The sequence below is a fragment of the Thalia democratica genome, chromosome 1 (genome assembly GCF_965202585.1).
Source record: "Thalia democratica chromosome 1, ktThaDemo2.hap1.1, whole genome shotgun sequence".
NCBI classification, from domain to species: Eukaryota; Metazoa; Chordata; class Thaliacea; order Salpida; family Salpidae; genus Thalia; species Thalia democratica.
The window spans coordinates 93,950,927-94,023,015 of record NC_139165.1 but is presented as its reverse complement, the minus strand read 5'-3'; the positions used below and the strand labels follow the sequence as shown (position 1 = coordinate 94,023,015).

The 72,089-nt window shown below is 25.5% G+C and overlaps 2 protein-coding genes across 2 annotated transcripts; one reads left to right on the top strand and one right to left on the bottom strand.

The window, feature by feature from the left end:
- Positions 1-49,097: 49,097 nt before the first annotated feature.
- Positions 49,098-50,243, bottom strand: LOC145841356 (14-3-3 protein beta/alpha-like). The gene is made up of 2 exons (XM_082948721.1): positions 50,236-50,243; positions 49,098-49,512 (listed from the first exon to the last, which is right to left on the bottom strand). The coding sequence occupies exons 1-2, from the start codon at positions 50,241-50,243 to the stop codon at positions 49,098-49,100; spliced, it is 423 nt and encodes a 140-aa protein (XP_082804847.1).
- Positions 50,244-51,934: 1,691 nt separating this feature from the next.
- Positions 51,935-52,588, top strand: LOC145841346 (14-3-3 protein beta/alpha-like). Its single transcript, XM_082948711.1, has one exon. It carries the CDS (start codon positions 51,935-51,937, stop codon positions 52,586-52,588), a length of 654 nt encoding a protein of 217 aa, XP_082804837.1.
- The last annotated feature ends 19,501 nt before the right edge of the window (positions 52,589-72,089 follow it).

Genomic DNA, 72,089 nt, shown 5'->3' with positions numbered 1-72,089 from the left:
TTCGCAGTTCATAAGTATATCTGTGAAAATATAACGCCGTGCAAAAGTGATGCTTTCAAAAAATGTCGCCATGCAAACGTAACGTCGTGCAAAAGTTTTGACGTGTAAAAATATCGCCGTACAAAAGTGACGCCGTGCAAAAAATGACCTTGCGTGCAAAAGTGACCCTTCGTACAAAAGAGTCACCGTGCAAAAGTGTCCCCTCGTGCTCACAAAATCATATTATGACTTGAACTTAATTTAGCTATGAAATACTCTATGGAAGTAAAAGGCTTTTTAATGTTTTATTGCTTTTATTTTGTTTGTGGTTTTAAATAAGTTATTAGTTGTTCAACCAACCTTCGTAGTTTACTTATTGTGAATTGTTTCGTAAAAAAAATTGTAATATATTGCAAATTTCAACACTTACCAGATTTTAAAACTTAAACTTCTATTTATTAACTTGTGGCTTTAGAACAAATTTGGTCATAGGGTACAAACAGGAAAAAATTGCTAGCTAACGATAGCTAACAATAAGTTGATAGTAGAAATTATTGTTTTAAAAGTTGAATTTTGTGAAAAACTTTCAACTTAAGAAGCTTTAAAATCTTATGGTAAACAGTTGGCTTTTTAGTTTATTTCAGTTTGAAAAAGTTTTCTGCCTGCACCACACTAATCTACTAATTTATAGATAAAAATTACTAAGTTATGTTATTTATTAAAACAGTACTTAAAATTCATAAACATTTACTAGAATTTCATATTATCTTTTTGAGTAGTTATAAACTGTTTTATAATTTAAAAGACATTAAACTTCTCTGTGTTTTTTGTTTGATTCTTTTTTTTTATATAAAATTAAAGATCTTTTAACGCAGCAGGCATGAATCTATAATCTGAAAGGGGTGAAAAATACGTAAAAGCTGTAACTGTAAAAAGTTCTATAAAGCAGCTGTGAAATTTCTCAACAGCTGTACTTGGATTACTCCTTACTAAATGGACTTTACAATAACTTTTGTATTGTATATATGATATTGTATGATGTCAATAAATACAAACAAATGTTTGGTTTTCTATAACATTATTTTTTTTGTTTTCTTAAATACTGTTTTAAAGAACAGTTATAACTTTTTTTAGATATACTGTGACTTTTAAATAAGAAAAAGACAAAATTCAAATAAAAGCAAACATTGGGTTTTCTTAGAAAAATACCAACACTGAAGATGGATCTCTATAACTGATTTACGATGCTGATTAAGATGATGTAGTCATAGAGAGCTGCAATAAATTTCATCCTGAACTCAAGAATTCTGAAAACGTCAGTTTTAATAATTAACTGAATTTTTCTGTCATGAAAAAACAGAAACATTCTGTTGAAATTTTTACTATTACTTATTTGACATAAGGTTTAATTATAAAATTTAATTGAAAAACAGCAAGCAAACAAAAAGACTGTTTTTAATTCTAACAATAAAAACTTCTTTTCAATAATAAATGAGGCTTAAAAAACACTTAATATTTACATGCTTTAGTATGTATTACATTGCGAAATACTTTTTAATAATTTATATTTTTAAACTACAGACTCATAGTACAGTTATATATATATAGAAGACACTAGAAATGTTGTTGTGTCAAAAACAATTGTTTTACATTATACTGTAGATCATAGTTTTTAAGCTCAACTACATAATCACACCTCTTTATTAGATCTCGCCCTTTGACAAATAAATTTAGTTTATTAAACTAGGCATTTAATATTTTTGCACCTTTTTTATTTATTATTTTGATAGATTAAAGAGCCCGTGCTATTTGATTGCTTTATGTATATACAAAACTAAGACTTGCAGTATTTAAAATAGATTTAAAAGATTTAAAAGTTTTAAATAAGTTTACATATTGATTATGTTATTACTTTGTTATGAAATCTAGGTTAAATTGTTTTTATTCTTTTCGAAGACCTCGTACAATACTTGTGTACACTTTAAAGCAGTCATTAAAGCAAGCTAGTAAAAAGTTATTGTTAAATTTAATCATAAAGACTCAAATCATACAGTTACCGACCATCTTAATTTAATTTTTTATTTTTTTGTTGCCTAACAGTTTTATTCTATTCATTTTAATGTATGTATCCAAGTGTTCTGTTTATAAAAACATTAATATATTTTATAATTTTCTAATTGATCTTCTCAGCACAACAAAATGTACCTAAAATTGCTCGTAGACATACATTTTATGATTAAATATAATGATTTTTTATATAAACTGGATAAATATCTTTTAGTTTAAAAAACTCATTTTATAATTAAATTTATTTTTAGTCTAGTCTAGGATAATAAATCTAATTAGATTCCTAATTTTATAGTTTCTATGTGATCTGACTAGTTTAAATTTCAATCTATTGATATTTAATCCCATCTATGATATCACAGTACACTCTAACAATACAACCATTAAACCACATTAGACCGCAACAATACAATTATCAAATCACATTAGACTATATCAATACAACTATCACACTATATTTGATAGCATGTTTAATTTTTTTACAATTTACAATAATAAGTTATTTAAAAGATGTTAAATTTACAACTTACTTGAAAATTAATGTGTACTCTGCTACAATTAACTTAGATAAAAAATATATTTTATAGACTATAAAATATCTCTAACTATTTAAGTGTACTTATCTAAATTTGCAAGCTAAAAAATATTGTTTTATTAACTTATTTTTATAATATTTAGACAATTTAATATTTAAAAAACTGGTAATATCCCATATCGAATCTTAATTTATACAATAGTTTTTTACCCTATCTTTCTTTATATAACTATTTTGGCTTAAGGTTTGAGTATAACAAAAATAATACTTTTTATAAAAACTTTATATTGTTTTTTTTACTAAATATTCTTTAAAAGTTTAATGATGAACCTAGTTTAATTCTTTTAAACTTTAATGTTTTTTTTAAAGAAAATTGCAACCTTGTACCTAATTAGCAATTTGCATTGTCGAAATATCAAGGTGTCGATGTTGACGGTACAGAAGAAATATCAGAAAGTTCATCCAACAAAATCAAACGATTAGCCAGCTTAGTTGATTTCCTCATGGTTGCACTGGTGGTTTAATTACTAAAGAATACAAACAAAACCAATAAACTATTAGTATTATATTTTTGTTTTGAGAAAAGTAATTTTGAAGTATTATTGTTTTTTTGTATTCTAAGAAATACTTAGCTGCGAAATTTGACAAAACGAAAAGCTATTTTATCATTTAAAACAGTGGTTTCCAACCTTTTTGATGCCCCGCACCCCTGGCCCTAAAGTCTCTTAATTCGATCTCGCACCCCTAACACTATTTGCTTTAATTATTTATTAATAGTTTGATTATAAAATTATTGGTATCATTAATTAACAGTTTGTGTTTTTATTTTTATGTTATTGTACTATATTACCAAAAACAAAATACTTGGAAAACTAAAAAAAAAAACTATATTCGAACAAGTTTATCTATTTACTGGAGAGAGATTTTTAAAGAACTAGCTTTGATTTCAGCAATGACTTGATCCAAAACATCCGATCTTAAATATATTTATTGACTTTGAATAATATTATTAGATAGCGGCACTAACTCAAGCTATTTTGAAACTTCTTTTCCAAGAACATTTTCTGTCATTTGTAACACACATGGCTTTATTAACTCATCAGCAATTGTATGAGGTTTTTTGAATTTAGCTACGTTATACGCCACATGGTAAGAAGCAAATAAAAGAGGGTTTGCCAGCAGATACAAAACCGAACTTTGGAAGTGTTTCTTGTGATTCATAGCGGGTCATTCTAGATTTTAATGACTCAAAATCATGACCTAAAATATCTGCTCCACCTTGTCGTTTGTTAAAATGTTCTTGCTACTTAGATGGCTTAAAATTTAAGTTTGAAAATACAATAATACATAACATGCATTGCAGTTTTTGCAGGTCTTCAACTGTTTCAGTGGAAGTAAAACCAAACTGAATATAACTATAACTCCACTTCCTTATATTTGACATGTTTGAGTACTAATTAAATAAAGTGTATTCTAACAAAAATAAAAAATTCAATTACTATGACATTTTTTAAAAACTATTTATACAAAAACAATGCTATAGCCTATGACTTCGTCATTTAGTTTTCTAAGATTTGAAAAAATAATAGAAATGAGGAAACAGCACAAGAAAAGTCACAAAAATTAGGCTTAAACTTAAAATTATTTTTTTTATAATTTTTTTTTGAATAAAAGTACTTGGAAAATAAAACTCAGCTGTTCTAAATTATGTTTTATTTTCAAAACTTTTAGCAGCTAGGAGGTTTCAAAATAATAAAGGTTAGAGTTTAGATTTTAAAAAGTTAAAAGATATTTAGTCTTAAATTGTCAAAAGATATGTATAAAAGCAAATACAAAAAATGTTTGTATGCCTACAACGTAAATAGAAAAAAAAGTAGATTGAAAAAGGTAAACGGTTTAAGTTCAAAAAAGGAATGAATAGAAATAAAGTTGATGCATTGAATACTTTTGCTGATCTATAAAAATTGATTTCACTAAAGCTAAAAACAAGTTTTCTTTAATAGTATAACATACAGTTATTGCTGTAAACTTTAGAGTTTACTGATGTTAAATCTTTAAGCACCACTTTCTGCACAATTAAGCTTAGTAAAAGGTTACATTATAAATGTAATAGACTTAGCAGAACCTGTTCTCAACAGCTAATAAAAAACCTGCTAAAGAAACTAATTTTTATCTAAGTATTTCAATTAAAATAGATGCTAGCTCATAAACTGTTTTATACAATTAATGGCCAGTTAAGAAAATAAAATATTTTAAGAATAGATGATTAAAATTCACAGGTGTAAACTCTAAGAAAGCTTTACTGAGTGTTAATTCTAAACTAACAGCTATAAAACGAAATTAGTAAAATGAATTTACTTCTAGAAAAGCGCTCTTGCTCTATGACGTATTAGTATGATTAATTTATTTAGAAAATTAGAGCCAACTTCTTTTTATAACAAAGTGTACTTTTTAACTTTATAAACTTCATCAGAGAGTGAAAATCTCCTTATTTATCATACAAAAATTAAAAGCCATCTCGCACCCCCTGGAATGCTGCCTCGCACCCCTAAGGGGTGCGAGTACCCCTGGTTGGGAACCCATGATTTAAAATGAAAATGTGTTTATGTTGTTTATTTTTTAACAAACTAAACAAGTTTCAATGTATTTCCAATAAAGTTGTTTTTTCGAAAATAAAAAACAGTAAGCTTAGACGTTAATTTTTATTTTTTTGGAAGTGCAATTTGTTTATTGTTTTAACTTTCAATAAACTAAACAAACTCTATTCTAAATACAATAAAATTTTTTTTTAAACTAAGACGTAAATTTCTTTTTTTTTAGCGAATTTGTTTGTATTTTATTTGTTAAATTTTGATGTTGTTGATATAAAAGAGTTTATAAGATGTATTTATGTATTAAACTACACATGATTCACATGTTGGTATATAGATAATCTTACAACCTTTAAACTTTTTTTAATGGTTGTAAATACAGCTGGCTTAAAAAATTGCACATGCGGAAAGATGAGTCCATGCAACACAACGCTTTGTGCAAAATCTAGTTAAAAAAAAAGAGATGATTCGTTGAAAAGTGTTACCTATACGAAACTGACACTGTGCAAATCTTTTACTGTGTAAAAGTGACTTGCAAAATTGATCAAGTGGAAATATTTGGACATTGGGCGAGCATTGATCGTATAGCATTTGTTTGAGGGGGTAGTTGATTCGGGTGGGAATTAGTCAAGTAGAAATTAGTTATACGTGAATTGATTCAAGTCGGAATTTATAGAGAATTTTATGTGGGTTTAAACTGAGAGCGTCCCTATACTTTTACTTATTTTTTAGCACACTAGTGTTTTTCGTTCACGTCATACTACCTTAAACGCAATTAAAAACTTAACTATTAGGTTTGAAGTTTTTTATTAATCTTGATAACGATATAAAATAACTGTTAAAAAGCTTCGTCTAAAAACCAAAATAAATTAATTTGTTTATTTTTTAACTAAGTTACAAATGGTACCTGATAAGTTTTTTGCTACTTTTTGCTTATTTCAGTCATAACCTACTAATTAAAAATTTTTCTAAGTATTTATATTCTTAGTTTAAATAAAAATACAAAAAATAAAGTTGGTTTTTAATTGCACTGGTACAAAGTGAAATATAGTGTTAAAGAATAAAGTCAGTAATCTAAAAATTATAGTAAAGTACAAAAAAAATAATCATTTTAATAAACTTATTATAAGAATAAATAAATAATTTAAGTAAAAAGTAATTTTTTAGCGCAACACTTAATAAAAATACTAAAAAAGTAGCATTCATTTATTTATTTTTTTTAATCAATAAAATTATGATCTTTTTTGACGCTTTTTACCTAATTCAAATTGATGTTTTAATCAGTATATTAGCTTTACATAAATATCTTTATTTTAAACATACCAAAAAACTGTAAATATCTGAGATAGTTTGATAACTTTTCAAAGTTGTTAATATAAAAACTTTAACACTTATCGATTTTTCAAATAGGAAAAGAACTTTTTTTATACTATTGCTCACAACAGATTACTATTTATAAGTTTCATTCAAAACTTGTTATTGTCTAAACGGGTGTTGACGTTTTAATTTTGCAAATTAAAATTTCATACCTCCAGTTTTGGAATCGTCAAAAAGAAGTTGCTACCGTTTGTTGGTGTGCAACAAGATTCACTCGACCATTCATTTTCGTCAGAATCGTAACAAAGAGCTTCAGATGCTTCGAACTTAAAAATGAAAACTTTTCTCCCAATACCTATGGCGTGAGTGAGCCAAGAATATGGAGAATACATGCCAGATGTATAGCTTGGGTAATGATTAATAAATACAAATGCGTTGGATGTAGAGTCGTACATTTCAAGAAATTGCTTATCAGATCCTATCGCAAACAATTTGTTCTTAATAGCAATTAAACTATGCCTCGATGCTCTTTCTTTCATGCTTGGCATGTATGCCCATTCATCAGCTATGTGGTCATATGCCTCAACAGTGTTTAAAAACTCACCGTTATATCCACCAGAAACAACAATTCTTTCTTCAAATACTGTGCAAGCTGCACTTGATCTAGCTTCTTTCATGCTTGCTACATTACCCCATGTGTTGTCATTTGTATCAAAAAATATGCAATTTGCTGTATGTTTATTTGCTAACTCACCTCCAATAAAATAAACTTTACCTATAAAGCCACAAGCAGAATAACGACGACGATTATCAAACATATCTCCTACAATTTCTAAAGAATCAGTAGCAATTGAGTATTTTTCAATTTTTTTTAAATCTCTACCTTCAACGTATAAACATCCTAACAAATAAACATGACCTTTTAAATATACCACTGGTGTGGAAGAATATGGAAAATAACGGTTTTTTGTGAGCGAACTAGCTTTTCTACATCTAATCAAATTTCTACCATCTATTTTGTTCATGAAACTACCTGTGTCTACCGATGAGAAATAGTCTCCGCAGTGCAAAACATCAAAGTTGTTTTCCTTGTAACATCTCGCTGTGAAACATGAACTTGGCGAGCGTTTATAGTACATTTCTATATTTTCAAGTATCTCGTTTATTAGTGTTAAACACTCATCAGCTTCATGAAAAGATGTGGATTTGTTTAAAACTTGTACTAGAGCAGTTTCCGTCAGTAGAGGGAGGCGAATTAATGACAAAACACTTTTTGCATGTTTTGTTCTCTCATCAGGCCTGTAACTTACCCATTCATTTGCCGAGGAGAAAACTTCAATTTCTGAAGTGATGTGTAAGTTAGAGCTTAAAATAATTCGTTTCATCAGTGGAAAATCTAACTCTAAGAAGTTGTTAGTTTCGGCAACTGTTGTGAACCAAAGTTCAATATATTTCAAAGTCAATTTAGAAAGGTCATTCAAGTTGTAGAATTTAGAAAAAAAATAAAAAGTCGCTACGTTTTTGGGTTTTATTTTACTCTTCATGAGTTTAAGCACACTATTTTTAAAATCTTTACCAACATTTATTTGGTTAAATTTCATAACTTTCAAGCATTTTATCACATCTCCAGGAAAGGTATCTGAAAAATGTTATTTATTCTACACTAATTAAAACAAAACTGCAATAAGGTTGTTTATTCAATAGTATTAAAATCAAGCATACTTGAATATACTTTCCATTATTTCAGTGTCTTTAAAAATATTTTGAGACTTTCTTTGTAGCTGAATTTAAGAAAGAAGTAATCCTTGTTTATACATACATTATTTATGTTTTATAAAATATTTCCAAGAAACTACATAAATAATTCAAAGCTTTATAACTGCTTAATAAAAAGTGATACAATGCTGTTTTTCTTTTTAAATACATACTTCATTATATATGTTTTAGTTAGGTAGGTGTCAGAAAAGAACAGTGTCACTTTAGCACGGAGTGTCATTTTGGCACGTAATAATTTTAAATCTTTTGAAACGTTTATTTAAATAAGGTTTAATTATTTAAAATACTTAACAAAACAAACAAATAATTGTGAAACAAAGTTAAAACACTTTTAAAAATATCGTCTTAAATATATTATAAATAAAGTTTTTACTATGACCTAAAATAAAGTATAAACGTTCTTAATTTTTATCTACCTCACTTTTTATTTACAACTTACGCTTAACGTTTAGCCTTATTGATGATAATTAATGCATTTAAAAAAGTTTTAATAATCCTAGAGTTTGTATTTATTGTTATCTTTGTTGAAATAATTTTATGTCGAAAACTTTAAAATAAAAGTATTAAATCATTTTTTTTTAAATTATTCAGCAAAACAGGTAAATAAAAATTTAATTTTATTTTTGTCATAGTTTTAACTAAAGCTTACACTTTTAATTAATTTAAAGTTTGTAAATTTAATTTTAATTTACATGTTGCATAGTTTGTTTTTAAATTTTTTAACAATACAGTACCTAATGTCATTGAAACAATTAAAAACAATTGCAAAATAAACTTTATGCTAAAATTTCACTCCGTACCAAAGTGTAATGTTGTGCTAAAGTGACACTTTGTGCTATAGTGTCACTCCGTGCTAAATTGTCACACATTACTTAAATGTCACTTCGTGCTAAAGTGTCACTCTGTGCTAAAGTGTCATCCTTGTTTTTTTGACCCTATCTCGTTTTAGTTAGATATAATTACAAGTTAATTACATATTAATTAAAAAGTAAATATATTATTCATGTTACAAAATATACCTGCTTGAGAATTTATTACACTAAAATCTCTTTCCTTGAAGACTGTTGGAGAATTTTCTCTGCATAGCTTTTGAAATTTTTCCTGCCGATTTTTATGGATTTCATTGAAGTTCCATATTTTAGACATTTTATTTCCCATTTTATAAATGCTGGTTATTTTTATAATTAAAAAAAATCTTGTACCTACCAAATTTAATAACAAAAAAATATGTCCTTTACTACACTTTTGCATAATGTTTTAGGCTTAACAGCAAAACCTTTTATCTTTTTTGATAATTAGTGTAGTATATTATTAATTTATATAGTATTATTATGAACATTTAACATTGTTACTGTAATTTATTAAAACAAAAACAAATACTTTAAAGACTCAAGTAGATTAGTCGTATATCATAAACTAGGAAGTAGGTCAAATACTTACAAAAACATTTTTGGACTAAAGGTCATTTTCGCAGGAGAGTAAAAAATTAATGAACAAAATAAATAATTTAAAAAAATACAAAAAAACAAGTTACTGACCGAGAGCAGGGGTCAAGGGTAACAGTGACAGTAAGAATTAAAACCAAAGTATTTTGCAAAAAGATACTGAAAAAAAAAATACAAAAAAATAATACCGACCTAGAGTAAGGGTTAGAGGTAGCAGTAATAGAATATATGTATATAAATATAGATAACAAAAAATGTTAAATAAAAAATTTAAATTGAAAAACTTTTAATAAATAATTTAAAAATAACGAAAAAATTATTTAACGACCGAGGATAGCAAATACATATATAATAAATTTTTATTTTTTAATTTTCCACTTATTCTAAACTGTCTTTGTACAAAATTAAGCCTTTGTTTAAAATTGATGCCATGCAAAATTGTCTTTGTGCGAAAATGTCGCTTCGTGAGTATTACACTTTTTACCAATAACTAATAGTTTAATATATAACTTTATTTTATGATGTTTAATAAGTAAAAGCATGCGTAGGGTTATAAAGTTTTTACAAACAATGTTATAAACAATAAATAACAAATACATAGCAATATTACAGCATTAAAATAACTAATACTGATACTAATAATACAAAAGGCATATAAAACTAGGCATAACTTGATTATTATATTTAAGAAAAAGCAAACCTTAATAAAAATATAAAAAATATTTTTTTTATATAAAATACTTTTAAACGTGGTCAAATTTTTACACAAGATTTAATCAAACAGAAATATGCTTAGAGATTCAGTAACACAAAATAAGATTTAACTACTTGAAGTGCAAGCAAAAAAAAGGTTATGAAAAATTACATAAAAAATAATTTATAAAAATCAACAAAAGAATATAAATGTCTACTCCATAATACCATGTTTACTGCAGCAGGCTGTGGCTACAAATGCTCCCACCACTCTCTGTGGCTGAATCTTAACTTCATTCGACATTACATTAGTAATGGATTACTGTCTGTTGTCTGCTCTTTATTTTCTCCTTATCTTTACTCTATTTATCTTGTATCAGTAAAACACATGACCTTGCAAGCTTTCTCTTAAACACTAGGATAAACAAGAATTTTTATTTGAAGATTTCCATTTAATTTAAATAATTATCAAATGCAGTTTTATATCCTTTTAAACATAAGTTTAGTTTGTATATAAAAACGTTTGTTTTAAAACTTGTTTTACTAAAGATGTTTAAATAAGATACATGGTCATACTCAAAGTTGTTATTTAAAAACAAAGGGAGGTAAAAATATTTTCTCAGATTTTTTACAAGTATTTTACGTGACAGAAAGTAATAATATAAATTAATTTGATATTATATCTTAATTCTACACTCGTTTAATGTTTAATATGCAATTGTAAATAAAATTAAAAATTTATACAAATAATGTATTTTCATTTTCTAAGAAAAATTTAAAATGTAGTTCCCTATCAAAAAGTATTTTACCTTACTTTTAATTTTAAACAAAAATCTCATAGAAAATATGTTTCAGTTTATACTACGACATTTACATTTAAAAAGATGCTTTATATTTATACAAAATCAACGATAAAACATATTTCTTGTATACAATACTTACATTTAGCTATTATTTTTTAATAAATTATATTAATTATTCAGTTATTAAACAGTATTTAAACAAACTATAAATTGTTTGCTATAAATTTGATTTAATTATTAGAGTTAATTATTAAATGCCAAATTTAAATATCTTAAAAGAGTAGCAGTCCTACGTAAAATATAGAAACAAAATAAAATATGTTTATTCTTAATAATATTTTTTCTAGCTTTTAAGCTATATTCTGCTAAATAAAAAGGATGATTTTTTATTAAAAAATACTGTTGCTTAATTTTCATAAAAGTATATTTATTTACTATAAAAAAATCAGAACTAACAAAGTTAAAGCTTTACAGTAAAACTTAAATGATAAAAATAAGTATTTTTACTTGATTTACTTTAGGTAAGCATGACTTATAATTTTTTAAACAGTTTTCACAAAAACCTGTTATTAAGATATCTTATGGTACTAAAATAACAATGAGATAAAAGGTTCTAGAACCAGGGTTGACCAATTGATTTTGAGATACTTCTTCCAGATCTTCAAAGTTTTTTTAACGCATTTTAAAAGTACATTTTTTGGGTCTATTTTTTGTTTAAAGACTAATTTTAAGGTAAAAAACTTTTTTAAGTAGTAAAACAACATTGAACAAATACTGTGAAGCAACTCAAAATATTTTATTATATATAAAAGTTTTTGATAAAAAGAAAATTTTTTTATTGATATCGTTGATTTTTTGTTTCAAATTAAAATGTTACTACTTAGCATGTCTATTTTGTTAAAAATTCCACTGTTTCTAGTGCTTTTGTTCAAAATTCCCTTTCTTACAAATTTTCAAGGATTTTTCAAGTTCCTTTAACCTGAATAGGCAAGTTACAGGATTTTCAGTGATTCCAGGTTTTTTGGCAGGCATGTATAATTGACAAAATTAATTATTAAAGAATACGTCTTTTAAACTGTTGATTTTATTTTCATTTAACTTTAAATCAGGATTTCTAAATCTTTTCCTTTTCAAATTGCTTTATTTTTTTAAACTAATAAAACCTATTGCTACCTCCGAGGAGATTTCTCAAAAATCTATAATTAAAAAAGCCTAAGACCTTTATTTTTGTTTTTCATCATCAATTTCATAATATCTAGTGTAAATCTTAAGTCATGGCCTTGTGGCGTCACTTTAACATCTCATGGTCCCTAAATTTCTTTAAATTTTTGCTCTTTATCATCAACTCAAGAATATATGCAAATTATGACCTTATTGCCCCATTGTGGTCCCTTTACTACTTATGGCCCTCCTTTAGCCCCTTTACTGCTTACGGTCCCATTTCTTTAATACCCACAAAGGAGTTGGCAGGGTTGCCATAGTTTTTTCAAAAATTTATCAAGGTTTTCCAAAATTCTTCAAGGTTTTTTAAATTTCTTCCAAATTTTTATAAGTACACATTTCGAGTCTATTTTTGTTTAAAATTTAGTTTAGGGTAAAAAATTGTATTAGATAGTAGTAAAACATTGAAAAGATACTGTAAAGCTACTTTAATATATTTACTAATAGAATAAAAGTTTTAGTTGAAAAAAAAAAATATATATTATATTATTGAGTAAAGTCAAAATTTTACTACTAAACATGTGAAAGTTTTTTGAATTCCAGATTTTTTTATTGATTTTGAACAAAATTTCATATTTTTCTTTTTTTTTTTTTCAAAATTTCTCAAGTTCTAGATTTTTCCAGGTTTTTTTAAGCCTAAATTGTCAAATTCTAGGTTATTTTAGGTAAGTGACACTTCTGAGCTGGGAAATATGGGTTATGAATGTGGATTTAAGAATAAGGAAATGTGGACTTTTCATATATAAAATTTAAGTACACAATTTATATGTACCTTCCTACTAATAGATTTTAAGCATGTGATATTATTAGTGGCATGCTTAGAATAAATTAAACTTAACTATAAGTAAGCTTTGGTTTATAGATTTTTTATATGTTACTTTTAAAAATGCTGCTTTTTAAAAGTTTAGGTATAAATAATAAAAGATAGTGAAATTTGAAAACTAGGATAGTGACTTTACAAATTTAATTTAAAAATAATTTACAAGTGTTTACTAACATAAATCAAATAATAAAAAAAGTGAGACTTTTAATAATTAATGTTTAGGAAAAATTTAACACATTCGAAATAAGATAATAATAGAAATTATATTCTTTAAATAATATATTATTTTTTGATAATTTCAACTATATTATAACTAAAAATTAGTCACTAGCTTTTTTGAATCAAAATTTTATAGAAAAACATTTTGATTTTTAAATTTTGTTTAATACAAAAAATTGATAACAAAACACTAGTAATGTACTTAACTTGTATAAAATATTTTCATTTCCTGCTACTTATACTATTTGTCCAATTTTTTTTTTAATGAGCTTATTTTATCAAATAATGTGAATTTGCACTTGAGTCATTGATTTTAGATTCAGTATTCAAAAAATTATTTATTTTTAAAAATTAAGGTAGCGTGAAAGGTACATATTGTCCTTAAATTTAAGGATTTTGACGTGTGATTTCAGTTTGATACAATAACTTAAGCTCAAAAAAAAAGTTAAACAATGTTTTCTTTGTTTAATTTATTTTGTTTTTGTAACTTTTTTGAATATATTCATAAATGTTTTTAATACAATTGAAATTTCAAATTATTATACTTATGACTTTATTACTATCTAGTGTTTAAACTTGTATGTTAGAACTTTAATAGTTACAGTTTTTTCAAATTATTGCCAAGGTTTCGTACACTGTTGTTGACAAGAATTTGGGTATAAAGTAAAGCTTTCGATATACGTAATTTGTTATAAATTGTTTTTAAGACAAATTGGTAAGGAATATAGGGTTTTTGTATTAAAACATATTATATTGGTTTGCATTTTCAACTTCTTATAATTGAATTTTAAAATAGTTTATTTATTAATTACTTTTATTTACAGTAAATTAAAAAAATATATGCATATTTCAAATAAATTTATAAGGATTTCGTTGGTAAACTTAAAAATCTAATCTTAATCTAAACTCTTACCTAAGCACTAACCTAAGAGAAGGTGAGTTTATGTTCTAACTGTAAACAATAAGTTTAATACAACTAAAAACTAATAAAAAGTTCTTTTAACATTTAAACTCGTTAAAGCTCTGAAAGTACAGTGTGAGTTATAACTTTAAATATTATTTTTCATAACAACAAAACACTAACTATTTATATTGTTTACTAAACGATAGAAAAACGCCTAAAAGTTTGGTGTAAGGAACTGGTGTACGGGAAAACCTTTCGGTTATCGAGTCGTAAACCACAACTACATATTTAAACTGTCTTTTTTTATTCCTTTGCACTAATACTTTAAATTTTACTAAAGCATTGTTTTAGAATTAGTTTTTATAAAGAAATAATATGGATTAAATCAACTATTATTGTTTTCACGTATACTATTCTGAATTGTGTTGTTCGAAAATATGAGAGTTAGCATAAAAAGTTACTATATTATGCATTTAGATATGTGAGTTTAATTACATAAAACTAAATAAATATGTCAGAGTTTCTAATTGGGTTTTGTAATTAATTACTATAAAATTGATTTTTTAAAAGTTTAACCACCTAATCCATAAGAAAAACCTTAACGTTTCATAAAAAATATTAAGTTTCATTTATAGAAGTAATTTTAGCAATTAATTTAAGTTTTATATTTAGTACTAATTTAAGCATTTAAAGAACTTTTTATAAATTTTGACTTGATTTCTTAAAATTATTAAACTTTTTTCATGCTTCTGTTTTTGACTTTTCTGGTTATTTAAAAATATTCTTTCTAACAAGCAAAAACACTTTACACATACAAGATTAGTTATTCAAAATTTTTATTTGTAAAACTAAGTTTCACCTTTTAGGGATCTTCAGTTACCATTTAAATCTTTTTCAACTAGTTAAGTTTCTATTTGACATCATTTAATAAATTGTACTAAAGATCCTTTAAAAGGTAAAATTTAATTTTGCAAGTGAAAATATTGAATAATAAACTTTTTATATCTGTTATATGTATGTTTTTATAGATAAGTTAGCATCTAATCATTCTTTTTTAATAACTTAAAGTACAAGTTATATATATTTAATTAGTTTTTAAAGTATAACTATTTATATTTTAGAGACTAAAGTGCTTATTATTTTTTTTTACTATTAATTATATAAATTTTAACACATTAATAAAACTTTAATATTTTATTTCAAATAAACACTTTGAAAATAATATGCACTAACTGATTTTTCACAATTTATTTTATAATTTGTCTTTTAATCTTTAAAATCTAGTAAATTACAAAGTTTTTATTATCAAAATAATCTAGTAAACCTTCTTAATGTAAAACTAGTAACACTAAATTTTTTTAAATCAAAAAATACTTTTGACATCTATCTTTTAGAAAATATTATTACTTACTTAAAAAAATCTAATTTAGCAAATTAAAAACAAAGGTTAATAAATTTAAACAAACAGTTTTTTTAAAAATAAATCTTATTTTAGTTGAAAATGTTCTAATGATTTTATGTCTAAGTAATTGTAAAACATCTATAAAATCAAGTTTACGTCTAAATTACACAAATATTTTGAATGAACGCTTATTTTATGTTTTTTTAATATGATTGTATTTTATAATTAGTCAGTATAACTCTTCTTAAATATTCTACTGGTTAACTGGGAATATTTTCAATTCGCATCACACTGGTAAGTAAAAGTAAACATGTAAATTTAAAACTTGCTTTTCAACTAGTTTAAAACACTAATGAAATGTGTCAGCTAATTAGTTTGTGAATTTTCCAAAGTTATACTGTCAAGATTTTAAAATAATTTAATTAAAAAACACATAAAAAATATGTATCAAAAGATGTTGTATAATATTATACTAATAAAAAAAAATATTTAATTTAAAATACATTAAACAGTTTAAAGAAAAAAAAAATCTAAATGCAATACACTTTCTTAATTTGAAAATGTAGCAGGTTTAAATTGGTTATTTAAAGAAAGTATTATGCACAACATTCATCGTAATTTTTTTATCTCTCACACTTATTCATTTATAAAGTTTTTGTTCTAATATTTTTCTAGAAACTAAACAAGTCATTTAATTTACATTATTTTAAATTTTTACATCAATTATACATATTTAGAAACTATAATTACAAATAATTTCAACAAACAAAAAACAAACAGACTATTTATAAACAAAATGGGTAGCAACACCAACTCAAACGAGCAAACGGAAGCTACACGAGATTCACCTTCAGAAGGCCAAAGTGCACGAACAAGTCCAGTACAAGATAATGTACAAGTGACAGACGTTATTAGACAGAGAATATCAGTACCAAGCGGCACTTTATCGAGCGAAGATAATTCAAATGAAAATTTTGATACCCAAGCAGAAATTGCAATAGCACGATTTGGAAGTCTGATAAGGCAATACGGGGAGTCAATTGCCAGGGACAGGGAAGTAGCTTCCAGGCTTAGGGAAACAGCTGCCAGGCTCAGGGAAGCAGATGCCAGGGTCAGGGAAGCAGATGCCAGAGAACCAATAACTTACATACCCGACAGAGGTCGTATGACGTCACGAAACATGCGAAATCAGTTTTCGAGAACAAGACTCAATTCAGTTGGTGATGAGCCCTACTCTGATGGAGAAAATGATTAAACTCTATATTAATTTTTAATATCAAAAAAAAGAACTTTCTTATAAAGCTTTCTAGAAAACGTAGATATACCTAGTGACGCTTTAACTTGAAATTTTTAGAAATATATAATATCATTTTTATATGCTGTAAACAAAGTATTGGGAGCTATGAAATAATTTTATGTTTTATACGATATTTAATTTAGTTTTTGCACTTTTTTGGCTATTCAAATGAGCCAGGACTAGTTAACTTCATAAATATAAATGTTTAAACGAGTTGGTTATTTTATTTATTTTAATATCGAGTGTAAAACAAATAATAAGAGGGAGTATTCGATCTAAAGGTTAGATTGAAAATTAATATTTTTGTTGTGTGAACTTATGAGGGCTATAATGTTTGGTGAGCTGCAATATGATATTTTATGCAGCTTTTGTTGATTATTTTGTGGTAAATGCTAATCTATTAATTCTAGGAAATACTTGCCAGTTTTTGTCTGTACAAACTAAAGTCTAGTACTAGTCTAAATTTAACTAAATTTCTTAGTATGTCTATAATTTCTTTTATCATAGTTTTTACACATAGAAGTAATAATGCGTTATATTTATCGTTGTTTCTAAAACATTAATATAACATACAAGGCCATCTTTGTGAAAAGCTTTTAATTATTCTAAATTCATAAAAACAGTTTTCTACTGCATAATATACTCTAAAATTTTATATGGTATATTGGTCTTCATTAAAAGTATGATTTTCAGTAAAACCTATGTAAATCTAAACTTATTTAACATTAGGATTTGAGATATAAAATTTTAAAACTAAGCGTGAATTAGTTTAAAATTGAAATAAGATTTGTAACTAAAAACTTAAAAATGAATCAAACACCAAGTATTTTTTCAACACGTCTTTTTACTACACCGTTTTTAATAATGCTTCAAACGATTAAAAATGACTTAAAACAAAAATTTAGATAAAATAAAACTATCTGATAATAAAATAAACTTAGATTGTTTAAGTTTTTTTCCTGGTTTTCATACGAAAACGATATTGGCTGATGAGGTAGAACAAGTATAATCAAAGAACCTTACACAACAAGTTTTCATTAATCCGTGTAATATTTAAAACTAGAAGCGAGTTAGAAAAAAGAAGTAAACGCTTGCCTAAGTTTTTAAAAAGTATATATGATATTATTGAATTTTAATGTAAACTTAAAATTTTAAAGTTTTCATTAGGATAAGTTCGCTTTTAAAAATGTTTCTTTTGGTAATAAGTTTTTTTTTTTTTTTTATACAAGTTTTTCTAAACTTGAAATATTTGTAGTAGATCAAAAACAACTTACATCAAATGCATTATACATTTTTGCCTGATTATTCGTATCTCTAATAAGAATCTAGACGTGTAATATAAAAATTAAAATAACAAAATTAAGCATAGATTAAGCATACTTATTCGAATTAGTTCAAGCTTTGCAATAAAAATTTTAAAGAGCTATCTTAAGTTTTAAAAATACTAAACGAAAGTTTGAACTAGCTGTGACTCACTGCCTAATAGAAATATAATGTATTTAAGTTATGCATATCTTAAAAATACCTTATTGTACTAATAACAGGTGCACGACTATTCAAATTCGGACAATTTAATTTCCGAAAAATCAAACTATTAAGAAATAATAGAAAGGACCACTACTAAAAAAGTAATTTGTCTTTGTCAAATGTAAAAATACAATTTGTAGGTTCTAAGATGTAATGATGATTAAAATTAGTTACAATTTTTTCTATTTTTTTAAAATTAATAGTGTCTTTTCTTTGAATATGTAGAAAAAATAAGTTATAAACTTTAGTTAATGTATGAATTTTAATTGCTTAGTCTTATTGAAACAATCTACTACTAAACTTTATGTTTAAATTTACTTATAAACGCACTATAATTGTATAGAGATACAAAATAAAAAACCTATAAAGACTTTTTTTAGTTTCATACATATATGTAACTATAATAAATTTTATACCTAGGGTTAAATTTCAGTATTTATTTAACTACTCTAAGCTTAATTTTTAGTATTTATAAAACAAACTAAGTTAGATTAAGTAATTTTGAGTTAGACAGTTTTATTATGATTTTGTAAAATTTAAAAGTTATTAAGTTAAAAAAAACAATTATTTGAAAGCATATTTATAAACATGACAATACAAAAGAAAGATAAGATTCATGGTTTTTTACGACAATTTTATTTTTGAACAATTATGAATTGCAAACAAAAACTGATAATATGTTTGTTGCTCAAATTATTAAAAAAAAGTTAAAATTAACATAGGATAAAAATCTATTTATTTTATATCTTTCAACTAATATTTTGAAACATTGCATCGTTAGATGTTTATGATTTTTATAGTTAGTTAATAGCTGCGTTACTTAATTGGTTTCTTACAAAATATTTCTTAATTCTTTTTGAAAGATGTAGATGTCTGACTCTCAATAAGTTATTTTATGAGTTTAATTAGATTAAGACTTAGGAATTTAAAATACTTCTAATTGTTATTAAGGAAAAAAGAACTAGTAGAACAATTTTGTTGTTGACTACAAAACAAGAGTGTCATTTATTGTATATATGTAAAAATAAGTAAAAAATGTTAGGGTTCTAAATATAAATTGTAATAAAAATGTCATTTATAATACGTTTATATGTAAGTATGAAAAATTTCAAGATGTGTCAATAAAGAATCACACAACGCAATTTGTATATAGGGTTAGGAATAAATGTTAAATATTTTTAATCAGTTCGATAACGAAGCTCAACTCTATTTTCTGAAAGATTTTACTTTTGTTTATTGAAAAGTTCGTTTTTATATATAAGTAAGCTAAGTTTAGTATATTTACTTACGTAAGCTAGAACTACTTATAACAAATCTAAAGGAAAACGGTTATGCTTACACATGAAAACTGTTGGCAATTTTTATTTTATCTAAAATCGAACGTTGTTAATATTTGCATTGAAGTATCGATTGAAGTATCGAAGTGACTATTAGTATTGCCAAACTATATTTATTTTTAATTGAAGTTTTCAATAAAAGTTATAAGATTCATTGAGATTTTAAGTTTAAACGCTTTAACTTTATTTGTTCAATTTTTACAACATATACAATTAATAACAACAACTTTGCAAACCTATAACAGCGAAGTAATAAGATTAAGATTTATTAAAAAATGTTTACATTACTGCACAGTTTACACAGTTGCTTTGTTGTTGATTTTAATTTTTCTAACGACAAATGCAGAACTAAATAGCATTACCTTGTTAACAAAAACATCAAAGTTCAAACATATTTATATATAACAAAACTAAGTCACTGTTAGAAAATTTTAGCAACACAGTACAGCATATTCAACAATTTCTAGCTTTTCTTTCCAAACCAATAAGATCTGCTTCCAAATCCTCAATTTTTAACCAAGAAAAATGAACGTTCTTAAACTTATCATCCAACATCAACCTGCCCGTTATGACATATGGTGAAAATGGGTAACTACAATTTGTAACTTGGTTACCAGGGCGAAACGGGTCGACAGAAATATAAAATCTGTTATACTTCACACATCCTTGTACGCCTGTACCTCCGAAATTAATGAAAGCAAAGTTGCATCCTTCATTGTAATTGATACTTAAATTTGGATACAAGGGTTTCGGAAACAAAAAATCTATTTCATTATGAACTCTTTTAGCAAAATAATGGTTGCAAGCTTGCATATCACGATCAGTACACTCCATTAACAGATTTTAATCATCGATTAAAACTAAAAAAACCAAAACAATGCAATTCAAACTATGTTTTATATTTTTGTACTTATTTAACACAAATAATTTGTTTTCTACGTATATCTATTTAACATAATACAGTATAATGATTATTATAAGAATCAAGTAGCTCTCATAACGTTTTAAGATTTAAACTACTGAATCATTTCTACGTAATCTGTTTTAACTCGTATTACTTTTCGAATTGATACTTTTCATCTGGCTGAACAGTTTTTTTTTAAGAATTTTTAATTAATATAATCTTTAATTGAATCTGTTTCTTTTTTTAGAATTAAGCAATATAACAACCATCTTCTTAAAGTTGATGCTGTTATAAATTGTGATCAGCTGTAAGATGTTAATTTTCTTAAATTTGAAGCTTTATGAATTTTTGCAAAAATTATCTTTTATAAAGTAACTAGTTTGTATTTAATTATAAAAAATATAGAAATAAACTCAATCTTGCCTTTACAAAAGCAATAGTCTGTGCTAGATTGTTAAAATGGTAACTAGTTTGAATGTAATTAATAATAAAATTTAAGAACTATGGGGAGTATAAAAATACAAAAATTAATGAAATCTAAACATAAAAAAATTTTTTTTAGAACTGATTTATAAAAAAAAAAGATTTATACTGTTTTGTATTATTTTTTTTTGTTAAAACTAGCGATGACAATAACAACTATTAAAATTTTTAAAAACGTTTGTGATTTTTCAAAAACTTGTTCCATGTTTTCAATTTTAACAGAATAAAACTAGAAAATATTTCAAGTCTAAACTTTTTTGTATTATTTATTTAAAGATTTTAGTTTAGAAGTAAGTGTATCATTTATTTTTTTAAACTTGAATATTAGTTTGTAAACAAAATTTTTTTAACAAAACCAAAGTAAATTTATAATTTAAAGTTGTTCAAAGTTCCTTAGTATTTATATGATAATTTTTTTTTTTTAACTATGAAATTACGGGCTTATTCGAAATGTAAATCTAAAACTCAATTACGTTGTAAAGAAAAAAAAGAACAAACGTACAAACGTACAAATGATCGTTTTAAACAAAAAATATTTTAAACCCAATTTTTCTGAATTTTATTTGTTCAATGAACAAAGCAACACTTTCAATTCATTCATAATGCTCAAAATTAATTTGTCTTATATCTATACTTCATTTTCAGCTACATTAAAAAATAAATATATTTGCTAACAGAATAAGTAAACAAACTATTTTAAGCTCCAGATTGTAATCGTGTTGCTTTAGGCCTAAAGTGTTCAAAAAATCGCAACAATACAACTGTCACATCACAGTAGACCGCAACGATACAACTATCACATCACAGTAGATTGCAACAATACAACTATCACATCACAGTAAACTGCAACGATATAACTATCACATCACAGTAGATAGCAACACTACAACTAGAACATCACAGTACATCGCATTGTTACAACTATCACATCACAGTTGATCGCAACGTTACAAATAAATACAGTAAAAATTAAAATAAAAAGTTTTTTTTTAGTTATAACCATTTTAAATTGCAGATAAGGTTATAGTGTACTTTATACCTACACTATAACGCATATCAAATAAATAATAACATTAACCCAACTAATACTTATATCAAATGGTACTTAGAACTACTTATGAAAACTAGGCATTACTTGAATTGACAATTGCAAAAACTAACAAACGTATAAGAAAATTAATACTTTAGCAAATATCTTAAATGTGGTCAAAACTTTACTTAATAATTTAATTTTAAAGGAGTATACTCTACTTATGTATCAAGTCATATTACAAATAAGTACTTAAATTAAAAAAAAAAATTGCAGTTTAAAAAAAAAAAAACACTTTTTGAAAACAAGTTTTAAATTTAACAACAAAAAATACAAATGTCTACTTGAACAAAATGTAGCAGCAGCAAGGTGGTCTAAAGTACATGTCTCTGCCGAAACTCAGTATACATATAGATGAACATAGCCTGGGAAATCTTTCAAAAGACTCATTTTATCATAACTATCCTCTACTTTATTCAGTATACATCTAAATGGAAACGCAGTTTAACTAGTATTCCATTACAAAGTGATAGATTTCCGACAATTATTTTTAACTTTCCAAGACCTATAGGAAGAACATTTATGTAAACTTAAGACAACTCTAAAAAGTACTGAGCCTTTTAAAGAGTTTTGTCAAAGTTTGGTTTCTTAAATAATTAAACGACGAAGATATGATAATAGTAGATTATAGTGTTGCGATCTAGTTTGATGTGAAATTTGTAAAGTTGCAATCCACTGTGATTTGATACTTATAGTGTTGCAGTTTACTGTGGTGTGATAGTTGTATTATTTTAATCTACTGTGATGTGATAGTTGTATTATTTTAATCTACTGTGATGTGATAGTTGTATTGTTTCAATCAACTGTGATGTGATAGTTGTATTGTTGCATCTACTGTGATGTGATAGTTGTATTGTTTCAATCAACTGTGATGTGATAGTTGTATTGTTGCATCTACTGTGATGTGATAGTTGTAGTGTTGCTATCTACTGTGATGTGGTAGTTGTATTGTTTTAATCTACTGTGAAGTGATGATAGTATATATAAACTTACATATTTTGATATTAAATTTAATATTTTTTAAACAATATAAAGTTTTTGCTTTAGAGTTTTTAAAAGCTTTTAATGTTTTTTACGAAGGTACTGATACTATATTCATTAATCATACTTCAGTATAATAAACGACTAGTAATCAAGTTCGTAACTTTTAACAAGAAAAAATAATATCTTGACTAATACTGTAACAATATTCCGAGTTTCACTTAAAAACCGTTTTTATTTTAAGAGAAAACTAAGAGTTATTGCACTTCTAAGTCTTGCCCGGGCAAAGTCTGATGTAACAAAAAAGTGAGAAAGATAACACAGAGAATAAGAGCGCATTCTTCTTTTATGACGTAAAGAGAATAAAAGAGAATGAGAGTGCATTTCTCTTTTAAGGCGTACAATCAAAACTGTATGATGTAACGATCATTTTAATGTTTTGAGTCACAAGCTGACAGTCCAGACTGAGTTGTGTGTTGAACCGCCAGGAGCTGCAGAGACTGTTTACAAGAAAGTCACTTGAATATTGGTATTAAGTTGTTTTATAAAGTTTTAGTATATATAATTATTATTGTGTTTGTTAGATTTAAGATTGTTATTTAAAGTAAGTTTATTAATTCTCTTACTGTACATTTTTATAGCTCTTTTGATTTTCAACAAGTGAATTATTTAAAGCATTTTTTACAGTGGTTAAATATAAAGCATTTTTCACATAAGTCACATACATTTATAGTTCTTGTATTTTTGAACACTTGGTTTTGCATTTAATAATAAGTATTTCTTGAAATACTATTGAGTTTTTCATAGTGGTTATTATACAGTATTTTAGTACTCAAATTGCATATTTAATACTTCTTGTGATTTTTACAATTGATTTTGTGTTCATTGTAGTTCGTCTAATAGAGAAACCCACTCAATTGTTGTGCCTGGTTATTTATATCGAGTAATACTAAGTCTAGACTAAAGTAATAATTATGTCAAATTCCAATTGTAAAGTCACACTAAAATTATCCCTAAGCGTAAACGTTCTAATGTAAATGAAAATTAAAAAATAAAGAACAAATCAAAAATTAATTATTTGTCACTACAACTTATTTATATTTATTTAAAAAAGAAAAAGAAATACAGCTACATTAATTGAATGTGCATTTAGAAAGTTTTAAAGCTTCAAAAATATTTTTAACATGTGTATGAAAGGTATAAATATTTAAATATTAAAAAAAAGTGTTTAGTGAGCTTTAACAATAAAAGTTTGTGTATTGAAAAAAACTTAAAAATTCTGTACTTCAATTTTATCGTTTTTGCTGTCTAATACTTCTGTAGATTTAAGATTAAAAAAAAAACAATATTAAAATACAATAAAAAGCTTTTAAGTGGTACGATAAAACGATTCAATATAAAATATTGTAATAAATTGTACAAAATAAATTAGATAATAAATAGTTCTACTAGAAGGTCTTAAATAATGAACAATAAATAAGTAAGCTGGTAAAAACATTAACTACTATCTAACTATTGTTCAGTTACAATCAAAAATATTGAACCCTTTAAAAATATTTTTCTTTTTTACCTCCGCATAACGATTAGTGTTGAAGGATTGTTTGAGAACAAAACTTGAGTAAAAAAATCGTATTTTATTTTCAGTCTTATTTCTTAAGTTGTAATCACTTTGGTTACAACAACTTATTACAATAAGAAATGAAAGTTATTAGTTGAAAATCATTATTATTCTAATTTGTTACTTAGCATAGCTTCAGTAACACAAGTGCATAAACAAATCATTCATATTATAGTTTCTTATATTTATGATTTCACTCAGCTTTACTTATAATATACTATTATATAAATACCTGTGTTCCTTTGAATATATAAATATCAAGTTTCACAAGATTTGTTTTTAAATACTTTATTTTTAAGTGGCATTCTTTATGATAGACTTCTTACACGAGTAAACTGTCAATCGTTAGAATCGTTTCTAAAAATTGTAGGCGAGTTTTGTATTTGAAACCATTAAAACTGGTGTCTAACTTTTATTTGTAATACTTAAAATGGTGATCTAGATTTGCGTCAAGTGATTTTTTTACATAAACATGAGTATATTTACCAAAATACACTTTCAAGTACTACCACTGTAGTGCAAATAACAGGTTTATTTTAAACATTTAATTTTTAAACATTTATTTTGAACAGTGTTTTGTTAGTAAAGTCCTTTTGTGAACATTTGATTTCTACCAATATTAGGCACACAACTGGGGACTTTTAAATTTCAAATATAATTATATTCAAGTTTATAACAAACTAACAAGTGTAAAACACTTAAGATTATATTTAAAGTTCGAGACTTTTTTTTTGTGTGTAAAAGCTTATGACGTCACTAAGTGTGGACATACTAAATTTAAAACTTTTTGCTTTAGTTATTTGTAGATGTTTACCTTAGCTGTAATATATAAGTTTTATTTTTATTTAATGCTATTTCTTAAAGTAGTTATATCAATTATAATTTTTTTTGTTTTAAACATTTTTTATTTTTAAAGTGCTAGAAGTTATGTTTAAATAAAAACACCTTTCAACATTTAAATAAAAGTTCTTTGAAAACTTTTATTATTTTAAACTATATTGTTAAATGAACACAACAAGTTCCTGTTGTTTATGTTTAAAACAGATTTCAGTTACGTATTTATACATTGGATTTTAAATGTAATGAACACAGAGTCATTAGATGACTATATATTAAGATAGGTATTTAAACACATTAAAAAACAAAAGTTTTTTAAATATATCAAGATGATAGTAAGCTTTATTTGTAGAGTTTTTAAACACTTTAAAAATTCAACTGATATTTGTCTATGATTAGTTCAGTGCACTTGAAACTGTAACCTGTATTAGAGTTATCCATGTTAGTCGATTTGTCCGTTTTGTCCTTGGACCGCAAAACTCGTTGAAGGGAAAGTTTCTTCGACTTGGAAGTTTTTCCGCGCGTTGGAGGCATTTATATTATTACTAAACTTCTGCTATTTTATACAACTTCAGTGTGATTAAGTAATTGTGCTTTAATAAGTATAAAGTGCAGTGACAAGTTATAAAACACACTAACACGTTACAGATATCCGTTTGAAAGTCGTAGCAGCTTTGATCGTAGTAAACCTTTCCTGCGGCTTATAGTTGAGTTCCGCGCTGTTTCAAGGGCATAACAAAAAGCGAGCACTGTTTCTTAAACAACCGCTTATATATGCATTCGGAAAGAACACATATTCTCTCAATATTGGCTTTTTTATGGGAAAATGATTATTGTTATGCAACTTTAAATGATTTTTTATGAGAAAGCTTATCGCAGTTTTATTGTTTACGAAGATTCCGATGAGAAAGCTTAACGCAGTTTTGTTTTTTAATGATATTTTGTTATGCAACTTTAAATGATTTTTATGAGAAAGCTTATCGCACTTTTTATTGTTTACGAAAATTCCGATGAGAAAGCTTATCGCAGTTTTTATTGTTTACGAAAATTTCGATATTAATATTATGACATTTTCTTTTTTTACTTTTTAACTTAGTAATTAAAGCCTAGTTAAAAGACAAAAACTCTTTCCCTACTTTTCTTAACTCACGAAAAAATGATCAAAGCTGCTCTTCAAAAAGATATTTAAACAACATAAATTTAACTTGTAATAAACACATAACACAAAAACACAAAAAAAAATATTCTATTAAATATAGTGTTCATTGTTTATAAATTTCTTATGTACAATGTCTGTTCCTTCTTCACCAATTTATGTATTGATTCCAAGAGCAGCTTTCAACACAATGATAACCATTGCAATGAACATGGTTATTGCTTGTACTCTAGCGAAAACTTGGTAACACGTTTCCAACTTCTGGATAATTCGATCACTCCTTGACCCTGTATCCTCGCTGTCACGGATTTTTATTGTGGGGGCATCCCACTCAACTTTAATTCTTCTTGGTGTTGGTGACCTAGACCTTGTTCGACGACGATGAATTGGGCTATAATCTCTATGGTACATCCTAATGCCAAGTGTACAAAATTTGAAACAGCAACTTCCAATGTCCGCTCTTCTTATGTGCCAGTAGGGAAAAAATCAAATTGAGAGTTGATTTCTCGAAAGGTCGATGTATTAACGATTTGAAAAACAAAAAGGATTCGTTTTAATAACAGAGAAAAACAACTGGGAGTTAAATTATAAAAAAATTACATTTGTCAGATAATAAAGCTGATTTGTTTTGAGAACAGAACAAAAACTGGTTGTTAAATTGTTACAAAGATTATATTTGTCAGATAATAAAACTGATTTGTTTTGAGAACAGAACAAAAACTGGTTGTTAAATTGTTACAAAGATTATATTCGTCAGATAATAAAACAAATTTGTTTTTGCGATTCACACACAAAATTGGGAGATGTTATCAAAAATTGATATGAGTTATCGATTAAAAGCAAATTTCGTCGTTTAATCTAAAAAGTAATTTTGTTTCCAAATTTATAAGTCCTTTGAAAAATCTTTAACTCAAAAAAAAAAGGTAAAACTTTTTAAACACAAACGAGCCTATAATGTGAATAGTTAATAAGTTTAACAAAAATATTGTAGATAAATCGTTCACTGGTAATCAAGATTTTAGTTTACTTTATTTACTGAGAGAAAAAAAAACTAGGAAATTATTTGAAAAACAACAAGTTTAAAATACTATATTTAAATCTAACATTTGTCAAAACAGAAAAAAAGTTGTTATTAATTTGATTAACGATAAAACTACAATTGCGAATTTTGTGAGTATCTTAGTAATTACACTTAAGGCACTAGGTTTTTGTATTTTAAATCTAAAAGTTTATATAAAAGTTTAAAATAGATTTATTGATCAAAAAAAGTTTTAGAAAAAGAAAAAAAAAAATGTGTAAACTTAGTTTTTGTTTAATGTTTTAATTTAAGTTTCAACCTGTATCGCCCTTCTTCTTCCGCAAACTTTTGACATTCCTTCTCGTACTGATTGAACAATGACCGTTATCAGAAGCAAGGATATTGCAATCGTATATACTTTGGTCAGAATATCGATGATGTTTCCTGCCTTCCCCCATATTCCGGAAGTTACTGATGTGAAAATGTCCGTAAGAAAAGAAAAATCGAACCCTTGGCCTTCCAATAGATAAGGTTCGATATCAATGCCTTGGGCCTCGTATGTTTTCTTTGTTAAATAGATGAGGTTTTTCAGCTGTTCCTTTGTATTTTCTTCTTCAGAACTAGTAATAAGTTCAATGTCTTTTGCCATTTCGCTTTCATTGATTGCAAATAATTTTTCTTTAAGATTTAAATTTTTAATTGTTATTCGATGAATCGAAGGTCGCTCGTTCACAAGCGTTTCGTTTTCAAAAAGTAAAACGTTGTCACGGAACTCAAAGTGTTTTTGTTTTGCGGTAAAAACAGTATTTGAAATATGTTTTGACAAGAAACGCCCCTGACGGAGGCTTGTCATTACCGTCCCCAGACCAACATAGGCCTGAAAAAGAGGTCGGTCAGAAATGCGACCTTTATAATTAAGACTTGGTTGCAAGTATGCCTCAACCATCTCGCACTTAAGTTCGCGTAACAATCCAGCCGAGAAAACAGCATTAACTTCCCTTTCCAACAGGAAGCTTAAAGTTTTCGAAGGGTTAAACTTTTGAGACCCCATTAAACTTACTAAACTAGTTCGTGCGTTCTTGCATAGCGCGTTTTCGAAAACACGCTGCAGTAGCTGTGTGTTTAACAAATTTATATTTGCGACTGTTGCTAGTGCTGCATACAATTGTTTGAATTTTGTTGAAGTGTTCATCAATAACCCTTCTGTCGATGAAACATTTGCACTCTCATTGATTTTAATGACGTGACCGGAAAGAAAACATAATAGTTTTTCCCCTTCCTTTGTAGGTATACATCTAGTTACTTTATCGTCACACTTTGAAAGAATCGTGGAAATGAGATTAGTTTGTTTAATCTCGTAAATTACGCCGTTTGCCGTAGTGTGCAAAACCAGACTGGTATTTTTTATTTTTGGTGGGTCTTTGCAACTGTTTTCTATTTTTTCCTCGTATACGATGATCCAGTTATCAGCTGAGCAAACTTTTTCTTCTTGCTTACATCTTAAAGTTCCAAGTGTTATGTGAGAAAACGTTTTCGAAGATCTCTCTTTGTTAACCGTTATAAATGCGAGTATAAAATTCTCGACTTTATTTACCGTGGTCCACGGGTAACTAAACACTGGTTTAAGAATGTTTCTGGATGAAAGTGTTTTATCAGTTTTTGGGGATAAGACTCCCTGCCTTGTAACCCTATTTCTTTCTGCACGCTTGCATGTATCAGCGTCTACCGGTCGATATTCGACCTTTTTCAAAATACAGTTTTTGGAAAAGAAAAAATAATAAGTACACTCATGATACTCAATTTTAACTCTACATGCAATTGCTTTTAATGTTTTCGTGTCGTCTATTGGTCTGTAAACGTCAACAGGGGACACTATTTGTGTGGCGTTATAAGATTTGCAAGGGCCTGGGTCTGTCAGCTTGTAGGCTTTTACTGGAAAGTTTTCGCAAAGCGGTAAGTATTGCTTACGGATAACCTCATCCGCTTTTATAATAAGGACCAGAATCAGACAAACTACTACACGGAACATCTTTAAACAAATGTTTGCTTCAAAACGATGTTCGCTATATATCGAAACAAAGACGGAAAAGAGAAAAGAAAAGTTTGTCATAGAAATTTATAAATATCCATTTTATTTATAATCAAAGGAGTACGGTTTAAAAATAAACTAAACATCGAGATAACATTGATTTATTTTTGTTTATGCAGGTGTTTCCGTTTTGTAATCTTTTTTAAACGTGCATGATTTGGTTTACATTTTAACTTTGAAAGCTTAGTATGTCTATAAAACATTTAAGTTTCACAAAATCACTGTTTTAAAACTAGAGGCTTGAATATGAATAAAGAAAAAAATTCTTGGAATTGTAGCGAAAGCAAAGAAAACTGTATAGGTTTTTTTGAAGTTCGTAACAGAACACTTAAAAAGTAAGGGAAAATAAAAACCGCAAGTTTACGCGTGTAGCGAATGAAATTCATTAGGGAGTGAAAAGAAACACTTTCGATAATTTTCGCTTGAACTTGCTAATGTAATAAAAACTGACAAGTGTTTTAAACTTAGGAAACAATTAATTTAAAACTTGATAAGAGATGATTTTTTTATTAAACTGGTGTCGTCAAAGTTTTTTCTCTTTGCTTAAACACAAAAACTTAGTTTCAAACTAGTTTCAGTATTAAAATATTTCAATAAATTAATTTCAGCATTGTTTCCCAACAAGTGAAATGATAAGAAAATATTGATTATCAAAAATAACTTTTGCTGATTTTACCAGTAAGTTTATACTTAGAAAATCAATATTTGTGATTCCGAAAAAAACTGAAACTATAAGTTTAATATTTTTTTTGCATTTACAGCCAGACTTATATTTCGTCATCAGATGAACTTTCTGCGTAATTAATTTTATTTCTTCGTTCTCTTAAATCATACGCTTTATTTTTCCCTATTTTTTCGCCATTTTTGTTAAGATCCTCCCTAGGAAAATACGCTTTAATGTTTCTAATACTAACCTTAATAAGCTTTGAATTTTTATCAATGATAGCCGAGTGTTCACTAAATGAATGCACGGGGTAAGGCCCTTGGTATAAAGAACTAAGTTTTTTTCTACTTTTTCGTTTTAACCATACTTGTTCACATTCAAACAAACCCGGTTCGTAATAAGCTTTTTTCTCTTCATGCTTTCTATGAACTTTACTAACTTTAGACATTGTATGAAGGAAAATTTTAGTGTCGAATACGCTGGTTTCTGGCTCGTTATCATTTACTTCGTTTAGCATTACGCGACCGCTAATATTTACGCACGTTCCAAACGCATATTGTGAAGGTGTGAAAGGCGACCCTTCCATAAACGAGTTGTTTATGTTTATCGTTATTAAAGGCAAATGCAAAGGCCAGTTTGCTTTATCAGAAAGTGCCCTAAGTGCTACGTTAATGTGATTATGTATTCTTTCCACAAAACCATTAGTTTGGGGACTGTAAGGAGGTGTAAATCTATGGTCAATACCAAGCTCTTCAAAGGTGCGAGTTAAGATTAAATTTGAGAATTCACGTCCATTATCAGTCATTACGACCTGTGGAATACCATAGTGTCCACACCAGTTTTGTATAAACGCATCTCTAACTGTTTCTGCTTTTTTGTCTACGATTGGAGCCGTGGCAAGAAAGCCAGTTGATCTATCTCTCATTGTAAGAATATAATTGAAAGTTCCTGAATCTTTTTCAATTGGACCTATGAGGTCGACATGAACAAACTGAAAACGCTCAATGTTTTCTGGGTAAAAACCCAGTTTCGGACGATTGTGTCTCGTCGTTCGCGTAGCTTGACAGGTTGAGCACGTTTGCACGTAATACTCTACATCTTTCCGTAACGTTGGCCACCAATAATCTTTTGCCGTTGCTAAAACAGATTTCTCTTTCCCTAAATGTAAGTAGCTATGTGCTAACTCGTAAGCAGATAATCTTAAAACAAAAGGTAATATAATTCGTTGTTGGTCGTCTTCTACTATTACTGCTAAATTTTCTGGTTTTAAAAAACGAACGTCTTTTTTATGTTCATAAGCTGCCTGTATTAAATCAGGCTCGTTGCTTTGTAACTTAGCTATCTCTTTTTTGTTTAAAGATTCTGGGGTAATGATTTCTTCCTCACTTTCAGATGACTGGTAGTCTGATAGACTGTCTTCGTCATCTTCTTCGGAGGTATAGATGTAATCCGAATCTTCTTGCGGTACTTTAATGTACATGGCCGTCACTAATGGGGGTCGACTTAAGGCATCCGCTACCTTATTTTCATCTCCTGATACATGAGTAACTATTGGATTAAATTCTTTAATTGCGGCAATGTATCTCTGTTCCATTGGAGATTGTTTCCCCATAGGGTTATTGATAGCTTTTGCTACAGATAGACTGTCAGTCCTGACAATTAAATTTCGACCTATAACGCGACTTTGAAAATGTTTTAGACTTAAGTATAACGCACGCAATTCTTTAAAAAACGTCGATCTGACAGTTTTTAGAACTGGAAGTTTTTTAGAGAAAAATGCGAGTGGACGTTTTTCCCCGTTTTTACCCTCCTGTTCGAGTACAGCCCCAATGTGATTATCGGATGCGTCTGAATAAACGATTAGTGGCCTCTCATGGTCTTCAAAGGCGAGGGTCGCTGCGTTTGACAATGTATTTAGAGTATCGTTATAAGATTTAATTTGGGTTTCATTTAAATGTAAAGGTCTCCTATTAGTAGATTTAGGGCCCCCTGATATTTCATTAAGTGGAGCAGTTACCTTGGCTAGCTTTGGAATGTGCCGATTATAATAATTGCACAAGCCAAGAAAACGTTTTAATTCTTTGCGATTCGTAGGTATAGGTAAGTTTTTAATTGCTGCTACTTTATTTTCTAGGACATCAACCCCATCGATACTTACTGAATGACCAAGAAAATCTAGTTTGTTTCTGGCAAAAACACACTTTTGTAAATTAAGATATAACCCACTCTTGTGTAAAGTTTGTAAAACTTTTCTGAGATGATTTAAATGATCATTTTCAGACTTGCTGAAAATCAAAATATCATCAAGATACACAAATGTATACTCAGAGCAACTTGCTAGTATGCTTTGCATCATGGACTGAAATGCCATTGGGGCATTTTTTAGTCCAAAAGACGTGCGATGGGGTATGAATACCCCATGGTGAGCTATTATTGCGGCATATTTTCGAGAACTAGGCTTGATAGGCAAGCTATAGTAAGCTTCCTTAAGATCAAGACACGAAAAATACTTAGTTCCTTCAGGAATGATTTCTGCAAGTTCATCAATCCTAGGCAAGGGGTAAGACATTGGGCGTGTGTGTGCATTAAGAATTGTGTAGTCCACACACACACGTATGGAATTGTCTTTCTTTGGAACTATCGTAATGGGCGAAGCGCACATATCTGCCGTACCACGTGACATTGCACCCCTATTAATAAGGTCATTAAAATTTTCTTCAACCTTCCTTCGTCTTACACCATTACATCGGCGCGCTTTGACTATTTTAGGGCTAAAATTTTCGACTATAATTTCCAAAGAATGCCCGTGTTTTACTGGTCGAGTGTAATCAGGTGTCTCTGTAAGTTCTGGAAATTCATTAAGTAAGTTTTTACATTTATCCTCAAAGTGTGAAATAAATTCGTTATCAGTTATTTTTAAATTGTGTGAGGTAACTGCAACCGATTTTGGCAATTCGTTAGCCGTATATAATTTAACTACACGATTGGTCTTATTTTGATACAACTTAGAGTTTTCTAACGAAATAGATAGTTTATAAGTTTTCAAAAAGTCAATTCCTATGATGCCGTATTCTCTATTTTCTTGAGTGACCCAAAAATTATGTTCGATATCTTTTAAATTACCAAATTTTAAAATGACCTTAACACTACCTAAGGGATGTATAGGAGTATTACTTATTCCCTGTATGGTCTTACTTTGCGGTCGAAAATAGTGATTAATACCATTTGTTAGATTTTTTGGAAGAATACTGATTTCACAACCCGTATCGACCAAAAATAATGCTTCGGAATTATTATCTACTATAAATGGTAAACTTTGTGGTAATTTTTCAAAGCTAACGTGTGAAGCTTTTTTTATTTCAAATTTCCAAACATCATCACTTTTCAAATTATTCGTAGTAGACATTTTACTGTTTAATAAATTAGTATTTGCAAGCGGTTTTTCATTATTATTTTGATATGGTTTAGATTTTTTTGTAAGCCTTTTGGCATCATTAAAGTAAGGTTTATATATAGGATTATTATTTTTGTTTGTAAGTTGGTTATGATATTTACGATGAGTTACATTAGCTACTTTAGTTGGGCTATTTATAGTGTTGTTAAGAGGATTATTGTTGTACCCATCGTCTCTTCCTCTTATTGTCGGGACGACGGGGACCCGTTTCCCTGTTGTCGATTCTGATTGTTTGTGCGAGCATAAGGACGTGGATACGAATTAGAATCGTTTCGGTCTCTGTTTTCATTATATCGGTAGTTTTGATAAGATTGGTTCGAGTTGTTATTGTTCGCATAGTTTCTATTTCGGTTTTGGTGATTGTAGTTATTGTTTGTATTATTATGCCTTTGGTAAGATTCTTGTTGAGGCTCAGCGCGAAATCTACCTTGATAGTTTTTTCTAAAGCTATAATGATTTTGAGCGGGTTTGTGTAGCCTATTGTAATTTACTTGACTAGTTTGTAATGCGCTTTCTTTATGGGCATTCCATATAGCTTGACTTTTACGTCTAAAAACATCAAGGTCCGCGTCGTAATACTCTTTAATTTTACTTTTTATTGCGGAGGGCATTAAGTACGCGAGAAAAAACTTTATTCTGTCGTCTTCTGGGCATTTGGCCCATTTTGTGGCCGTTGAAAAGATTTGATTAAATGTAGTTTTGGTTTCCCAGGTCGGAATTTTGTCTAAGATTTCGGTTAATTCGTTATCACGGTGTAAACAGAAGTTTTTAAGTGAGTTATAATTTCTTTCGCCTCTTTCAATAATTTTATAATAATCTGAAATATCTTCTCTTGGCCAAAACCCTATTAGATAATTGTATTTTTCTGAGTCGCTTATGACGTTTTCATCGTACAGTTCCTCCTCGAAATAGTTTATGGTGTCTCGCGGGTTTCTTACAACGGTTAATCTTTTAAATTTTTTACTTAGTCTTTGTGCTCTAAGTGTATCGTTAAAATTATTGTTAGTATTATTTTGGCTGTTTTCATAATTATCGAAAAAATGTTCGCTTTTATGTTGCAAATCGCGATCGTAATAATCTGGCATCTGTTGTACTTTGTTTTGATTTAACCTAATATCTAGTTTTTTAATATCATTTTGTAATTTTACTAATTCCTCCTGCGCTTCTAACTTTTGGACCTCTAATAATTTTTGGTTGTACAATGATCGTGTAAGCGCAAGATCTTCCTGGGGATTAGTTGACGAAATAAAATTTTCCCCCTCACTTATAACCTTATGTGAGTCTAAATTATTAGGACTTATGTTAGACTTTGCGCGAGTTTCTTCTGTTACGTTTTCGTTAATACTGCGCTGCGAAAATTCCGGGTTATTATCGGACGGTGCATGGGCGTGGTCTCCATTGAAACTGTAACCTGTATTAGAGTTATCCATGTTAGTCGATTTGTCCGTTTTGTCCTTGGACCGCAAAACTCGTTGAAGGGAAAGTTTCTTCGACTTGGAAGTTTTTCCGCGCGTTGGAGGCATTTATATTATTACTAAACTTCTGCTATTTTATACAACTTCAGTGTGATTAAGTAATTGTGCTTTAATAAGTATAAAGTGCAGTGACAAGTTATAAAACACACTAACACGTTACAGATATCCGTTTGAAAGTCGTAGCAGCTTTGATCGTAGTAAACCTTTCCTGCGGCTTATAGTTGAGTTCCGCGCTGTTTCAAGGGCATAACAAAAAGCGAGCACTGTTTCTTAAACAACCGCTTATATATGCATTCGGAAAGAACACATATTCTCTCAATATTGGCTTTTTTATGGGAAAATGATTATTGTTATGCAACTTTAAATGATTTTTTATGAGAAAGCTTATCGCAGTTTTATTGTTTACGAAGATTCCGATGAGAAAGCTTAACGCAGTTTTGTTTTTTAATGATATTTTGTTATGCAACTTTAAATGATTTTTATGAGAAAGCTTATCGCACTTTTTATTGTTTACGAAAATTCCGATGAGAAAGCTTATCGCAGTTTTTATTGTTTACGAAAATTTCGATATTAATATTATGACACACTTACATTATCAAACGAAATAAAAACCTTTAAGGTTAATTAAAATGATTTGCTCACACTAACTAGCGCAATGATTATAACAGTTCAAATTAACCTTTTTTTCTCAAATGAGGCAAATTATCTTTATGATTGGTCTTTGAGAATATTAAGTACAAGAATTAGGATTCTTCAGGTGTGTAGGACTGTCTTAAATCAAAATAATATGAAGTAAAACTTAATAAGCACATTCTATTTCACTTCAATAGACGCTTTCATAGCAGTAAAAGACCATTAAGACAATTCCCTTTTAAATTAGAACGTAGACTGATTAAACTTATGCTGTTTTTTTGATAGCACTACTTCTTAACAGAATAAGATGTTTGTGCAATTCTTGATTGCATATAACAACATTTAGATTTTGGTTGATAATTATGTTTAATCAATGAACTATGCAAATAAAATAGTTAATCATTAAAATGCTTAAACTAAACAAAAGCGAATCAAAGGTATTAAAGATCATAATACCGCAGAAAAAGACACTCAAGCATCTTCACCAGTTACTGAAGAAAGAGACACTTATTGCAAGTTTGACAAAGGCAAATCAAGCAGAATCAGATAATGAAGAAATGACCCATTATTGAAATAAGTAACATTCCACAACTGGTCAAGTAAAAAATTCAATGTTGAATTTAGTGTTTAGCAAAAAAGTCAGAAATTGAATTTTCAGTGTTTAATTAGTTACTTGTCAATCATCTAGAAGTTAGCTATTGATTATCAGATTTCTGTGAAACAGTATGACTAAAGACACATCTAATTTTCTGAGCATTTGTAAAAAAAAAAGACAGCTTAGGTAGACACTTTGTGTGTGTTGACTTATACTTCTAGTGCAAAATGTTGCTACAGCTACACATTCTTGCTACGGTTTAATAGTATTCTTAAGCTTTTTTCATGCACTAATAAGAAATTCTGAACTAACATCATATTTAAACCATACTTGCAAAGTAGACTGAACAAAAGTTGAAAGTAATAGCATCTTTGTTTGAACAAAAAAAGTTGATAAGAGTTATTGGGTCATTTTCAACAAGCTCCAGCTTATTACATTACTACACATTTGAGACATAAAACTAGTAAACAAAATAGTTTAAAATAATTTTGATGGAGAGAAGATTTGTTAATACAAGCTTGGCAAGCTGTAACTTCTAAACTTGCTGTTAACAAATGAATTGCTCAAGAAAAATTGTTAGAAAAAATTAACTTTCGGTTTATGACGTATTAATCGAACTAGCTCGATTTTTTCACTTAAAATTTGAGCGCCAACTTTAGTGTTCATAACAAAATGTCTTTTTTTATTAAATTATCAGCTTGATCAGAGAACTTTCAGTTTAAAACTTTAGTTGTTTTAAAACATCACTAGTTATAATCTTGATTGTAATTAATACACTTCGATTTGAAGTTAGCTATTAGTATAAATAAGTGTATTCATCGAAAAAAATATAATTTTTATAATTCGTTTTTTAGCTAAATGCTTTAAACTTTCACATTCATTCCTGCGAAAAATAAACGTTTTCAGTTCCAAAACTAAAGAACGGATAAGCAATGAATAATAAAAAATATTACATAAAAATAAGAATTGTGTAAAAATAAGATATTAGAAGTCTCAAAGCGAAATTAAGAACAAATTAGGTAAAATGTTTTATGTTTACGAAATAAATTAAACACGTTCGATTTAATTTTATTGTAATAAACATATAGAGTTTTAAAACTTTGTTTGACTATATAGAAAGACTGTAATAAAAAAATAACACTAGTTTTATTTGAAAATATTTTATCAAAATAATTTGAGTTACTCTTTTATGTGTTTATTGTAAATTACCTCAATAAACTGTATACTTGAATTTATAATTTTTTGTTTGATAAAATACATTTTTGATACATTTTTGAAAAACAGTTTTATTTGAAGAACTGTGGTAAAATTTTATTAATGTGAAGAAGTTTTGTGTTTATAAATATACCACAATACTTGCACAAAAGAAATAAGTTACTTTGTGCAAGTATTGTGGATTTTTTTATGAACACAAAATACTAAATAGTCGTATATACAGCCGGAAGTTTTATTACGATTTAAATAAAAAATGACTCATTTGATGCATATTTGAATTTAACTATAAAAAATAGGCAAACTAGTTAAAATTTGTTAAATTAGAGGGAAATTTGCTAAAAACTCGATATTGACAGTTCTAGGTTTTTAGTGGTTACGGTTACAAATTCTAATTCGGACAACTAAAATTTCGACAAATCAGTTTGTTAAAAAAATAATTAAAAGACTATATCTCAATAAGTAATACAAGTTTGAAAAAAATAAAAAATATATATATTTTATATATACTGTTTTTTCTTTTTGCAAAATATTAAATGTTTTTTAAGATATGTCAAAATTACTAAAAACTATATGTATTTAGTTATCTTGGAGATCATAAACTTCTTTTTGTTTTTGACGAAAGTGTTAATAATTTTTTTTGTTTAATTTTTTAATTACGTTTTAATGAAATATATGTTATCTGGTTAATTTTTTATTTCTTGACTTAGAAACCCGAGAAAAAACATGTATCTCAAAATAAAGTTATTTATTTAGCCCAAGAGTACTGTTGTGAAAATTGTTGTTGTTCTCACTGCATTAAGGTACTTAAAAAAACTTTTCCACTTATTAACAAAAAATACATTTTTATAAAAACTAATGTGTACAGTTTTGAAAGTTAAACTATTGTGCTAGGAATGAAGGCCCTTCGTATTTAAGCGTAAAACCATTATGAGAAAAGTAGAATTACTTTGCTAATTTGATAGAAATAATGTATTATCATTTAATAGTTACAATAGTCATCAAAATGTTTGTAAATATAATTCAAACCCGATTTTTTCTTTAGGTAAATTTTTTTGTAATTAACTGGATAGCTTTTGATAAAATAAGTCGTAAATTTGCATAAATCACCACTGTGCAAACATTTACAAGATATAACAGTTAAGGAGTTACATAATTCTTTATATTTAAACAACATTTAAAAAAATCACAAAAAAAAACCTATTCAAACAGGTCGGCAAATTTGGTCCCGTAAATTTTTTTCGGCTAAGAACATATTTATTCTAATTATAAAAAAAAAACTCACTACTCATTTCCATATCTACCTGGTTTAATCACTAGTGCACTTTTTTATTGCAAACTTGAACTAATTAGAATTTCAAAGTTCCTAAAATTGTTTCAAACAACTGCAACTCCCGCCAAGCTTTATATTGTAGATCTACTCGTGATAACTTTTTACTAAGAAATTTTCCATGTATGATTAAAAAATTAGTTTTAATTAGTTAGTTAGAATTATTTTAAAGAACTGCGGACCACTCTAAACTATAAATTTCTGCCGACTTTTATACTAGAAGGGTTTAGGAACATAAAGACTAGAACATTATTAGTGTTTTTTTACCGACTTATATTTATACTGCCTGATTTTTAAACTAATTAAATATTTTTTGGTTTAAATTAATTGAAGTTAAGATTTGTTAGTTGTCGACACTGAACTAATTGACAGAAAGTTTCTTCTTTACAGGTGTGAGCAACTTTTTTCTTTGGTAAACCAAAAAGTTCAACTTATAGAAACTAATTATAACATTTATATTTATACATAGCAGCTTTCTGTTTCAAATATTTATTGTTTAAATTTATTAATTTTTTTCACTTTCAAATTATTTCATATAAAACCCTAATTTACTATTAACCAAACTCTTTACTTAGTTTAATATTATAAAGTATAAATTATTCTACTTAGTTTTACTTGAATACTCATAACTAAAATAAAAAGTAAATGTTTGTAATATGTAAATTTTTGTTATTATCTTAAAACTTTATACGTTTAAAGTTCACAGTAACAATATTATAATATTTGTAATGTACAATTTAATACTCAAATTTTCCTTAAGTTATGTTAATGATTTTTTTGACTTTTTTGTCTTTATCTCAGTTGCAATATAAAAAAAGATATTAAAATTTCGAAAACTAAATCAGCAAAATTTTTAATTTACACTAGTTATAATTGCTTGAAGTACTTTTAAATTTTTGTCTGCAATCAAGTAGAATGTAATTTAAAAGAAAATTTGTAGAAATGAGTACATTTTTAAATTAAAATCTACAATTGTAAGTGTTTTTCTTATTTTAATTGTTTAAACTTTTATCTATTATAAGTTATTTTAACAAAAGTTTACTTAAAAACAAAATGAAGAATCAAAATTTATCGTATTATGCATTTTAATCATAACTGCACTCTGCCACGCTTAATGACGTCATGAGAGTTTTACACACAAAATAAAATTTAATTATTAGAATGTATAGAGATTTTTTTGACGTTAAATAAACGTTTCAGTTTATAGTAGAACCTACTTTCAAAATTTTGAAGGTACAGTAATGTACTTTTTTTTTTAATCTCGCATATGTTAGATATACATAAGTTAGAGAACTATACGAACTATAATACAACAGATATGTAAAATTTTAAAATATTTCGACAGTCAGTGTTTGTATTATACAGGTAACTATCAATTAGATAAACAATATAGTACAATCTGTAAGTAGAAAAAAGTTAAAATTAAGAGTTTATGTCAATATTAGTATAACTCATCATGACTTTTTGTAAAGCTTATTTTAAGTTTATACAAGCACTAAATTTGTATTTTGAAATCAAAGCTTTAATTGAAATATTTTCAAGTTTTATTTGTAAAACAAAACCTTTTTTTTTATCAAGTTAAAAACCTTATTTTTCCGTAACTATGAAAATAAACAACTATGTTTAATATGTTTATCTTTGATAAAACTTTATCAAGTTGTTTTTAAATATTTTTTTAGTTTTAATGTATTTTTTTACAACTTAATCATAAAATATTTTGTATGTTAAATTTAGCTTTTGTTTTAATCATACATTTTATAACTGTATATGTGTTTTAAAAATTGACTTTAAAAAGTTTTAAAACAAAGAAAGAAAAAAAACTAACGAATTTTTATTTGGAAGCTTAAATGTAATTTGTTATTATTTTAAACCGCCGACAATAATTACTCTCTGAGTTTTTGTAATTTTTTCATTTTATTAATAAATTGTTTTTTGCAGCTAAAACAAAACACTATTTAACTCTAAAAAACATTAAAATCTAAATATTATGTCGTTTTTTATGCATTTGTTAGAGTAGTTTTACTAAAGTAACTTTATACTAATTAAATGTTGTTTCTTAAAAATAATATTATAAATGTTTCGTTAATTGTTTTTTCTTGATTAGTTTACATAAAACATTTTAAATAATAAAAAAATAAATTATCCTTTTTTTTTTCAGTTATTAAGTACAAATAACAATTATAGTAAAACAATAATTCTGGGAATGGAACTTGTTAACATTTTAAGTACAAAAATTTAGTTAGTTAGTATTTTCAAGATAAAAAACATGAGGTAACCTAGACAGTTATTAGCAAGTTACAGTTTCCAAATAGTTATAACAATAAATTTAAATTTTATTAGCAAAAGTTTAACACCTGATGAAAAATATTACTTTTGGTTTAATTTTTTACACTAACACTACCTATGTTACACAAAAATATAAAAGACTGGTTATAAATGTTTTTAGTTTTAGTTTAGTCTTAATTACCTCAAAGTTTAATTTTAGTCACTTATTAGAACAAGTCATATACTAAATTGAAATTATGACAGCTAAAAAATCTATTTAATAAAGTTTGAGTTTAAAATAATTTCTATTTAGTCAAGACAAGGATTGTTGTAGGCTTGTTGTTGCATTACACAGTTCGTTTTAGTAAGGTTGACAAAAAATTAGATAATGTTTTATCCTCATTTTGTGGCTTTTGGGTTTAATTACATCGAAGATTTGGTTAAGCTTACGACCTCGTAAACAAAAAAAATAGTAATTTTTTTTTAATGATATAAAATAGCTTATAACTACTCTAAACGAAAGTATTAAATTCAAATTATATTTATGATATTTACGAACTGTTTAATTTAACTCACTAATTAATCCTTTATCTTTAAAATATTTAATTGGTGTGGTGCAGACTGTAAGCTGTTTCAAACTGAAATAAATCAAAATGTCATTTAACTGTTTTTCATAAGGTTGTTAAGCTTAATGACTTGAAAGTTTTTCACAAAATTTAATTTTTATAACAATATTTCTATACTATCGAGCTTTTGATAACAAATACGTTAGCTAGCAAATTTTTCATATTTGGGCACTATGACCAAAGCGGTTCTAAAGCCACAAAACCAATAAATACAAGAGTAAGTTATAAATTTGAAATTTAATAATTTTCTGTTCAAGTAATTAACAACAAGTTAACTACGAAAGTTTGTGGAACAACTAATAACTGATTTTTAAACCACAAACACAGCAATTTAATATCATAGCAACAATTACTTACGTAAAACATTCCATAGCTAAATTAAGTTCAAGTCATAATATGATTGTGTAAACTGGTGCTTAATATTTTACCGACCAAATGTTTTACACTTTGATACATGAATAAGATTTATAAACTTGGCGTTTCCACAATCTAAATCCCTTAGGTACTGGGATGGCTAAACTGCTGCCCACAGGCAAGATCGGTGCGAAAAAACTAAATGTGGCCCGCAAGTGACCATTTATTTGTTTGAAAATTACTACCAAAAATAGTTGTTGTGGTGAGAATTAAATGTTAATATGGAAATTGATAAACATCACCATTAATTTTTGTTGTTGTTTTAAAAATGCTGTTTACTGCGATCCAGGGAATACTTATACTAAAGATAGAAGCCAATTGTAACTATTATATAAGTCAGGAGTCGGCAGGCAATTGGTTACTGCGGGCCAAATTTCAAGTTTCAAAATGTTCCGCGGGCCGCAGTTTTAGTTTCTGTCAGTTTTTATTTATAATCGATTTTAGTCACATTTAGCTACTTATAGGGGACCTACTTGAAATGTATTTTTCATTTTAGAGTCTAAAGTTTATACTTGATAAAATACTATGTCCCAATGTTATTTCTATCATTATTTATAAAATTAGTTTATTAAAACAACCGTTTTGTTCTTTTAATTTTCACTTAACTCTTTAACAATTAAATAAGCAATCTTTTAGACGTTTTGTGTTTGAAATATATTTACACAACAATGAAAGATCGACTTACAAATACAGTGATGAAATAAAAAAATTAATAAAAACTGATATCCATTTCCTCTTCTAGTTCGGAATAAATAAGTGTTGTTTTTTTCTCTTTCTTCCAGTCTTTTGCATTTTGTAGATAGCCATTTCACCTAGTCATTTACAAGCAACTCTTACTGACATCTGAAAAAAAATTAGCTTAAAAAACAGATATTGATCACTTTGTACACTTTTTATATAATCAACTTATGTTTATTTAGTTACTATTTTATTTTAAATTGTTGAATATAATCTTTATATAATCAATACACTGCACATCACATACTTAAAGTTTTAGTTTTTTTGTTAAGTTAACTTAAGTACAAACAAAATATATATTATCATTTTCATTTTAAACAGCGCAAGTTTTTCTTTTAAGGCCCATAAATACTTTAATAATCTATTTAAAGTTTTCATGGTTTAAAGTTTTTGAAACAAAAAAATTACAATTAATTACATCAAACCAGTTAGTTAAAATATGTAAAAAAAAACCAAGATTGAAAAACTTTGCCATTTCAACAAAATAATTTCCAAATTAAGAAATATTTTAGTTTAAATAAATAGTTTTTGATTTTTTTTATGTTTCTTTGCAAATTTCAATATAGTGATAAAACAATTATGAAAGAAGCATTTTTATAATCTCATGTCAAACCAAAAACCTAAATGATAAAAATGTTGACAGTTAGTTAAGCACTGTTATGTTTGCACAGTGTTTGTGAACATAAAAACCTTTAAACAAAATAAAATTACTTATTGCATTGTCATCTTACTGAATCTTAAAAACACTCAAATCCTAGTACGTGAGCTTTTGTAAACACTTCAAGAAGTTGTTGTTTAAAAGTAAAAGAAAAATCTAAACTTAAAATAGAAATAGACTTCTGTATGAATTTTTTCCCATATTTAAGCTTAAGAAGTGAAGTTGATAAATGGTTTTTAGTTTTAAATGATATCAATGAAGTTAGAAACAAAACTTTTAAAAATACTGTATTTTTTTTTGAAAACATCAATTTAAAATATTGTTTTGTTTAGCGGGCCAAATTTACATGCTCGAGGGCCACACTTAAGTACTCGCGGGCCGCACTCCATTTAAATAAAAAACATGCTCGCGGGCCACAGGTATACACTTCGAGGGCCGCAGTTTTCAGACCCCTGATATAAGTAAACGTACTTCATTTTATAACTATGACTATGTATATATTTTGTTTAATAACTAGTCTAAAGATAATTCCAACAACAACAAAACACTATTGATATATAGATAAGTTATTTATTAGTTTTAAAACGCAAACATTTTATTACAAAACGTAACGATCAAAAATAGTAGTAAATAATAACGTTATAAAAAATACCAGCTAACGTTTAGTAATCAATCCTTACGAAAATTCGAACTATATTTGAACTTGGATCAGCATTCTTGATAAACTGTCTGAAAGCAGCAACAGATCCATTCAATAGTGCATCAGGAATCAAATGATTTTCACCTAATACCGTATAAAAACAACTGATTCTTCCATTTTCAATGTAACGTTTCATATCATTGTATGAGGTCTGACAACTAGAGGTAACAAACATTTTTATAAAACTTGCCAAACAAAATCCATACACTGTTGAATCAATTAAAGCCTAGTTGAAATTTTTACGGTTGACCAACCTGGTTATCGTACAGCCATTTCTACCTTCAATCGGTTGAATGTCGAGCAAACCTCTAAATTGGTAATCCATGTCAAAACTATGTGGAATAGCTGATACATTAGAATAAAATTGTTCGATTGAGTAACTAAGCTGATCTAAAATTCATGTCACTTTTACTGAAGTAAAAGTATTTAAATATAAAATGCTTACTTATTTTAATTGGGATCGAACTTTTAACAGTTAAACTACGAAATAATTAGTAAACTCAAAGTAAAACTTAAAAATATTAGTTGCTTTACAGTTGTTTGAACTATATTAATCATCAATAAGTTTAAATTTTAAGTTTATTCCAACTTAATTTTTTATATTTTTTCAAGTTTTGTTGTTAAAAAATGTATTAAATACAACAAATATCTTAATTTTATTTATTTTAAATAGAATAAAAACTACTTCAACAATTATAAAACTGTAAATAATTGAAATAAAACAGTATTTATATATTTCAAGTATTATGATACTCATTCAAGTCATCTAGTGTGCTACGTTTTTTACTGCTATTTATTTTTATAGTAAATTAATTTTGTTATTAGTACTAAAAACAATTTAAATTATAATTTCATCTTTACTGAATAGTAGATTTCTATTATAATATTTGTAATTAATTATCTAACCAACTACCTAAAGTTAAGAAAATTTTCGTAGGAAATAAGAAAGCACATTTTAACTCGTCAATTATAAAATATTAGATCTAAACTTTGTATTTAAAAAACTACTTAAGATAAAACACTTTAATTATTTTAGAACAAATATAAAATTCAAAATGTTGATGAAATTTTAGTACAAAACCTATTAAATGTAGTTAACTGTTAGATGAACGATAATGTAAAATACACCTGCATCTAAAACTAAAATACAGTTTAAAGTTTGTTGTAATAAAATTAAAAAAATATTTTTATAATGGAGCTTATACACTTGCCAAAAATATATTTATTGAATAGAAAAATTAGCATCTATTTAATAACGGTGACACAAAATTTCTATGAAAAACTAACTTTCATTTATACAACAAACTCTTTTGATTGTTATTTGCAAGATGACAAAACTTAAGGTAATTTACAAAAGTACAAACAAGACAGTAATAATTTACTAATAGTTTTCTAAATAGTTGTAACAGTATTTTTAAAAAAAATTTGCAAAAGTTGAACATGTGGTATAAAAAAACGCAGACACTTTTGTTTTTATCTTTTACAGTAACATAATCTATGTTATAGCAAATTACCACATTCTAATTATAACTGTTTTTAGTTTTTAATTAATCGAAATCATTTTAAAGTTTAAATTTAGGTTCCTATTACAATATTTTGTACAAAAAAACAAAATCATAATAATCCTAGTAAAACTAAAGTTTAAAAACAATTTATACTCAATCTGTAGAAAAAAAAAATAATATTGTAAGTTTCTCAATTATAAAAGCTTTAATATTTAATCGAATTAAAGTTAAATTAATTAATTCAAATGAATGTATTAAATATGTTTTCAATTGAGTATTTTTTGTTCTATTCATAAAATGTACTTATCATTAAACTATTAAGGTATATCAGCTTCATAGCATATCCCCTAAATACAAAATTAGACATAGTTTTTAGAAATTCATACGAGTTACCATTTATGAGTACGTAACTTTTGATAGCTACAATATTTTAGTTTCAAACTTAAATTCAAAAACTTAAACATACTTTAACACATTTTTTTACGTCAATTTCTTAGATAAACCTCACTTTTTTTAATGTAGTATTAAGTAGTCATCATTTTAGAACTAAAAGAAAAACAGCTGATAAGAAACTAAAAAGCAATATGTAACATCTATGTGCTAATTTATCTACTGCTTAACTACAGGTCTAAAGCAATTACTATTTAGTAACTTCATTACAAAGCAGGCACGTAGCCTGGGTACTTAACTTTTGGCACGTAGCTTGGGTACTGCAAATCTACAAAAACGTAAACATTTAAAAAACTCGCTTTTCTCTCGATTATTCAGCTTTTAAGACCTCGTTTCTTTAGCTTCAAGTATTCGTTTATACTTAGTTTTGCATTCCTGGGAAATAATTTTATTTTTATGGTACTTTCTAGCAAGTGTCGTAAACATTAAACAAATTGAAAACATCTAAATTGTATACAAATAGCTTGGTGTAGCTATCGATTATTAAGTAGCAAACTATTGCAAAAAAAAAGTCGACTATAAAAATTTACAACCAAGTTGGTTTTACAACAAATATAAAAAATAGATCTTTGACATATAGTTTTTACCAGAAGCGTTGCGTGGGGTTAAGCATATATTCAACCTAAAAATAAAATTTGCATTATAATAGTATGTTACTGTTTTTTGTAAGCAAACGTTTGTTTACAAAGAATTTTAGGGTGGACAAGCAACAAATGATTTTTTTATTTTGGTAAGCAAAAAATTAAAATATTAGCACATTTAGAGCTTCAAAACAAATTAAAACATATTTTTCACGATAAAATATATGTCAAGTAGCGTGAGACAACGTAAAGGGTTTTTATTTATATCAAGTAAACATTGTTATATCTTTAAATTGAGAAAATCCGATGTCAAAAAAAAATTTTATGACAAACAAATTTACTTAAAACTATTAAATTTCTGATTTCTTCACAAGGCTTACGTTTTTAAAACTTAAATTCTTTTTAAATAATTTCTTTTCGGTACTAACTTTATATAAAAATTTGAGACAACAATTTATTTTGCAGTATATTTTATTTTTGTTAACTAAAAATTTTTCAATCTACCCTTTTCAATAGTTTTTGTAGATAACTAAATAGATTTTTCTAAAATAATAAAATTAATAAAATTGTAAGATTATGCGTCATAATAGGTAAATAAAATTACATGTACTAAGCGATGCTAATATAAAGTGGTTTAACAAAATTTAAAGTATAAAGCTTAAGTACTAGAAATTGAAAGTATTAATAGCAATTTTAATAAGAGAAAACCGACTTATTTAAACTTTCTTAAAATAAAATTAAACAACAAAAACAAAACTTAGTTGCGAATTTACAATAATTTAAACAAATTAGAGTTATAAACAAATTTTTGTTTGCATAAACTTGGCTTATTAGTTTTAATAAATATAGACTCTAAAACACTTAAATGATACATGTTACGTCCTTTACAAACAATTGAAAACATATTATCGTTTAAATAATAAAGTTTAATTTTATATCGCAGTTTGCCGACCCCAGGCTTAGACGTTTCTAATTCGTATGAAAAAAAATACAGTAAAATTAATTAATTAACCATAAAGTTAAAAAACAAAATCATTTAATAACTACTTTTTTGAAACATCCGTTATTTACTTGTCAAAGTCACAAAATATGAAACCATTCTTTGAAAATTTAAAATAAAATACCAAGCAAAGACAGTAATATAATGAATTAACGTTAAGTTACCATCTACCATTTAGTTTAACACTCTAAGTTTTACAAAAGGTAAAACCTTGGAAATATCTATAAGTAGATGTTAGTATAACATGTTTGTCACAATAAATAACAACTTAATTTTATTCATTGGTTATCTACAGAAAAGCATAGATACCATAGATAAATTTATAAAGCTAGAACACCGGAAAGAAAGCATAATTAATGTAAGATTGTTTATAAAAGATATTAGAAGCACATGCTTTATTACCAAGTTTATTACGAAAAACTACAAAACTTTAACTGAGAAACTGAGATATATCAACATTTGTAACTAAATTATACAAATTAGAAAGCACGTATGAAAATATTGTAGATTGTACAAGTGTTTATCTATAGTTTAGTTTAAACAAAGCATCAAAGTAAAAAGTTTCTTACTGTTATTATTTTTTTCTTACTATATTGTTCAAACCAAAAAAGTGTTAAACATAACCTATAAGTCATTAAAAGCATAGAATTAAACATAAACTAAATTTCAATATTATGCACCAGAACTAAATTATGCACAATCGAAGATTTCCTTCTCTAGCATCCAAATACTTTTCAGCACTGTTTTTCAACTCCTCACGTAACGCAGATAGGTTTGACAAACCTTCTTTGTGGGCTTTTGTAACAATGGAATGAGCATTACCGGGTTCATTTAAATTGTAGCGAAATGAAGATATATTTACTGCAATCTTTAGCGCAACTGGATGTGCTGGATTAAGACTTTTATTTGCAATAATATATGCTTCCTCATTCAGCTTCAATGCTTCACAAATTTCAATTTTTCTTTCTGTTCCTGATGAAACATCAGCTTTTTCAAAATGTAAACATGCTTTAAAACGTTTGTAATCAGCAATAGCTTCATCATCAGTATCACTTTTAACACAGTCACTGTCTAACAATTGTATAGCTTCATAACAAAACCTGATATTTTTGATTTTGCTTACTGGTTTAATTATATCCGTAGTTTTTCATCTACGATCGAGTCATCACTGGAAAAAAATGAATTAACATACGGTTTTGTAAGCTTCCCATAACTTTCAAAAAACATATTTCTTTTTTCAAAGTTAAGAGGTGTTCTCTTTTCTATGACCTCTTTCATGTAGCTTATGTAGCTTATTGCATTCTCATAAAAAATATTTTTATGACACATTTTAGCAAGTGACTTTAATCCACTTCTATCAAACTGAAACATTTTTATTTCATGCTTAAACATATTTATCTTTCAATAGATGCAATTTGTTAAAATAATTTTTTTTAAACGTTTAGTATTTAACAAAAGGTTAGTTAACTACACAGTTAGATAAGTTAATACTAAATTTTTCCCATTTAACAAAATATGTTACATAAATCGTAAAACTGCGATTGTCTTTATAAATGTATAACGTAAAAGTCCAAACAAAATTGATTGTCATTTTTCGATTAAATTGTTTTACACTAAAAGTAAATCAACAAAACTTAAACTTTATTAAATAAAAAACACTTTTATCTCGAATCATTAACTATAATTTAAAATAATTCTTTGTATAATTTTTTTACATTACATAACAAAACTTATTATTATGAGTATCTTTAAAAAGAAAATATTAAAAAATAAAACTTTAAGGGTTCATTTCTTACAAAGAGGAGTACATATAAAAATCTTACTTCTGCATTTTAACATCTTGCGAAATAATAAGATTTTCTATTCTTAAAAAACCTAGAAATATTTTTATCAAAGTCTGAAAACAAATAAAACTAAAAAAAATTAGTTGGTAAATTTTATTACAATTTTTTTATTTCAGTATTTATTCGTATGACTTTTGAAATTAGAGCTTTAGATTCTTTTGTACATCATCTAATTTAATTTTTAAAGACTTAAGCTTAAACAACGTAATTTATAATTGATTAATTGAAGTATTTTATAACTAACTGGTAGCAATCAGGATTAAACATTAAAAATGATTAATCTATTATAAGCTTTCGTACATTTTCATCTACAATATAATTTTTCTAATCTTTAAGTTAAATCTAATATAATTTTTAAAAGTATAAAAACATACTAATATTATTTGCAGTTTAAACTAAGATTAAGTTTTTTCTTTATCTTTCAAACAAAGATGAAAGACAAAGTAAAACAAAAATAAAACAAATTAAATTAATCATGTTTTATATTTCAATAAGTAATTATAGTTTTTATATATGTACAACTAGCCACACAAAAAAAATAAGAGAGTTAATTATTTTCTAGAGAGTTATAGTAAAATCCTAGTTAAAATTTATTAGTGGTAATATTCTATTTTAAAGTAAGATATTAAAAATATTATAAGTTATAATTAACTCATTGACAAATTCATTTTATTAAGGGGCGTTATATTTATTTTGTAAATAGCAGCTTATTATTATTAGCTTCTTGCAGTCAGGCTAAAATTAAAAACAAAAGTACCTTTTTTTACAACTAGTTTGTAAAGGAAACGTTAGAAATCTAGTAATCAATTTTTATTTTGTTCTTCATTTCACATACTTTGAATTATTAAACAAAAGTTATTCAAAATAAAATTAAATTTGAAATTAAATCTAAACACAACAATTAAGTTAAAAATGCACCTAAAAAACCATACCTAGCGTAAATTTCTCTTTTATATAATAATTAAACGAACTAATTCAAGTCTTTAAAGTTATTGTTAGTAGACCTTATCATAAAAAGCAGCTACACATTACAATCAAACTTAATTTAATCAAATTAATATACTATATTTATAAAATAAAGTTACAAGCAACAAATTTTATTGTACTAATTTCAATAAAACAATTTGTTTCTTATATGCATTTAATAAAACTACATTTTATTTTTTTTTATCTAAACCATTTAACAAACACAACAGAGTAAAATTATAAAATATAAATACGACTAAATGTTAGAAGCATACCAAATTAAAAGAAAAAAATAAAATTATGATTTCGATTTTAGACCATGTGACGGTTTTACTACTTTTTATTAATATTTTTACCTTGTTTTTTGTTAATACTTATTACTTACAATTACTATAGATAAAAAAAAAATTAACATTATTTTTAAAAAAAAATTTTTTGTTAATAGTCTTGAGCCTGATTGCTAATCGATGATTATATTAAACTCTGATTAATTGATAAAGTATAAGTACCTTCATAGAGTAGCTTTATGTGTTTTTGAAAAGACTAAAGCCTAAACTGTATATTGTTTAAAAAAGTCATTTAATTTAACCTTGAAATACCTAAGTTAGTTTGTAAAAAAAATTAAACTCCTTTTAAATTTATACCTTTCTTTTTTATAACTACTTTGTATTCAAATTCTAAAATTAGTACATTTTTTAGCTAAAATTTCAAAATGTCTCAGTTTGATAGAAGTGAATTAGTGTCTCTTGCTGAAATGTGTTATGAAAATTATCGTAATGAGGATGTAATTAGCTACATGAAACAAGTAATAAAAATGGGCACACCTCTCAATTTTAAAGAAAGAAATATGATTTACAACAGTTATCAAAACCTTAAATTACTATATCAACGTTCTTTTGTTTCCTGTGGTGACTCGAAAGTAGATCAGAAACTAAAGTGGGAAATAAATCAAAAAGCACAATCAGAAACAAACACAATTTGTGATGAGGCTATTGAATTGGTAAATAGTTATTGGATTAAAAAAGATACCAATGCCGAGGCTGTTGCAGATTACAAATGCTTTCTAGCTGTTCAATATGAAAGTAAATATTATGTTGCATCGGGGGAAGATAGAGAACTAGAACTGAATGAAGCGTCAATCCTTTTTGAGAAAGCAGTCGATTTAGCGAATAAAAACCTCAATCCAGCACATCCAGTTGCAATTGATGTTGCGCGATTTTATTCTGACTTTCTTTTTCGTTCACTTTGTTCAGTTGATGAAGCTCGTTCTATTGCTACTAAAGCGCACGAAAGAGGATCATCCGGGTTACCTGATTTGCCAGAAGAGTTAGAAGACGCAGCTAACAGAAAACTAAAAGAACTATAAGATGAAGTAAACAGCTGGGATTAGTAAACCTTCGTGTACAGTTTTGAAAATATGTTGGTACATATTTAAACGCAAACTGCTATATTGCTGTACTTACCATTATTATTTTTACTATATAAGTTTTATTATATGCAAATTGTCTTATTGTTGGAAACCTTTTTTTTGTAATAAACTAAGTTGCTTCCCTTGAACTTTTTGTTAAAGTAAAATAGAGATAAATTTTAATAAGAAATATAGTACTATCCCTATAATTTATTAATTTAAACGAATCCTATAAACAATTTAATGGAAACATTGAAAACTTAAAATTTCTTTAGTAATGCATTTATATCCGAAGTTTAACGTTATTTAACAAAAGGTTATCTTTATATTGAACGTAAAAGAAAAATGTATGCAGTATTTAATCATCGCCAAAGATACTTCATGCTATTTCAGAACAGTTGCCAATAATGCATGTAAATTCTAGTTTGTTTCAATTCAGAGTTAAGTTACCTCAAAAAAGTAAATTACCTACATGCGACTTGTCAATATATGACAGTTGTATTTAAACCTTCTATATAAAACTTGTTTTAATGAAAAGCTGTTTTATCTCACCAATGTTTATTGTAAGTTTGACATATAAGTAAATATTGCTTTAGTATCTATAAAATTGTATAAATCTGCAATAAAGTTTTAAACGTTTTTTTTTTAAACATATTTGATAGCGGTAACTTGTCAATAGAAAGATTTAATTAAAATGATTTGTACAAAATCAATTTTTAACAAAAAATAGTAACTAAAATTATATCTAATATCAACAATTTACTTTTATTTAAAACTCTAAAAAGTAAAAGTTGATAATTGCTTAAATTTTCTGACGACCTATTATTTTTTAACAATAAGTTTAATATATTATAAAAATATTTAATTTTTTTGGTCTTTAAAAACTTAGTATAAACATAGTCTTTAATGTAAACTAAATATAAAACAACAGATTTGTTATTTTTTGATTTATTTGTGTGTTTTTTTACTGATACATAGTTTTTGTTAATTTTGTAGAATTATTAAAAGAAAGAAACTTTAAAAAAAAAATATTCATAAAAAATTTTAGTTAACTTACATCTAGTAATCTATTTATTATAGAATTTTCAAGTTTAAGTTTAAACAACTATAACATTTTTTTCCAATGTTCTTAGTGTTTATAAAAAATGATAGATAATTGGATCATATAGAAAAGTTATTGCTGTATAATATATAATTTAAAAATAATGTTTATATAACTCGTTTAATAAAGAAAAATCAAGTAATGTACAGGTATTTTTTTGTTTTGCTGTAACTCAATATAATGTATATATTAACAAACTTATTTTGGCTGTGTTTAATATGATAGAATACGATAATACATTCTAGAAATAGTTCAACACGCAAATTATAACAGTTAAGTTAATTACACGTAATTGTTGGATTTTAGATATTTTAGTATAATAAAGAAAAAAATTTACTGAAAGCTTATTACTTAATAAAATTTAACTGACAAAATTTATTTAACAACAAAGTTTCTACAATAAAGTTTTAGATAAACATTTGTTTATTTTTAATTATTTTTCTAGCGAAACTATTAAAAAACATGTATTTTATTCAAGTTAATTTTGAAGTATGTCCGTTAATTTTTCATTCGAATTTAAAAAACAATAAACAAAGTTTTGTAAAAAATAAATAGCTTTTGCTGTTTTGAAAATTTATAAAATTTAATTACTACTTAATAATGGTTACAAAGAAATATTTTTTACGTAAAATTCAAATTAACAAATCAATACCTGAATTCGATTTTTAAAGATCCAATTCTTAAAACTCACGGTGGAATAAGTTATCAGTAAATTATTTTTTAAAAGTTCCAACTAAAAACGTATACTGATTTAAGTGCCACTCAAACGTATTTAAAAAAAGTAACCTTAAACTTTTACCTAGTGTTAAAATTTAACACACTTTCAAACATTTTACTGCGATGTTCTACTTTTACAAAATTATTACTTAATATATTCAGTTTTTGCATGTATCTACGACAATATAATATATACGTGATTTTATTTACGTTCTCTATGTTAATAAATAAAACAATTATACTCAGTTTAAATTTTAATTTAACTAAAGTCTTTAAATAATCACGATAAGGAAATAATTAAATGTCTTGAAATTAGATTTAAAAATTACAAAGAAATTGATTTCTGATTTTAGTACTCTTTTTCCCAATTTAACAAAATCATCTTTTTAAAAAGGATATGTGTCAACTAAAAAATGCTTAAAATAATTTGAAGTTTTGCAAGTTTAAAAGTATTAAAGTTTTTTAGTTGAATTAATGTTTAATCTGTTTAAATAATAATTTGATTAGTTTTGTAATTATTAGTAAACATGGATAAACATACTTATATTTTGAATATTATCAGTTTTATATAAAAGTAATATACAAAAATAATTTGACATAGATTATTATCAACAACTTAAATATAAAACTTTTAGACTTTTGACATAATTGTTTAAAAATCGAAAAAAAGATAGAAGGTAATAAACGTATAATTTTGTTTAACATTTTGATTTAGATGTGAGTAAAAAAGATAACCTATATTAGAATTAAAATGTAAACTAGTCTTATGTTATATACGTGTTTAACTTGTTTCATTCATATATAAATAAAAGACAAATTTAAAAAATTTTAATTCAAATGACTTATTAATATGGAATATGATAAGTAAGATTTTAACAACTAATATGGGTTTTTAAATTTGATTAATTTAAACTGTATACTAATAAATTTTTTAGACTATTTATTTTCTATGCTAGGACTAATAAAAAGCTAAAAGTTCTAGAAAGGTTTGCAATTATATAGTAATTACAAAATAAAATTTGTTTCTTAGATATTAAATCATAAACCACATTATAACTTTTGAACAGAAAAGCTTTTCCTAATCATAAAAAGTTATCACTTAGAAATCAATTTCTTGAAAAATTAAATTTAAGGTTTTAACATAGATTGTTACACATAAGATGTTGTTTATTGCCTGAAATAAAATTAGCATTCAAAATTTTTGACGTGGTGAAAACACTTTTCGGCTATCGAGTAAAATACCACGAATACATTTCAACGTCTTGTCAAGTACAGAAAACTATATTTAGAAAAAACAACTAACAGTAGGTAGTAAAATAAACTCATGAATTACTTTAATATTCAATTTACAGCTGGATGCTAGATTTATTTATAACGTAACCTAATCTGTATTACTGTCTAAATAAGTTGCTAAAAACATTTCTTCAAATCGTATCGCAAAAGTACAAAACATTTAATCTATTGTGAATTAAGTGAATTTTCAGGTTTTTACGTTATACTATTTTTTTAAATTCTTTGTTTTTTGTTATCAAAATTAGTAAACTTAGTAATTAAATTAGCTAGTTCAATAGCAATATAATTGTCAAGAATAAAAACAAATTTAATTTAGATACATTGGTTTCGATTATCTTAATTTTGATTATTAGTCGTATCTTATTTCTTTAGATTCTTTTTTTTTAAACTTTAGAAAATTTCAAAAAGTTGAAAGTACAAAAGACCTTCAACTTGCTTTAAACTTCATAAAAAGTTTAAAATGCCTTAATATATATTATTGATCTAGTGTTGAAAATATTTTTTTAACATCAAACAAAATTTATCCGTTTTCATCATGAACATTTTATTTTACAAAATTGGACAAGCTTTAAACTTAAATATGATTTTATTATAAATAATCTGGTTATAAAATTAGAAAAGTTTACCTATAAAGCCAATATTCATACTGATTAGTTAATCATTTATTTAAAAGAAATTGTTTAATACTTAAAAACATTTCGAAAAAATGGTAACACATATTCATTAACATCAGTTTACAATAATCACTACTATGGTGCACTTATATACAAGTCCAGTAAGTTTTTTGACTAATCTTGTGTATTACTCCGAATAAAAATTTACATTTTAAAAGTTTATTGTTTATAAGTTTTTAGCTAAAACATTTATTTATTTTTTTGTTTTAACATATTAGTATTTAATATAGCTTCTACCAAAAAAGTGAAAAATTTAAAACCATTTCTGATGAAATGCAGAAAACAGAAAACAATATAGTTTTTAAAACAAGAATTAAGTAACGTTATCTTTTGAATTATAAAAAAAATAATACTGGCTAAGTTGGTAAGCCTCTTAAAAGAAGCTTTAAAAACTAAGTCTCATAGAAGTAAACAGTTCCGAAAAATCTATACAAATTTGTTAATATTTGCTTGTATACTATTTATTTGAAAGGCAATTCATCTTAAAAATTCGGCTAGCAAAAAAGTTTATGTAAAATTCTGTTTTTTATTTTGTATGTAAACTTTAAAATTTAATTTTAAAAAACTATATCAATATTAAAGCTTATAGTTTTTGTAGACAGCTAAATAGTTGTTAACTTTAAACTTAATACTATTTGGTTAGTACAATTATAGCTAAAAGATTAGCTTAGATAGTTATCAATTATGAAAAATTGTACTAATTTATTTAGAAGGTTTCTAAAAAAAAGCTGCGAAAGTTGGTAAATGTCATACAGACTGGAAAATAAAATCATAAAAAAAAATTTGAAAGTTGAAAAAATAAAAAATAAAAAGTTGTTTTGTAAATTAAAATCAGCTCGACCAGCTCAATTTTGCACATTTCAGTGGAAACATTGTATGTGACGTCACTATAAATCTGACAACACAGTTTCACGTCAAACTGCGAAATGTTCACTTCGAAGCTTGACGTTTGCGTATCACTGTGACGTAAAAAACAGAAAGTCGCAAACATTGAAAAATATATAATTTGTAATAAATTGTATGTAATGAAACTTTGAAATACCTTGTGTTTAAACTTAATTTAAACAGCAAACTTTTATTGATTTTAATTTTAAGCGTACAGTCAAATCAGTTGATGTGCATTGTAAGAAATGATAAGGAATTCTCGAATAACCTATTTTCTGTGTTCCTTTTGAACAGCTATATTTAACTGATTCACATTTTCATCAGCTTTGAACTAATTTAAAACTTTAAAAAGATTCAGTGTGTTATTTACTAAAATCTTGAAAGAAACTTTTAAATAACTTAAATGAGTTAAATTACAAGAAAAGTTTAATTATGTTCTTAATCTTTATAGTCAAGTAATTGACTTCAAAAACTCATTAGCTTATAAATGAATGTGTTTAAGTTAAATTCAACAGATAAATAGATAATTGTAATTGTACAAAGCCAGTTGTTGAGCTATTTTCTATTTTGAATAGCCGAATGATTGCGTTTTGAACCTAATTATATATAACTTTTATAAACTCTTAAACAACCTCTACCATTACAGTAAAAAAGTTATTTTTTATCTGTTAGAGCTTCTAGTTTTACAACCTGATAGATAAATGTTTATGAATAAACATAAATAAACAATTAGTTTTTTAATGTTATAAAGTAGTTTATTAAACTTTTAACTAAGTGATCCTTTGCTTATTAAGTAATTTTTAGTACTGTTATTTATTATTAAATCATTAACCGATACCGAGTTATAAAAAATGCTCAAATAAGAAAATATTTATTTTTAAACAATAAAATATATTAAATTTCAAGTTATTTTGTAACAGATATGTACAAACATAGTATTCTTATTACGAGCAGTTTTATTTACAAATTTAAGCAATAAATCTAAATTAAAATAACAAAATTAAAACTTTAAAAACATCTTATGTGTTAAAAACGTGTTAAAAGTACAAACATGTGTTTATTAGGTTCCATAATACAAAATAACTTAGCTTGATTATGTTCCAAATCTGAGATACTTTGTGACATATTCTTTAAACTTAACTCGAATAAATTAATAAAAATTTAATACTTGCAAAAAGTTGTAAGTTAAAAATATTCTTACACCGAAAAGTTTAATTTAAATCTCATTAAAGGCTTATAAATTAAGTCTAGTTTAAACCTTGGTAAATATATAAACAAATCTAAAAAGTATATATTTAGTAAAAAAGTATATATTCAAACTTAAGAAGCTAATATTAGACATAATTATTATAACTTAGATTATTTGTTGATTTTAAACTTTTATACTTCTAATGGTATTTAAACTGTAATACAAAAAAAACCAGTAGTTTTCAGTAGTGAGTGTAAATTTGTTTTGTTCAAACAAAAGTCTTAGTACTTAAGAAAACTATTATGAAAGTTATAACCTTTATAAAATTCTATTTTTTATTTTTAGAATGTTGTGTCAAAACTTTTGTATTATCTATTGGAAGTATAAAAACAATAAAGTTGAATTTTGAAAAAAATTTTTAATCTAATTTTATATAAGTAATTTAAGTTTCAACCATTTTAGTACATTTTCGATTTAAGACAAAATATTAAGTAAATTAGCTAGTGTCATAAGTAGTTCACTTTATCCTTGAAGTCTATAGTTAGTCTGTATTAGGTACTTTATAAAGATTTAAAATAGTCTGTTTGTATTTAGTTAATAATTGTAAAATGTAAGTCAAATGACTATGTAAACGTCACGACACTTGTTTAACTAATTTTTAAAATGTAGTAACAAAATAAAATATTGACAGTTTTTAGTTTTATTAAAGTTAGAGTTCTTAACTATATAAAATCAGCTTAAAAAATACTAAAAATTACTAAAAATTACTTTAAAGATTTTATTCTAAATTAAGTTTTTGTTCCCATAGTTTACTAAAATATAATAACGACTGTTAAGCATGTACAAATGTTTGATGTTACTGTTTTAATATGTAACTAAATTTAAAGAATTTTTTAGCATGTTAGTTTAAAAACTTTAACATTGATACATGTAAACTTGATAAATTAATTAATATTTAAGTTCACGAAGTAACATATTATTATAAACTTGGAATTTGTTTTAAAATTTTATTTATCTTGTGCTAGTACTGACTCTATTTCAGGAATAACAAACATAATGAAATATATAAAAATAAGTGTTAGTATAACATAACATTGTCAATTATTTATAAAAATAATCTAAAACATTCTAAGGTATATACTTTAGAATTTAAACAGTATTTACCGTTATTAATAGCATATCATTTAACACTTTTAGTCATAACTTTGAGTTTTTGTTTAAAATCTATATATAAAAAAACTTACAAACTAATTGAAACAAATTTACGTATTTATAAACGCTTTCGAACCCTGCTTAGGGTTATTCTTTTAAAAATAAATTTAAAAGTGTATACTTTAACTAAATTTATAGATCATCTATACAATTAAAATAAAGTTTTTTAAATTACATTATATAAAAGTTGAAATGCAGTTTTCATATATAAATGTTGTTAACATAGATACTTTTACTAATTTAGATTTGATTTTTAATTTAAATTACAAGTATTATGAATAAACCAGTAAATTTTAAAACACGAACATAATTCTAAATAACTAAAACCTGTATTCTAAATTTGTGATGTAATTTTAACATATACAGCTCTTTTTCATTAAAAAAATTCTTAACTTTTATGACTAAACCTATATATTTAAAGATTGTAAACAACTGTGTTGCTTTTTTGATAAACTTGTAAATTAATTTTATTTAGACATTTTACTGTTCATTAAATAGTCCAACAATTGATGTATGTATCAAAGTTTAAAAAAAAAAATATTAAAACATATTTAGCATAAACATTTATTTTATTCAACGCCAAAACAAACACTCAAAATGTTTGTTCTTAGGACGTGGTGCACGAGTCAAACCTTTTATTGTATAGTCCAGGACAATTTAGTTTTTTTTTTTTTTCAAGTCTTTGTGTTTAAATTTTTAGATGGTTAAGTCTATTGTTCTGTTTAAACAATCTGCAACAAATTTCAAAACTTTTTTTGAAAACATTTAATTATCTAAGATTCTCATAAATTTTATGCATTTTATATGGTCAAAAATTAAAAGATATACTTTTATTATTTTTTACAGAAATATTTGTTTTTAATAACATTCACATAAATATTTAACAATAATTAAGTTATTACTTGGTGTTGTCGAAATTATTGGTAATCTTGTTGTTACATTTACGAAGTTGTGTATTTGAAAAAATGATTGATTGAGTTATAGTATAAGTATGTTTTGTAAAAACAACTTTAACAATAAAACAAGGCCAAATATAGTTACAATGTTTTTATTAAATTAAATTAACTTTAAAATTAAAAAAAGATAATTTTATTTAACCGGGTAGACCATATGTCTTTAGTTTAGGTTTAAGTTATTAAAAATAACAATGGCTTCAAAGAAATTAGTCGAGCGGAAAAGATGGGAACCAAAAAAAGTTATTTTTTTTAATTTAGTTGAAAATTGTTTAATTAAAATAATTTCTATAAAATTAACTTATTAAAAGTTTATCAATAAAGTATTACACTCCAATTTAGTATTTAAAAATAAATTGTTTTTATCTATTTCTAACTTGGTGTTTGTAAATAATTTAAAGCCTATATTGTGAAACTCTTAAACTTCTTTTTTTTTCGTACCAGGATGATGGTTGGGAGAAAATAGACCAGTCGAGAGTCAATGAGGCATTTGGCATCGAAAATGGAGAGTGGAGAGCGTACTGGAAGCCAAGAGAAGATTCTCATGCTGGTAACAGCTGGAAATATATAAATCCTAGTAATAAAACATACTGGTTAGTTAAGTTGAGTTTTATTTGTAACCAGACATGTTTATTAGTTTTTACAATTTTATATACTGACTTTTAAAAAGTTTTAAAGTGTTAGTATAGACTAAAGCAAATACCCTAGTAATAGTTTTTTGTATTATTTCAAGTATATTTGAATATTTTATTAAATTAATATTTCATTTTCTTTGTTTATTTCAATACATTTATATTTAAAGGTCCCTGATTGGTGCAATGAAAGCTAACGGTACTGAGCATTTGTATAAACTATACACAAACTTGTTAGAACCTAAAGATGGTAAAGATTCCAAAAATAAGAACAAAAAAACATCTTCTGAAAGTGTTAATATGCAACAAAATAGTAATGAGGGTAGTTTGCAAGATAATGTAAATGAAACTGACAATAAGCAAAAGAATGAAAAATTGCAAACTAATGCAAACAATTCAGAAAATGACAAAGTGCAAATAATTGATGATAATTCAGAAAATAAAATAGCAAATTATGAAAAGACAGAAGTGATAGTACGGTCAACTAAGTTAGAAAATAAAATTGCATCAGATAGTAGACATAACAATAAGGCAATTGAACACCATAAAGAAACAGGTATTTATTATAACTAGCTATTTAATTTTTTTTTCTGTTTTCAACATTTAAAAATTTTTCTAGAAGTCAATACATAATATATATTATATTCATTTTATGTCTTATTTAATAATATACTTATAATAATATAATATAGTTATATAAAAACAGGCTTCTTAAATAACAATGTAGTAAACTGATAACATTGCCAAGTTTTCTATAGATTATTTGCGCAAAACTTTTTATTTTTTAATAAAGTAGTTTAAATACATTCTGATAAATTAACTATTAGTTTCTACAATGTTGTTATTAATACAAAGTATAAAATTTAATTCGAAGTTGTTTGTTTTATTTTTAAAACAAATGTATCATTAACATCAACTTTTGTAAAGTAGTTTTAATATTGTTATTATAACTTCTTCATTTTAGTTATATATAAAACACGTAAAAGCTTGGAAGCTTATATTTATTAGTATTTTATAAGTTTGATAAACACATTGAAGTATTCTCAACTAATCATTTAACATAAAGTTATTTATTTTAACAATTTCCTTAAAAATTTTGAATTATTTTAAATATCTTGCAGTTGATAATACAAACTTGCTAACTCCTGTTACAAAAAGATTTGAATTAAACTTCAGATCAACATATGAAAGAAATTTTATGCGAGATGCAAAGTTGTACAAAATTAAAACAGCAAAAATGAATAAAAAGTTAAAAGAAGAACTTGATAATGATGATGGTAGAAAACTGGTTGTTTTGAAAATTTCAAACACATTAAGAACAGTAGACGCCACCTACATAAATGGAAAGTATTTAACATTAGGAGAAGAATTATCAAGAGATGCTATCAACAGCTCATTGGTTCAAGTTTGTTTTCCACTTGATGGCGATATGGATTTGGATAAAGACTGGTGTTATGACAGAAACGACGTTAAAAGAGTTTTAAAATTAGATAAAATCAACATGGACAATTTGAACAGCAATTGGTGTATACATAAAGTGACGAAAATTACGAAGAACATTGTTGTGACTACAAATAAGAATAGGAAATTTTTAAATGACAATGAAACACATGTAGTTCTTGATGAATTTGCTGAAAGTAGATTTCTATTGGGATACTTATACCAGATGTCAAACGATAGTGTTTATTTTGAAGATCTTGGCGATGAAATTGAAACTTTCGAAGATCTACTAGATGAAGAGATTAAGCATCCAGTATTTTTCTTTAACGAAGAAGAAATTGGTGATACTTCTCTAGCAGAAATCATTAGAGCTTTGTAAAATTGACTATTTAAGAAGTAAATAAAACTGATTCAGCACTTTCTGTTGTTATTGAAATTTAGGCGTTTATTATTTTTGTATTCTACTTTTTTATATATTTTGACTTTTTTAAATATGTTTTCATTTGAAATGTTTTTTTAAAATAGTCAAGTGTTTTTCTTAGTTGAAAAAAAATGTGTATACTTTAAAAGTTTTTTCGTCTCAATTGTTAAAAAAAACTCAATATGTCTTCTGTTGCTCACTTTTGCTTAGTACAGTGAACTAGTAAATATTTGAAGTATAAGTGTTTTTGTGGCTATAAAACTTTTATAAATTTGATCTACTTCCTTTTTAAATAAAGTATAAAATTAAACTAATGGTTGTTGTATTGAATATGGTTAAGTATATAACCTTAATTTCATAGTTTTTTTTTCTCAAGTTTACCCATACTACTCATTTAGCAAAGTTAATTAAAGCTTAATAAAATTTACTATTTTGAAAATTAGTTAAAATTTGTTTAGCGCTTTCTATTACATTTAGGTGTTTGATGATTTGGTATATTTCTTTCAATTATAAGTACATAGAGTAAGCAAACGCTTAAGTTTGTTGAAACAAACTTTAAAAACTTCAAAAGTTTTTTATTTAGCTTTTCTGTCTTAGTTGTTTGAAGAAACTAAATATGCTCTTTTTAGCTCACTTGACTATGTAATATTTTAAGTTTTTAATTAAGTTTATTTAAGTGTATGTTTTATATAAGTATTTTGAGAACTTTCCAAAATTAAAAAAATTATTTTTTTATTTATTTATTCATTTATAAATTATCAAAAAAAAAGCTTGAATTTTTGTAGTTAAAAATCATGTGTATAAGTATTTTGATACATTGTTTTTCTATTTCAAAACATATCCAAACTTAAATTATCGAAAAATTTATTGTTAACAAATAAAAGTTTGTATGGTAGTATTTTATAGAAATACCTATGCGAACTATGTTGAATTTAAAATATTTGTGGTTGTTTATAGTACATTTCTCGTATTTTTGTACTAATTTCTTTTTAAATAAAACAATAAGACTGAAAACAAGTATGTTTTAAATGAAAAATTTAAATAGTTTTTCTAACACCGAACAAAAAATAAAAATAAATAAAGTAAACGCTTAAAGATATTGGACCTTAGTGTATGAAACAACCACAACAAAAAAGGTAGCATATTTAAAAAAAAATAGAATAGATGAAATTAACAGAATAAGGAGTACGAAATTTGATAAGGTACGCGTCTTCTAAGTACAAAAAAGGTGCGTACCTTATGTGGATTGTGTTTAATTGTTACTATTTTAACATCGAGTAATAGCTGATACCAAGTGTACTTTTATAAAAAGCTGTCTATTATTGTGTTCTTAGAGTTAATAAAAATGAAATTTAATTGTCTAAATGTGCCTTAAATTCTAATACAATTTTTTTTTATAGATAATTTACAAAAACTATTCGCTACTACGTATTTTTGTAATTTAATGCATATATTACGCAGTTACATACTTTTCTTATAGAAGATCTTTTTTTCTTTTTTTTGGTGTGTATCATAAATTCAAGAATGTCTGGTGCAAATTTCAAAATGAGTCACAATTTTTGAGCTTTAGGTTAATTTAGATATATTTCAATACTAGTAAGTACATGTACACACTATAAAGACTACTAAAATCTGCAACATAAATGCCATAAAACTACATAAGCTTTAAAACATAAAATCGTATAAACTATCTTGTTTTAATGCTTAATATTTTTGTATTATTATAAAGTAGACTAAGATAAGAACCTAATTACTTTTTATAAATGACCTACAGAACAACACTGATCTTAACGTCCTCAACTTCGTAGATGACACAATTTTATACAAAAAATATACAAAAGAAAATCAAAATGACAATAAAAGTTTTAACATAAGACTAAAATAGGTATCAGATTGGGAAACAAACTTAAACTAAATCTTAATAAAACCAGAAGCATGATTTTATACCAATCAAATATAGTTTTTGAAAAAATAAAGATTCTTATGAAAAATAGGTAAAACAGTTATATCAAACACCAATAGCTATAAACATTTGGGAATAATTATAGACAGAAATTTAAAGTGGTGAGAACACATAGAAACTATAAAAAAAATTACGAAAAACATTAGGTATATTATATAAAACCAAACACTTCTTAAATGAGAAAGCATTGTATTTGATCTTTAATTCTTTGCTTATGAGCAATGTTAGATATGGCTTGTTGTGCTGAGGAAGAGCAAATAAAAAATTTATAAAGGATATCAATGTTCTCATAAACAGAGCACTTAGATGCATACATTATAAGAATATGATGACAGTGTAAGAGAATTAAAAATTCAGAAGAAAATATTAGATGTTGAAAGTTTGTATCTTTACGAATTAGGTCTGTTTACGTTTAAGTTTAACAGCAATTTGTTACCGGATAACTTTAAAAATTACTATAAAAATGTGAAAAAAATTCAATAATTATCATACCAGGTCTTCAGAAACAAATTTTTTCCTACTTAGAATCAACACAAAACACGTCATAAATTACTATCCTTCCAAGGTAGTAAGTTATGCACTAAGCTACCATTATGTTTAAAAAATATAAGTCATTTTGGAAAGCTACGGAATAAACTTAAAAGTTATCTTTTAAATAGTGGTTCTCAAGGTAGTTAGTGATCATTCCTTATCGCCTATTTACTTTGTTTAAGGAGTTAATAGTATTTGTCATTTAATACGTATATAAATGTTTGCTAAGTTTTTATTAGTTATTTTATATTTTAATTTTTTTGTTCGAAAGTGTATTTGTTTGGTCACAGTAACATTTGTTTAGTCTAGATTTTAGAATTTTCTATCTAGTTATTTTTAAGATTGTAGTTTAAGATTTTTATTATTTAATTCATTTCAAAATTTTACTTTGTTTTTTTATTATTTTGTTGTAAAGTAGAAATGTTTGGTTACATTAACATTGGTTTAGTCGATATTTTAGCATTTTCTGTCTAGTTATTTAAGAATGTAGTTTAAGATTACTTTTTTGAAATAAGTTCAGAGTTTTATTACAATTTTTATTTTGCAAGCAAATGTAAAAACAATAGTACAAGATGTTTATATTTTAGCAGAAAGTAAAGTATTTAAAAAGTAAGCTGAGATAACAGTTTCAAGCAAATTTATGTTAAAAAAGTTTTAAAGAGCAAAAAAAATCTTATTTTTTGTTTGCAAATGTTGTTTTCTTTCTGTTATTACAGTTAAAACGTATACAAATGTTCAAAAAAGATTTTTTTGATGATTTAAGGAAAAGAAATTTGTTGGTGAAATATAATTATTGTTAAAATTTTTATTTTTTTTATTTATTCTCATTGAAAGCATAAGTTTTACAGTACTTATTTTCATATGTTCATTTTTAGAAATTAAGTTCAATTGTTGTAAAAAAACTTTTTAAAAATTTTATAAAAGTTTTACAATGGTTTATTTAATTATTCAAATGTGAAATATTTTCATTTTTCAACTTAAATTTTCAAATAAAATAAAAATTACCTTTTTAGCACAAAATACTTAATATTTTTTTTTTCTAAAAACTTTCTGCGTATTACATTCTACTATCTTTTTAGAGTTTGTGAACTTTAATTTAAATAACCACGCGTTTGCTAATAGCATTATTTATTTCCTTTTAAAAGTCAATTTATAGTTATATTTTTTTTTGTTCTTATGTTACTAAACAAGATTCATAGTACATTATTAAACACAAGATTCAGCTAGTTTTCGTTCAGTTTTATTTTATTTTATTCTTTTTTTTTCATTTTTTTATTTTTTTTAACTGATTATTTTATTAGTAATTTCCTGGACATGACTTGAACTGTATCCTGCTTGATAAATGAAAAGTTTTTTCGTACACCAGGTCCTTGGACCAAAAATTTGAGCGCATTTTAAAAATGAATGTTATAGGTACATTTTATTCTTACTAAAACTTTCCTATATAACATAAAAGGTTTATTATTATTATATTGTTTATTCTGCAATGTTGGACTCAGGCATCAAAACCTGAGCCACTTAAACAGGACACACAAAAAGAGAAAAAGATTGTTTAACTGTTTGAAAGAAATTAATTCGTTTGAAAAGCTTGTTTGAAAATATTAATGCTGCTAAACTATTTGGCAATTATATAGTTTTCTATTTCTAATCTTAAAATTATAAAATGAGAGTAAAATATCAGTTAATTTCAATTAATTAATAATCTTATCGTATTTTATTATTGAACAAGCCATTTTAAATTTACATCAGTGTAAAATTTACAAACCAGTTTAATAATCCACCATAAAATTTGTTTGTAATTTTTAAAGCTGTTTAATAACAAACAATTAGCTTTAGATCTTAATGTTTAAAAATATTTAAACTGTAATGAATAACTTTTAAACAAAATAAAATGACCAATCATTGATTTGAATAATTTTAAATGTTATTATATGCACCTTAAACCTACGGTTTTCAATTGCGCTTATCGATAAGTTTGAATTAACTTACTTAGACTGTTGAGCTTAACTTATTATTTTTGATTTATAAACTATGCTATAAAAAGTTTCCTTTAAAAGTGCATTTTTTACCTGTCTTTTTGTGTTGTGGTCAACAAAAATGTATGTGAAAATGAACATATTTTTCAAATAATTTATTAACATAAGGCACAAATCTTTAGTAAATGAATTAAAAATAATCAATAAATTTTCTCTCATTTACTTTATTTTAAAGTTGAAATTGTCAAGTAAATTTAAAGAACTAATTAAGTTTCGTTTTTTATTTACTAAATCACTTCTTAACAAGTCAAAATTTGTTTATAATCATTTTGTTTTTGTTTTCTAATTTAGTAATTTACATGTAGCCAAAACTTCTGCTTTTGTGTTTAAGCTTGATGTTAAAACTTTCTCCTTACGCTATCAACCCGACATACTTTTGCTGTCTTCAAGAATGACGAGCTTTTAGTACTTAAATAAGGGTAACACTGGGATAAAGATAATATTTTTTTTACTTTTCTAAAAACAAATCCCGTTACAAAACTAAAAAAGGCATGGTATAACTTATTTTTACGCTCATACTATATTGAGATTTTTTTCGTATTTAGAATTATGTTAGTAATAATTTTTTTTTTTAATCACTTCAAAAAACTTATTTGAACAAAAAAATTCGATACATAATAACAACTTAGATAGGTTTATTTTGAAAAGACGTAGAAGTGCTATAACTCTTAAAGAGCTATATACTTTTCTTAACTAATACTGTCAAACATTATTAACTCAAAACCAAACTGAATTTAAACTGTATTACAACATTTTATATTTTAAAAAACTTTCCAATTATACTAAAAGAAAGCTATATAATTTTACCTGTTTTTCTTATGATATCATAGACTTAAATTGCAATTTATAATTAAGATATTTTACTGAACACGATGAAAAGATTTTTATTCCTATTGATGTCTTTTGTCTTTAAAATTTTTTAAAGCAGTCTTTTAAGTTCCACTTAGTCAATTTTTCTTTCTTGTCATTAATATAAAAGAAAACTTTACTTTGATTCGTAGATTCCGTTTAAATTTATCTTGTGTGCTAACAACTTCCCTAAATTGATTAAGAATTTGTAGTAGTTTTTAAATTTTCTTTTTAAAACATTTTTTTTTCATGTCTTTTAATGTTAAGTATGATTAATTTTAAAAGAAAACCACACAACTCTAAATTCTATTTTACTACAGCAATTGTATTGATACCGATTTATTAGAATATGCTTGAAACCTTTCTGTTGGTATGTTTAGATTCATATAGTTCAATAAACTTTAAGACAACATATCAGTATTAATTTTTAAGGCAATGGTAAGCATTTAAACTAAACTACAGACAACTATGTAGAAATAAAAATTTTTTTTTCAGGTTTTTGCGTCTGTATTCTAATGTTAAAAATTATTTTATATTTATATTTTCATCTTTTAGACTATACCTTTTTAACAAATTTTCTTACTTGAATCAACTAGATCAATTTTGTTTTTATTTATCGTATGCCATCCATAATTATTTTTTTCGATGTTTTGAACAATAATTTTTTTTCCTTAAGCTTCATGCTTTGTGGAAACCACCTTTTTTGGCCGGTTAATATTTCCTTTTTCCTTTTAAATTCTCGTATATTATTTCAGAGTTTGACGCTAAGATTATAAATGTTATTTAATTTTAAAACTTAGTAATTGTAAAACTTCTTTTAAATCGCAATATTGTGTATTAATTAAGTTTGTTTGATTTTTATACAATTTACATTATTTTTGTGGCCAACAATATATTTTTTTTTTTATTTGGGTTAACTTAGTAAATCTTTGGCTGGTTTTTTTTTGTCTTAAAAACAGTCACAACTCTGTAACAAATTTCTATAAAAAATTACTAAATCTAGTAATTTACTTGAAATATACTTCCTAACAATAAAAAATCGCTTTCATTTTTGAAGTAAAAATACTATATTCGAATATGTCTCAAATGAATAATTTTCAGCTTTTATTTTGTTTAAAAGATAGAATTAACAATCTTTTATAAACCTAAACTTCATAGTGTGCAAATATTGTACGAAGAGCAACAAGATATATATTGTTCTGAACTTAGCTACCTTTAATTTATTAATTTTTATTTTGCTGTGGTTTTTTTTATTTATTGGAATACAGATAATGTTTACAAAATGAAAAATTGTAGAGTCAACTTAAATATTTAGTTCATACTTAATAAATAATTAAAAACATTCTTTGGATTTTTTAACGATTGCAGAGACATGCAAATTCAATAAATATATATTTTAAACTAGTACTAAAATGTTATGGAAATAAGGTAAATCAAATATGATGTTTATTAAAATTGTATTTATTAATAAAAATACTTATAAATTTCAACTTTAGGTAATATAAGATTTTTATTTAGAAATAAATTAATAAATTATTAATTTTTAAGGGCAGAAATAAATTAACAAAATTTATTACATATTCCAACCACTAGTGGCGCTAACTAAAATTAGACCTTAGGGTGCACATATTTTAGTTTTTGAAGTTTTGTTTACACATATTTTAATTGGAGCTTGACGATTGAAGAATTGCTATTGTCACACATTAGTGATGTCACATTAGTTAATTGACAAAATTCTTTTAATAAGAAGTTTTATGAGAATAAATTAATTTAAACTTTAATGAGTTTGAAAATTATTCAACTTTAAAGTATAGCTGTTGTGTGTAAAGTTGAATTAAATTACTAAGAGATAAAAAAATGTCTTTAAAATAAATTTCTTAAATATTAAGTAAAAATTCACTGTGACCACGAATTTTTTTTTGTAACCTGCTTTTGTTAATCATTTGATTTAACTTGTTTTGTTTTCACTTTATGTGGTAGTTTAGAAAAGATTATATCGTTTTTAACTGAAAATAAAATAATCAAAACAAACTTTAAATTTATAAAAAAAAATTCTTTGTAAAGTTTAATATGTTTAAATTGGAACGGGTCAAATATGCACGAAGACTTTTTTGCACGAGAGTAAAAAAATCAAAAAAGATAGAATAAAAACAGAAAACTAAATATAAAAAGAATAATTTAAAAAAACGTTACCGACCAAGAATAGGTTAACAGTAACAGTAAAAGTAAACAAAAATAACAGTTAAAAAAAAGTTCAACAAAAACTGAAAATAAGAAAACTAAAAGCAAACTAATAAAAAATCAAAAAATTGAAAACAAAACAGTTACCGACCGAAGTTAAGGTTTAGAGGTGATAGTGACAGAAAAAAAAAACCTAATAAAAAATATAAATAAACGAAAATCAAGAAAAAAAAAATTAACAAAATATCAAAAAATTTAAAAATAAACATTACCGACCAAGGGTAAGAGTTAGTGGTAGTAGTGATATTTAAAAAAAAAGTTGACAAAAAATAAAGTAAAAATAAACACCCGCAAAAGTGTCTTCGTGCAAAAAAGTCCATTCTTTCAAAAGTTACCCTTTGTGCAAAAGTTTTTTTCATTTCGTGCATATTAAACTGCTACCTGTATAAATAGTTTCTACACAAAAACTAATATCAAAAAATAACAAATATTAATCATTTTTAGAAATCAATCTCAAAATAACAAGAGTTTTAATTTATATTTCAATTTTAAGCTAAAAGTTTTATAAAATAGTGTTTATTTGAAATCATTAGTGTATATTGTAAAACAAAAACAGCTATAGAATTAAAATATGATAGTATCATAAAATTATTATGCACTAAATCCTAATTCTAAATAGTAGTTTAATTTATATGTTGTGTAACCTATACTTTGATAAAACTGTTAATATAGGTCGCAATAGTTTTGTTCTTAAAATGTTCTTTAAAATCTACATTTAACTTTAAATTGTACTTTATCTGTAGTGAGTTTACATATTACTAAACAAACTCAAATTCTTTATATAAGCGTATACAAACCAAATAAATCGAAGCTAGCCAAACTTAAAAACTTTTAAAATTTTAATAAAAGTTAAAAAAAAAATTGAATTATATCACCAGAAACAACATCTTTTCTTGGTTTTTATTGGTAGTATTTTTCTGGCACTATTTTATTGGTAGAATTGCTGCAATCAATTCTGCCCATAATTTGATGTGACATCAATAAAGTTATGGGTAGTAATTAGATGTTGCTGCAATTAAGTTGCTGCAATTTAATGAAAATAAAATACTGTCTAGGCCTTAACAAATACTATGGATAGCTTTTGTTGTTTTAAATTTATAAACAAACAAATAAAAAATAACTTGAATACACATAAACCAATGGTTTGATTTATTTGTACATTTATTTAAATTATATTTTGTAAACTAACATAAGTAGTGGCTAGATTTATCAAAATATTATGAATAATTCTTTATTTAAGATTAAATAAAGAAAAATAAACAAAAATTTTATACACTTAAATTAATTGTTTGATTTATGAGTTTATTTTTTAATTTTTATT

What these genes read in the sequence shown, in the direction of transcription:
- LOC145841346 (XM_082948711.1), top strand. Translation starts at nt 51,935, where the DNA reads ATGTCTCAGTTTGATAGAAGTGAATTAGTGTCTCTTGCTGAAATGTGT.